This window comes from Hordeum vulgare, chromosome 1H (genome assembly GCF_904849725.1).
Source record: "Hordeum vulgare subsp. vulgare chromosome 1H, MorexV3_pseudomolecules_assembly, whole genome shotgun sequence".
NCBI lineage: Eukaryota > Viridiplantae > Streptophyta > Magnoliopsida > Poales > Poaceae > Hordeum > Hordeum vulgare.
The window spans coordinates 509,221,624-509,292,290 of record NC_058518.1 but is presented as its reverse complement, the minus strand read 5'-3'; the positions used below and the strand labels follow the sequence as shown (position 1 = coordinate 509,292,290).

The 70,667-nt window shown below is 45.6% G+C and overlaps 5 protein-coding genes and 1 pseudogene across 6 annotated transcripts; 5 read left to right on the top strand and 1 right to left on the bottom strand.

Annotated features, from left to right (window-relative positions):
• Nucleotides 1-16,313: 16,313 nt before the first annotated feature.
• On the top strand, nucleotides 16,314-18,322 carry LOC123420907 (hexose carrier protein HEX6-like). Its single transcript, XM_045107469.1, has 3 exons — nucleotides 16,314-16,845; nucleotides 16,939-17,376; nucleotides 17,482-18,322. Exons 1-3 carry the CDS (start codon nucleotides 16,402-16,404, stop codon nucleotides 18,112-18,114), a joined length of 1,515 nt encoding a protein of 504 aa, XP_044963404.1. The 5' UTR covers nucleotides 16,314-16,401; the 3' UTR covers nucleotides 18,115-18,322.
• Nucleotides 18,323-40,722: 22,400 nt separating this feature from the next.
• On the top strand, nucleotides 40,723-44,156 carry LOC123420887 (putative receptor-like protein kinase At4g00960). Of its 2 annotated transcripts, XM_045107455.1 has the most exons (7): nucleotides 40,731-41,754; nucleotides 41,843-41,968; nucleotides 42,077-42,192; nucleotides 42,288-42,498; nucleotides 43,161-43,398; nucleotides 43,511-43,658; nucleotides 43,773-44,156. In XM_045107455.1, the coding sequence occupies exons 1-7, from the start codon at nucleotides 40,827-40,829 to the stop codon at nucleotides 44,085-44,087; spliced, it is 2,082 nt and encodes a 693-aa protein (XP_044963390.1). In that variant the 5' UTR covers nucleotides 40,731-40,826; the 3' UTR covers nucleotides 44,088-44,156. The 2 variants fall into 2 exon arrangements, with proteins under 2 accessions (XP_044963397.1, XP_044963390.1); XM_045107462.1 differs by lacking the exons at nucleotides 43,511-43,658; nucleotides 43,773-44,156 and having other exon boundaries at nucleotides 40,723-41,754; nucleotides 43,158-43,429.
• Nucleotides 44,157-47,751: 3,595 nt separating this feature from the next.
• LOC123452029 (cysteine-rich receptor-like protein kinase 6) lies at nucleotides 47,752-50,988 on the top strand. The gene is made up of 7 exons (XM_045128605.1): nucleotides 47,752-48,700; nucleotides 49,153-49,278; nucleotides 49,398-49,540; nucleotides 49,629-49,839; nucleotides 49,954-50,191; nucleotides 50,275-50,425; nucleotides 50,500-50,988. The coding sequence occupies exons 1-7, from the start codon at nucleotides 47,851-47,853 to the stop codon at nucleotides 50,782-50,784; spliced, it is 2,004 nt and encodes a 667-aa protein (XP_044984540.1). The 5' UTR covers nucleotides 47,752-47,850; the 3' UTR covers nucleotides 50,785-50,988.
• An 820-nt stretch (nucleotides 50,989-51,808) lies between these two features.
• Nucleotides 51,809-53,930, bottom strand: LOC123420874 (glucan endo-1,3-beta-glucosidase 13-like). The gene is made up of 2 exons (XM_045107453.1): nucleotides 52,090-53,930; nucleotides 51,809-52,007 (listed from the first exon to the last, which is right to left on the bottom strand). Exons 1-2 carry the CDS (start codon nucleotides 53,750-53,752, stop codon nucleotides 51,973-51,975), a joined length of 1,698 nt encoding a protein of 565 aa, XP_044963388.1. The 5' UTR covers nucleotides 53,753-53,930; the 3' UTR covers nucleotides 51,809-51,972.
• A 3,198-nt stretch (nucleotides 53,931-57,128) lies between these two features.
• LOC123420860 lies at nucleotides 57,129-58,759 on the top strand. Its single transcript, XM_045107443.1, has 2 exons — nucleotides 57,129-58,185; nucleotides 58,365-58,759. The coding sequence occupies exons 1-2, from the start codon at nucleotides 57,567-57,569 to the stop codon at nucleotides 58,397-58,399; spliced, it is 654 nt and encodes a 217-aa protein (XP_044963378.1). The 5' UTR covers nucleotides 57,129-57,566; the 3' UTR covers nucleotides 58,400-58,759.
• Nucleotides 57,606-57,689, top strand: LOC123423742 (annotated as a pseudogene).
• Nucleotides 58,760-70,667: the final 11,908 nt, after the last annotated feature.

Sequence of the window (70,667 nt, the reverse complement as noted above, 5' to 3'; positions counted from 1 at the left end):
GTGTGTGTGTGTGTGGGGGGGGGGGGGGGGGGCTGACAAAAAGAAAATGGGAGTGTTTGGTGGGGCGAATACTAAAAATGTTTTCATCTAAGTCTTTCCAATAAATGTTTCTTCACAAAGTGGTCCCCTCCCGGACTACACATAGCTCCGCCGTTGCGTCGGAGGATAGAGTGGAGGGAACGTCGCATCAAACTATACAACTCTTCCTTGAAAAAATCTCGTCCTGAAGATATGAAGTTTTGGAGGCGAATTTTATTGCTCCCCTGCCCTACGCGGTGGAATAAGAAGCCCGCGCCCGGCGGGGATGGCCTCCCCGTCTCTACCTCCAACTCCGCAACATCCTCGCCGCTCGCCTCATGGGCCTCGATGCCTAGGCCCTACTCCAGCTCTGATGCGATCCTCCACCCCAACCTCTCGCCGAGGCCGCTGCCCAGGCCCTCCTCATCCACCTCCGATGCCAGACTCCACCTCCACCTCTTGACTTCTGTCGGCCACGGGGACAACCACACGAAGCGTCCGCGTCGACTCCCGCCCGCACCGTCCACACCGTTGAGCCCCCAAGTGCGCGGCTTCAAGGCTACTGTTGCGTCGCCGGCTGGCCCTACCTCCCCTTCCGCTGCGTCGCCGGCTAACGCATGGTCGGCTGCTGGGTCGGCGGATGGCCATGCCTATCCAGCTGCGGCTACCCCTGCCTCGCCGGTTGTGGTGCGACTGTGGCTCCCGCGTTGGCGGATGGCCCTGCCTCGCCGGCTACCGCCTAGCTGGCTGCGGCTACCACCGCGATGGATGGCCCTGCCTCACCGGCTGCCCCTGCCTCGTCTGTTGTGGCTTCTGCGTCGCCGACTCCCCCTGCCTAGCCTGCTGTGGCTACCGCGGCGATGGACGGCCCTGCCTCACCGGCTGCCCCTGCCTCGTCTGTTGTGGCTTCTGCGTCGCCGGCTCCCCCTGCCTTGCCTGCTGCGGCTATTGCGTCGGCGGCTGGCCATGCCTCGCCTGGTGCGGCTATTGCGTCGCCGGCTCCCCCTGCCTCGCCTGTTGCGGCTATTGCGTCGGCGGCTGGCCATGCCTCGCCGGCTACCGCGTCGCCGGCTCCCCTTGCCTCGCCGGCTGCGGCTACTGCGTTGACGGCTGGCCCTGCCTCACCGGCTACCGCATCGCCGGCTCCCCTTGCCTCGCCGGCTGCGGCTACTGCGTTGACGGCTGGCCCTGCCTCGCTGGCTACCGCATCGCCGGCTGCGGTGTCGCTGGATGGCCCTACCTCTTCGGAGGCTGGACGGCGCGCCATGTTAGCACCCGAGGACGCCAAAAGTGTCTCCTCGGCGCTCCCATGCAGCGTTTGCGTGTCTGCGATGACGTTCAGACGCCAAAAGGATTACAAGCCGGATGGCCATCTCCTCCTCGGGGGCCGCGTGGGATGAGTTTGTGGTCAGCGGATTTGAAGGTGAATTACTTGGATCCGCTGCCCGTCATGTCGAAGAAGTTCGAAGATCGCCGGAGGTGAATTGGGTGACGGATGAAAGTGAAGGAGAGTGGAGCGAAGTGATTAGAGTTTGGAGTTTGGACCGACGAGCGGAGGAATGAATATATGTGAGATTGATATGTGCGAGTGCGGATAATTGCGGGCGAGGCGGACATGCCAGGGTGCGTCCGGGTTTCCTTATATTCATCTCATATTTAAGCTTTATATAAGGGGTGTCGGTCAGCTTGGATACTTGAAGTGATTTTAAAAGGACCGGTTGGATCGAAATTTCATAAACGATCAACGACCGGACCGTCTGCACGAGGTGTCGATTCAGGCCGGGATAACTGGAAGATTTTGATCGGTTGGACGCATGCGACCCGATGGAGACTATACGAGGAGGAAATTGCAGTTTACACCAGATACTGTTCCGGGTGTTGCAGCAATCACCCCCTCGACGTATTTTTTGCAGTGGTCACCAGGTCTTCGTCTAATCTGTTGCATTGTAGGCTAATACAAGTCATTAGTAGGCAAACTGCTACTCCCAGAATCAAGTCAACTGACCAGTACATGGCGTTTGAGCTTTTTGTACTCTGCTACTAGCAAACCTGAAGAAACGGCCATTCTGAATTTTTTTTGACAGCATATCTCCATATAAAAATGACAAACAAGACGTTATATCAATTGCCAACAGCACATAGCATATAAATAGAAGTATAAACATAAGGATGGTGCCATACAGCCATTACAGACTACCATACGACCATTTGCAAGCATCAATGTCTAACTCTACCATGTGCCATTACAAAGCATCATGGACCAAAATATTTGTGCAGCTTTAAAGTTATACTAGCATCCAAGTACCAAAATACAGCCATTGCACACATAACAATAGTTGAAACAACATGGCAGTCATTTTTGCTGGGAGTTCTCTTGCCTCTGCTGGGATTGCAGACCTGATGTGAAGTAGGAATAAAGCCTTGTACCTTCATACCTTTGGACACCTAAACGTGAGCCATTTGCATTTGGCATCCTCCCTGTGACACTAGACTCATGAGAAGAATTACTAGGTGCATTGCGCCGAGGAGCCGACGGTGGAGCGGCATGGTGCCGAGGAGCTGTAGGTGGAGCAGCATGGTGCTGAGAAGCTGGCGGTGGAGCAGCATCTGGCAGCCTTCTCACGGTCTACAAAACAAGTCAAAATTGTAGAATTATGAAACATGTTAGCATGTTAACAAGAGAGAGTAAAAACAATAGAAGGATTACCTTGTGTTGTGCCTTTCTTGCTGCCAAGTGTGGTTTCAAAGGAGTAGCACAATTTGTGTACCTATGGCCTTGGAGCTTACAGTTTGAACATTTGATAGCTGTCATTCTGTTCTGAACAGTTGACTTGGATGATTCATGTTGCCCTCTGCGCCTTTTCTTCTGCTTTCTTCCACGCTTAGTTTTGTACTCAGGTGGGTCTATGTCGGGTGAATCTGTTTTAGTCCATCCATGTTGTCCGGGTACCGGATAGATAAAATTCTTGTATGCCTCTTTGTACATGGGCTTCTTAAAGAAGGCACTAACATAATCCTCAGGAAATTGCTTGGATTTGTGAATGGCTGCTACAACATGTTTGCAAGGTATGCCTGTCAAGTCCCATTTGAAGCAGCCACATGTTCTCTCAACTAAATTCACCTCATAGGTTCTCTCAATATGTGTGACTTGCCACAAGTCCTTCTTTGAACATACAATATTTGTACACCATCTTGCATTTGTCTTCTCCCACTCTAATCTTTCTACATAAGTTGGAGTGATTTCCCACTGAACATTCTCTACCCCTTCCTTCTTTGTTGCAAATCTGGCCATTAGTTTAGTCCTAATTGACTCGATCATGGTGACTATTGGCTTATCCCTGACTTTAAGTATGTAGCTATTAAACACCTCACTAATATTATTGACAACTAAGTCAGTCTTGCAACTTGTGTCAAATGCATGTCGTGCCCAGTGCATAGGTGGTATTTTACAAAACCATTCCCATGCTTCCTTATCTACTGTTTTAAATTCTTCCATGGCTACATCAAAGTCATACTTATCAAAGGCATATGCAGCGCGATCAACTAGCTTTTTCAGATCCCCATTCTTGTGTCCCGCACTCATAAAGTTTGCATAAATGTGTCTAAGGCAATACCTATGGCATGAATCAGGAAATACCAAATGAACTGCAGCTATGAGGCCCTTCTGCCTGTCGGACATGATGGTGTAATTGCCAAACTGGCCCGCAGTACCACCCAACGCATACTTCAACTGATTGAGAAACCATGCCCAAGATGCCTTATCTTCTGTTCCAACAACCGCAAATGCTAGCGGAAAAAAGTTGTTATTGCCATCTCGAGCTGTTGCGGCAAGAACTTGGGCTCCATTGCCCAACTTCAGAAAACATCCATCAACCCCGATGAAAGGTCTGCATCCATTCTTAAACCCTTCAAGTTGCACATGTAGAGAAAAGAAGAGACCATGAAAACGTGGGTTCTTTTCAGGTTTGTTTGTAGGCCGGATTGTTGTTACATGGCATCTAGAACCATTATTCTTGTCCATTACGGTCTGCAAGTAATCTCTAATACGTAGATATTGCATATCTTCATGTCCTTCTATAGCTTCAAGAGCTTTATTCTTCGCCCTATATGCCATGTGCTTGGATATTTCAACTCCATGTTCTCTCATCACAACATCTATGAGAGCGGTTATATTCATGGCTGGGTCACTCCTGATCATATCTTCATATTTTTTTGCAACCCAAGTGCTCTTGATCCTTGAAGTATCCGTGGTAGTCCCACATGTGCGCGGCAGCAAGATCTGCCTAATGCAATGTGTGCTTTCACCTTCAATTTCAGATGAGTAAATCATGAAAGAACAAGTTCCCTCTGAGCTGCAACAAACAACCACTCTATCCTGATTATTTTTCAAGTATGTGAAGTTCCTTCGATATGCAATGTGATAATCATCCAAAGCCTTCCTTAGTTGTGTCACATTATGGAAACACAACTCCAACTGGAATTGCTCGTGTGCATTTTCCTTCATCTCATCATAATAAACTCTTTCCTTCAGCAGCTTTGCTCTACTCTTGTGCTTCCTGGTTGCTATTTCTGATTCCAACACAACCCCATCATCATCACATGGATTAATGATCTCTTTATTGTCATCACTGCAGCTATCACTAAGCACAAATGTGTCATCAATTGTGCCTGCAGCTGCCCTCAACTTCATCTCACGAGTCTTGCTTGCCTTGGCCTTTGCAGCTTTGCTTCTTGCTTCCCGCACCATAGCTGCTTTGTCCACTGCAGTTGCTGGTGCCTCATCCAGTTCTTCTTCAGGTACGGGGAACAATTCTGCTATATTGGTGTACCCATCTTGTTGCCACTCAACATCATCCTCAAAATCAAAACCTGATCCATCACTAGAACGAGACTCATATTCAATATCGCCTCCCAGAATATCATCCATCTGGAAAGAATCATCCACATCAATTTCTTGCTGAATGTTGCAATCCATATTCAGGTCAAATTTGCTATTCATTGACCAATCTTGATGGATTGCCCTCGGTTCTTCAATAAACCAATCAGCTGGCCACTCCACGTTGCATTGTGGATCGATGTTTCTCTCCTCACTACACAAATTTACATAATCTTATCAGTTAACGATGCACAAAATTACCATAAAAACATTGAATACCCTTATTCTAAATTACAACCAGCAGAATACACTTGGTCCTAAACACATTCCGAAATTGCTCCTACCATGTGAATAATACAAACATAAGCACCCAAAATTCAAGTTTTTTAACCAAATACACGTCGATCTACGACAGAACGGGGTTGTGCCAAACCTAGGGTTCTATTACCCTAATCAAAGTGGCAGGGAGGGGGAGAAATTGGGGGTCTTACCCGAAGACGTAGAAGGAGTGGCTGGGGTTCGTCGTGATCGAATAGCTCGCCGCCGTTTGGACGTCCGCCGCCGTATCCGCCGTCGGCGCCGCCCCCGCCGCCGCCATGGCCTCTGCTTCTCGTGGGAGCCCTCGCTCCGCATTGCCTGGGGTGCGATTCACGGGAGAAGGTGGCGGATTGCGAAGGAAGTCCGAGCCGTCGCCCAGCCCCATCATCGGCCACCAGCCAGCGGCGATTTGCCGGCCGCCGTCGCAGTCAGGGGTCAGGGCAGGGTGCAGATAGAAAACAGGGGCGAGGCGAGGCGAGGAGTCGAGAAGCAGGTCGGTTCCTCTGCCCGGTTAGACTTAGTCAATCCCTTTGGTATTGTGGGACCTGGCTATTAACACAAGACTAATTAGAAAATAGACTCGGGTGCAACAAATTAGACGTGAACCTGGTGAACGCTGCAAAAAAGACGTCGAAGAGGTGATCGCTGCAACACCCGGAACAATACCTGGTGTAAACTGCAATTTCCTCCTTTACGAGCTGCGCAGCCCTTGGTCGATCTGAGCTGGGAAGAAACATTCTTGGATTCACGTCGCCCTCGAGCACCCTGCGTAATTCGGACGTATGGTACGGAGGATGCGTATGCGTATGGAACATTTTTTTTCTTGGTCATGACGAGAGCTTCGTAACGGTTCCTTTGTCCGGATCTTACGACGACGAATAGATCCACCGGTTAATGGTCCTTTGACATTTTTCCATGTCAAACGATAGGTGCATACAGAGGTGGTTGAGAACCGTAAGCTACGTAGCATGAACTGTGCGTACGTTGTGCTCTCTGCCTAACACGATCTGTATGATCCAGCAATGCAAGGAGAGCTGCCGGCGAGTGCTAGGGTGGGCGCGCACCGAACGCCGGGGAGGCGTTGGGCGTCCTCGAGCTGTCGATTCGGGCCGGGATACTCGGACGATTTGGCACACGTACGCTAACCGATGGAGACACGCATGCACTGAGTTCTTAGCATCGTGCAGTGTGCATGGAGAACGATATCTCGTGCCCATGCATATATGCAGGATCTCTATATATGAATTTCCTGCCAGGTGGTCCCGTGGAGTTTACATATGATATACTCCTACAGTACACACGCCAAGAGCTGAAAATCGAATCTGATCGAATCAAATCAAATTGATTAGAATACACCATGTATGTACTCCTAAAACATGGGAGGAGGAATATGCTCCCGTTTATGCGCATGCTAGACTATTAGCTAGACTCACCCGTAAGTTGCTCATGGACGGAGACGTGGGAACGGATGCATCGATAGATAGATGAGTAGATGGTCGTCCAGCCAGCTAAAGAGTTGGACGTGCATTGCATGGGTGATTCGTATCATGTGGCCGTACGTGTCGCGCGTACCCGACGTGTGTTGCAGACCATTCTGAGCTTTCCTAGCGGTGTGGGGGAGGACAACTTTTTCCAGTATCTACACCCTATATGAAAAATAATTTAGTAATTAAATAAAACGAATTTGCTGAAACACGTCTAGATGAAAAACATTACTTATGTCACATCTAAGTCCTTGATCACACGATTAAACTGCTCAGGTTCGTGTCGAGAGACTTTGTCGCAGCGTACGTACGCCCGTGTGGTTGTTGTGTTTTCTGCTCGCCTTTTGGGCTGCGCTGTTACTGTCTTGCTGGGCTGTCCACATTTCTTGTTGTCTTTCTTGTGGGCTGTGATTCTTTATTTTATCTTCCGTGAGAATGGGTAAGACTGAAATCAGGCCTTTATGTACGCCCCCCTTACAACCTCGCAAAGCATGTGTTAAAATCGGGGACCAGCCGTCATGTTCGGTACCTTTTCCATCCACACTCATTGTCCATAAATTGAAAGACATCCCCCGTGAATTTATTCAGGATTTAGTTATTGGTAAACAATTTTCGCACACCTCTAAGTCATGTACATTGGTTTAATTTTGCAATCAGGTAGTCGCGTTTCCTGACACGCGAAATTACAAACAGTACGTAGTAGAGATGTTCGTATTTACTATTGTTCAATTTGATGTGTTCAAAACGCAAATTGTACAATTTGGTGGTTGCACGGTTTAAAGCGTCAAATCAAACAAAACAGTAGATATCTCTTTCCCTATGGATACTTACTAAATTGAAAAGCCTGCAATTGTTAGTAAGACAGGTTCAAACTAAAAGAAAAAGAGTTGGCTCACCTTGCCTATCAGTCCCATGGTCGCCGGTAGGAGTTGCCATTGGATTCCTTAAGCATATTGTCTAGTTGCAGTCCTAGGTTAAAGTTTGTGTAGATAGGGTTTTGGTTCTCCATGACTTCGCGTCCGACTATGGTGATGGCGGTGGCGAATAAAGTTCCTCCAGACTACATAGATGATCTTTTTGTTGTTGGTGTTGGATCTAGCGTTCATTCACAGAGGTGGCAGACATCATCATCATGTCTTACCCTTCCCTTTGTTATTTTTTTTATGAAAAAGGAAAAATATTAATATCGTGAAGATATCAATTACACCCAGCCTCTGCAACTATGCAATGCCCTAATAGCCTTACGGACGCACACAACCAAAACAAAAAGAAGAATCTAAAAAACAAAAGCCCGCTACGGAGTTCCAGTCCTTGCAGCAGTACACTTGTAGAAAATAGGGCTTTGGTTCGGGTCTGGCCAGCCCATTAGTCCCGGTTCTTCACGAACCGGGACCCATGGGGGGAAATAGTCCCGGTTCATTAGCCCAGGGGCCGGCCGGGGCCTCGTGGGCATTGGTCCCGGTTCGTGTGGACCCATTTGTCCCAGTTCTAGGCACGAACCAGGACCAATGGGTCGCGCTCCTGGCCCACATCCATTGATACCGGTTCATGCCTTGAACCGGTTTAGAAGGGGGGTTTTAGCCCCGGTTTATGCCACGAACAAATGTAATTCTATCATTTGTGTGTTGTGTTTCTATCATTTGTGCTATGTTTCTGCTAGTGTGTTGTGTCCTAGATGTAATTCTATCATTTGTGCATTGTTGTGAACTTGAACAAATGTAATGTTGTGCCCTATATGTAATGGATATCATGTGTTGTGTTAAAATTATCGCCACTGCCAACTTGGAACCTTTTCAGAGTTCATTTTAAATGCTTTTCAATTTCATGGTCTTATAGCTCAAAATAATCAGTAAATGCATGAAAAATAACAAATGAAGTCAGAAAGGGTTGTAAATTTATGATGTGGCTTTGAATGGTGCATTTTGAACACACAAAAACTATGGAGTTCAAATAAGTTCAAAAAAATGAAATCCCTTTGTAACAGACGAGTTTCTGTATGAAACCCTGATACTTCGAAAGAGATTGTCCGTTTTGTACACGAAGTGCATCCAGTTTTTGCCGTAACCCTCTCAACTTTCTCGCACATGCTATGTGGGTGAAATGATGATACCATGCCAACTTGGAACCTTTTCAGATTTCATTTCAAATGCTTTTCAAGTTCATGGTCTTATACCTCAAAATAATCACTAAATGCATGAAAAATAACAAATAAAGTCATAAAGGGTTGTAAATTGATGATGTGGCTTTGAATGGTGCATTTTGAACACAGAAAAACTATGGAGTTTAAATAAGTTCAAAAAATGAAATCCCTTTTTAACAGACGAGTTTCCGTATGAAACCTTGATACTTCGAAAGAGATTGTCCGTTTTGTAAACGAAGTGCATCCAGTTTTTGCCGTAACCTTCTCAACTTTCTCGCACATGCTATGTGGGTGAAATGATGATACCATGCCAACTTGGAACCTTTTCAGAGTTCATTTCAAATGCTTTTCAATATCATGGTCTTATAGCTCAAAATAATCAGTAAATGCACGAAAAATAACAAATTAAGTCAGAAAGGGTTGTAAATTTATGATGTGGCTTTGATTGGTGCATTTTGAACACAGAAAAACTATGAAGTTCAAATAAGTTCAAGAAAATGAAATCCCTTTGTAACAGACGAGTTTCCGTATGAAACCATGATACTTCGAAAGAGATTGTCCGTTTTGTACACGACGTGCATCCAGTTTTTGCCTCTAGTATTATTGAAACTAAAATTATATACAATTTTATTACAAACTTTAATAACAAAAAGAATTATCATAAAAGAAAATAAATAAATATTTAGAATTTTGTCCAAAACATTAAAAGAAAAAAGAATTATCATAAAAGAAAATAAATAAGTAATTAGATTTTTGTTACAAACTTTAATAGCAAAAAGAATTATCGTAAAAGAAAATAAATAAGTAATTAGAAACAAAAAAGAAAGCAAAAAACAGGGAAAAATTAAAAAAGTGCCACCTATAGATCCACCACGGCCTGCATACGACTAGAAACCCATTACTAGGGCCAGGATGCAGGACCACAACCAAAGAGAGTGATTTTAGGCCCGTAAGCCTGCAGTAGAGAGGAGCTCGAAGTGGTTGGTTCGGCAGGGCTTATAAACCACTCCGAGCACCTCTCGGCTAGCGAGGTGGGACTAAACATAGCACCGCACCGCGCAAGGCCTTTGATCCCGGTTGGTGGCATCAACCGGGACTAAAGGGAGGCATTGGTACCGGTTTGTGTCACCAACCGGTACCAATACCTCTGCTTCCCACCCTTTGGGCTGCTGAAAAGAGACCTTTGGTCCCGGTTTGTGCCACCAACCGGTACCAATGCCTCTCCTTCCCGCCCTTTGGGCTGCTGAAAAGAGACCTTTGGTCCCGGTTGGTGCCACCAACCGGGACTAAAGGTGGGGCTATATAAGCGTTAGTTTAGAAATTTTGAGCACTCCCCCTCTCTCCATTCGATCCCGACGCCGCGAGGCTGCCCGTCTCACTGTCGACGTCGTCGCCGTCACCCCGCTCTGTCCCGCGCCGGCCCGCGCCACACCTCGTCGTCGCCGTCGCCGTCGCCCCGCTCTGTCCCGCGCCGGCCCGCGCCGCACCTCGTCGTCGCCGTCGCCGTCGCCGTGAGCGAAGATTTTTTTTTTCAAAAATAAGGTCAACTCAGATAGGTCCGGATCCGGTGCTCTTTGTATGTTAACTCAGGTAGCAGATCAATCTTCATAGTAGATGTAGGTCAACATAGGTTTACTTTATGGTCCGTGCATGGAATAGATTTAGGTTGCTCAATGTTTATGGTTGATATATTAAAAATAAATTGACTACAATTTGAGATTTAGTTTAAAATTTATGCTTCTGGCTAGATTATGTTTCTCTATTATTGTGTCTCAAGGTACTTCAATACTTATCCCGCAAAAAAATACTTAAATACTTTATTTATGGATATATTTTTTATTTTTTTGCAAACGCTATTTTGAAATATAGGACGTTATTAGCGCGCTATAACTTGTGTAGCATTTGGAGATGGGCCTCGCTATATTTTGTAGCATGCTATTTTTTTCGCTGATATATATGCAAAGATCGAATATGTGAAATTTTTATGATTTTTTTTTGTTCATAGAATTTTTATGATTTTTTCTGTTGTAATTTTGTTCATAGAATTTTAATGATTTTTTTGTTCGTAGTATTTTCTTTGTCAATTTATGTATAAGTTCATATTGTGTATGTATAGGAAAATTGTGCATGATCAAAGTCATTTATGAATATATTCATATTTAGAATAGAGGAAAAAGGAAAAGATAAGAAGAGAAAGTGTTTAATATAATTAGTTAGAAAAATAATAGAACTATAGTTAAACTAGTTTATTTTTAATAAGTACTACATTATTTTATTTATAGTAAGTGCTTCATATATAGTTGAACTAGCTAGTTCATTTAATAAACTACTTTATTTTACTATATATAGAAGTACTACTTTATTTATTTATAGTAAGTGCTTAGTAGTTGAACTAGTTGATTTAATTAATAAACTACTTTATTTAACTATATATACAAGTAGTTCCCGCATCCACGTCGACTTGTTGTTATATATAATCGTGACACACTTTATTTAACTACGTATGATGATGATTAATTAGTAGGACTTGTTGTTATATATGATGATGCATGATGCGAGCATAAAGAGTTATTATATATAGATGTTCAATTCTTTCGATATATATAGTGTGTCACGATTATATCGTTGTTTACACACATTTACCACATTAAAACAGGAAATGTCTGACGATGGATATTGGGAGTGTGAATATTGCGGCGACTCTCGGGGTATGTGCGACATGCCTCACCTGCGAGACGACATGTTATTCAGCATGAAGCTTGATGAGAACGACGATATGTACCTCCCTTGTCATGCAAGAAGATATGTGTTGGAGAGGCTCGGTTTCGAAGACCACGAGAGAATTGAGACGAGGAACGCTAGGCTGAGGACTATACATGGTCACACATTTGTTATCCAAGTATTTAGTTCTGTTTTTCAAACAGAATTTGGGTGCCCAAAGTGGGAAGATCTTTGCAAGGCATATAGATTTCAGAAGGGAATGGAAATCACCTTCGATCTTCGTCCTGAAGATAATATGCCAGACAACATCGACATTTGGGTGGTTGTCGATGATATGCTTCCTGTTTTACCTCCATGTGAGTTTCTCAACCATATTTGTCAAGTAATTTGCATTTATATTTATAAATAGTTAGTGTAGTCAACCTGTTTTCCTCTCGCAATTTACATGTCATGTGGTGTTCATCGTCTATTAAAACTTTGGCCATACGTTGCAGGTTCCTAGTTATTGGGTCATATTTATAATTATATCATGTTACATGTTGTACAAACAACAACAACAACAACCCAAATTGTCCTTTGAATGATCGTAGCACATGTGGTCGTTTTGAATGGTTTATATAATGCCCACATCTTGTGGACAATTACAAAATTTCTAAGTATTTTTGAAACATTAAATTATTACAAAATTTGGGTGGTTGTCGATGATATGCTTCCTGTTTTACCTCTATGTGAAGTAATTTGCATTTATATTTAGAAATAGTTGGGTTCATCTATATACTAAATTTGTTAAATTATAATTTACAGCTTATTTCGTTGCTTCGACTGAATTACGAAAATTAATTGACACGACACACTACACGTATGGATCACATCTAACTTGGAAGGAGAAGGACCATCTTCTCCACTTTCTTGTTGCTGGTGTTCTGGCTTCTAGGGATACCTTCCGTATCATTTTGGAATTGGCCAGCCTTATTCATTTTACATGCCACTAGTGCATAGGTTGAGTCCAGATGACATTCGCCGAAATGTCTTGGTAAGATTTCCTAATTAAGTACGCTCCACTATTGCATAAATGGTGTTGATTACATTGCTAACTAGGTTATTATTATGTTCTTCAACAGCAACTGCCACATGATGTAGTGCCTCCGTTAATGGACCCAGAAGGTCAAATGAAAATTAGAAGCCCGCTAAGGGCTGAGTTCTATGCTCCATACTTGATTAACTTCAAATTAAGATAAAAAAGACTCCAAATTGAAGCATGGAGAGAAATAAAGAAGGTTCACAAGCCACAAGCTGGAGACCGTTGGATATCTGTGATTCATCATGGAGCCATAGGTCCTATTCTGTTTTATGACATTATATCTAAGAGCGAGGACTAGGTCTTATGAGAGACAAGTTATTCTAGTTTATATTATTACTTGACATGATCAATTAATTAGGATGCATGATGCATATGATGACTATATATATATATTATGATGTTTCTCTGTTTTATTTTATGTGTATCATATGATAACTTGGTATATGATTAAGTTGATGATGAGTTGTTAGATGATCGATTAGAATACTATTGCCATTCGACGAAAATGATATGAAATGATATAGTGTAAAAAAGATGCATATATGTGCATGTAACTCGTGTCTACATTTTGTAAATATGTTTGACAAAGCACGACGGATGACCAAGCACGAAGATATATAAGAGAGGAAACTTTTCTCTATTAGCTAGCTAATAACAACCTAAATTAACCCCTAAACCAGCCCCTTTAAAAAAAACCTCAGCTCCAGCCAGGTGCTGACGTGTGGATGCCTTTTGGTCCCGGTTGGTGTCATCAACCGGGACTAAAGGCCCCCCTTCCTGGCCTGGCCGTAGCGGCCACGTGGAGGCCCACCTGTCCCGGTTCGTGTAAGAACCGGGACTAAAGGCAAAGGGCATTAGTAACGACCTTTTGTCCCGGTTCCAAAACCGGGACAGAAGGCCCTTATGAACCGGGACAAAATGTCATTTTTCTACTAGTGGTAGTACAACCACCACCAAAACAACACCTGAAGTTCAAGTTCTCCAAAAGAGACACCTCAAAGAAGGAAACAGTGCACAAGCGCCATCGTCATCCTATCGTAGATATTGGTTTTCACCATGAAGTTAGTCTCCGCTCTCAATAAACAATACCTTCAACAAGGTCATTGTCAGGCACAATCAATTAAGACCAGGCCTTGGATTTTCATCCTGAAAGGTAAGACATTTGAACATTCACATGTGATGTCGTCCCCACTTACATACCTCTGCTACGAATCCCGAAATTACAAGCAAGTTCCTCAGTGCCGTAGGCTCCAATCACCATTACTAGTCCTCCAATCTCGGCTTCCATGATATTCTCCGCTTCTGACTTCACCATGCAGCAAAACATAGTTCCTGATGACAACAGATAGCAGAGATTCGCGCTACTCCCTTTTAAACAGGGGACTACTAGGCACGACCGAATCCCACCCGAACCAGCAGTCTCCAGGCATAACATGCCCATGGGAGTCACCAGTGGAGCCTTCCGGAATCAGACACTCCGGCCAGATTCAGGCAGATCTTCATCTTAACGTAAGAGGAACCCTAGGACCATGAACCGCCGTCCAAACCCCTCCATCGGTTGGCACCAACCGCCAGCTAACAAGGCACTCCCGGCCGCCATGGAGGTCGGCCGAAGAGAAGCATAGCCAGCCGGTGAAGATCCCCATCCAGATCACAAGCAGTTCCAGAACCACCAACCTCCCGGACCGCGCAGCCGATCGCCAACAGAAGCCAGACGGCGCGCACCATGCAGCGCAGCCCTAGCCGGCACCCCGCCATGCCAGCCCGACCGGAGCCGGATGGCAGAGTCGACCACCCGAGGCCACCTCCACAGGACCGCGCTAGGGAGACGCCAGATCCACGTCGGGGGGGGGGGGGGACAAGGGGGCGGCGGGCTAGGGTTCTGCCCGAGCAGCCGCGACGCAGGCGTTCTTTCTAGGGCGGGGGTGGGTTCTTTCTGGTTTCTCTTGGTTGATTGTTTCTCTTGGTGACAGCCGACATGTTTCCCCTTGTTATCTATAAACCGCTGCGATCCAATCTTTGAACCCTGGCTACTTCTCATCTGCAGACTCCAAGTCTTGCTGGCCCGGCAATAGTGTAGAGTTATAGTTGCGACGCTTGGCCGCCATGTCATATCTTTACCTAATAATAAAGAGGCTATCGCTTCCGTCGGAAAACCCACCGAGGTGATTTTACAAAAAAGCCCTTCTATTTATGACATTCAACCCGCAGTCCCTTCATAAGTGGATCTGAGAAAACGCTTCATATTTTCAAAAAGCCCCTTACATATGTAAGAATTTGTAAGAGGAGCTCCCGAGCTTGACTGCACCCCAAGCTCCCTCCGTTGTAGCCCGACCCCGTCGACCTCGCGCCGTCGACCAACTTCGGACGGAGCCTCGCCGACGACCCAGGCCAGCAGTGCCGCCCACCCCTTCTTCTTCCCTATTCTCTTTCTTCCGCCTCATCATTTTCTCTCTACCAGGAACCTCCATGGACGACCGAGCTCGCAGTCGCATCTCCAGCGCGCCGCCGCTCAGATCCGTACTCCCTCGCCCAGATACGGCCACCACGGACCCATTCCCGTCGGATCCCACCCCAGGCGCCGTTGCTTCGCCTCTGTGCACGTTTGGCTTCAGATCGAGCGGCAGCTCCCGATTCGATCGGGATGCAGGACGACGACGGCATCGCTCCGGGAGGCGGGGAAGTGGCGGACATCGGGGAGAGACGGATGGGGTCAGGATCCAGCACCTGATGTGGGACTAAACCCATTGCACTATTTACATCAATCTATACCTACTAATAAAAAAAGATATTCTTAGTCCATCATGATATTTTATAAAAAAAACCTGATGTTTTTAACATTAAACTCATAGTACATATTAAATGTTTTTTTAAAATACTCATATATTTTAAACCGTAACTCTAAATTTAACATATTATATATGGAATTTGATTAGAAAAATATGTATAATTTAAATATGGCATTATTTTATCTGTTAGACGTTTAATAAAAATACTATCTAGGATGCAATCTTAATAAATAAGTCATTATTCGTCTTTCTTTCATACCGGTACTCATCCGGGTTGGGGATGAACACATCAACAAAATCAGGATTGGAGATGAAACTGAAGGTCACTTGACTGATTCTTTGTACGTATTAAATCTACATGCAAACCGTGTTAAAATAGAAGAGCTGTAAAATTTTGAACTGCACTTTTGTAGGATAAGACCATCTTTGTTTGTGCCGTAACTACAAATTCTTAGATTATAGACCACTTTTTTTATAAATTAAGAATTTGTGGTATTTCTCTCTCCCGTTGCAACGCACGGGCCCTTTTGCTAGTGTAACAAAACTGGCAACCGCGACACAGATAAACGTTTTATATTTCTTTAGGGGGGGGGGGGGGGTGTTATTTCCTGAATAAAAGAAAAACCCTTTCTATTCTTATCTCGTTTCCTACGGGAGGGAAAAGATAAACACAGAATCGGATGCATATATAGGTCCTATTCTCGTATTCTCCCCTAAACCAGGAATATATCCTGTAGAAATCAATAAAGAATCATATGCTATGTGTGTGAGAAGCTGCCGGGGGTATATGTTCCTTTTCAGAATAAACTGTGGTGGAACGCAAAGTTAATCAGCGTGGAACGCGAAGCAATTAAACTTGAGTTCGGTGTGTGCAGACTGTAGAGGCAGAAAGAGAGAGAGAGAGCATCGACCGGGTCGGCAAAAACCTAGGCGGCAAGGCTCACCTTGACACATCAAGGCCGATCGCAGCCAAAATGGACGGCGCCGGTGGTGGCCGCGAGTATGGCGGCAGGGTCACCGCGTTTGTTGCGCTCTCCTGCATCACGGCGTCCATGGGCGGCGTCATCTACGGCTACGACATCGGGGTCGCGGGAGGCGTGTCGTCCATGGAGCCGTTCCTCGGGGAATTCTTCCCAGACGTGTACCGCAGGATGAAGGGCGACTCACGCGTAAGCAACTACTGCAAGTTCGACAGCCAGCTCCTTACGCTCTTCACCTCCTCCCTCTACATCTCAGGGCTGCTCACGGCGGTCCTACTATCGTCGTGGGTCACGGCCAGCTGCGGGCGCCGGCCCTCCATGATTGTCGGTGGCACGGCATACCTCGCCGGCGCGGCGGTCAGCGGCGGGGCTGTGAACGTGTACATGGCGATCCTCGGTAGGGCGCTGCTCGGTGTCGGGCTAGGATTTGCCAACCAGGTCAGAAGTGACAGCGGATTTTAAACATAAAGTTTACATGATTTACATGACGTACATAGATTTGTCTAGACCAAATCTTTTTGATGTCAGCAGGCAGTGCCACTCTACTTATCGGAAATGGCACCCACACGATACAGGGGAGCCTTCAGCAATGGCTTCCAATTCAGCCTATGTCTCGGAGATCTCGCCGCGACCGTCACCAACTATGGCGTGGAGAAGATCAAGGCAGGTTGGGGCTGGAGGCTCTCGCTGGCCTTTGCAGGCATCCCTGCCGTGTTTCTCACTGTTGGCTCCATTTTCCTGCCGGAGACACCCAACATCCTCGTCCGACAAGGAAAAGACCGTCTAGTGGTCAGGGCATTACTACACAAGTTGAGAGGCTTTCAAGCCGTCGACCAAGAGCTAGATGATATCATTGCTGCTAACATTCTAGCTGCAAAGCCGGGCGACAATGGTATGCACATGATCTTGTCACAGCGGCAGTACCGCCCGCAGCTCGCCATGGCCATCCTCATACCATCCTTTGTGCAGGTGAGTCTAAGGGTGAAATGGGATAGGATGTAAAAACATGGCAACCTACCATGCACGGCTAAGAGCATTCATTCTTCTTCTTGTTGTTTTTCTTCTGTGTGACAGCTTACCGGAATCAGCGCCATTGGGTTCTACGCGCCGGTGCTGCTACGCAGTATCGGCGTGGGTGAGAGTGCATCCCTGATTTCAACTATCATCCTTGTTTTGGTCTCATCGGTGTCAACCTTCATATCCATGTTCACCGTCGACCGCGTTGGTAGGCGGACCCTCCTTCTCATCGGTGGCATCCAAATGATCCTATGTGAGGTCCTTATCGGTGCTATCATGGCTATAAAGCTTGGCGATGATGGTGGGATCAACAAGACTTACGCGATCATCCTCATTTTTCTCATGGGTGTCTATGTAGTCGGCTTCGGATTGTCCTGGGGCCCATTGGGCTGGCTAGTGCCTAGTGAGATTTTCCCGTTGGAGATCAGGTCAGCCGGGCAAAGCATCACTGTGGCATTATGCTTTGCAATGACCATATGCATTTCACAGTTCTTCCTGACCATGCTTTGCCAGATGAAAGCATACTTGTTCTTTTTCTTTGCCGGTTGGATCGTGGTGATGACAGCTTTTGTCTACTTCTTCTTACCGGAGACCAAGGGGCTACCGATTGAGCAAATTGGCAAGGTGTGGGGCAAGCACTGGTTCTGGAAGAAGGTTGTGGGGGTTGGCGAGGTGGCTGTGGGCTATTAAGAAGCTCTCAAAGTTGTATTTGTATTTCATGTCCTCCCTCCTATCCAAATAAGTGTCGTGGTTTTAGATCAAATATGTACTAAAACCATGACATTTATTTTGAATCAGAAGGAGTAATATTTTGCGCTTGTTTTTGACTCAGTTGTAAAAGTTACACAAGTATACTATTGTACGAGCAGCTATAATGATAGTGGGTGTTGTTTGTAAACTTGTTGTGCATTTCTTTTAGTTATTGGTAAATTGTTTCGCATATCTTCAAGTTATGTACACTGGTTTTCGCATTCATTACTGACATTTTTGCATTCGTTTATGCTTTTTTTAAATGTACGAATACAATTGAGATAGCACCCAGTTTCCTCCGTTTATGCTATGTTTTCATTCATACCGTACAATCATAATTATACCATTATGTAGTGGCTAGCGAACCAACCAGTGGTTCGATGGTTAAAGGGACATTGGTATTCCCGGTCCATCAGGGTTCAAGTCCTCGTGGTCGCATTATTCCTTAATTTATTTTAGGATTTCCGGCGATGAGCATTCAGTTAGGGAAGACGTTTTCGTCGACGATACGGTGCCTACAATCACATCGTAAATCTCAAGATGATATGATGTCTCATTCCCTCGAAGGTTCTCATAGAGATAGGGCGTGCGTGTGTGTACTCATACGGATGAGTATATGCACATTTATATGAGCGTTTACGTATTTTCTGTGTTAAAAAATGTAGGGATAACTAGGAAATAACGACTAGATAAGAACTAAGCACTTGATTTATATCGTAAGGGCATCTTTAGCTGTTAATTTCTGCATATATCTTTAGCTTCCTATTTTACTTCGTTGAAGGATTTAAATTTGGTGTTTGACGAGACCGACCGGTGATCTCATGGATTAGCCTGCCCTGTGTCTGCCTCTCCGGCGGCCGGTGGTGGGGAGGGGAATCCTGGCGCATCGACTCCGACTAAAGTAGATAGGTAGGGTTTTAGTCCTCGCAGAGGTGGCGTTTGGACGGATGAAGGCGCTTCTTCCTTGAGTTAGACTTCCAGGCTCCGATCCACCTTAGTTTCACCGTCGGGATAGATTGCAAGGAGGAGCTGGAAGATGGGTTGCGAGTTCATGCGTGTCGTTTGTGGACCATGGCGTCCCGGCTACGATATGGGGAAATGATGTAACTGAACATGGACGGTGCTGCCCCAATCCGGTGGCCAGGGATGGAGTTGTGCGAAGTTACAAATTGAAGTCTTGCTCAGCTTTGGTCAGCACCGGTAGCGACGGCGCTTGCGGGTGTAACTCCCCTCCTTAGAGGCAACCCGGAGGTGCTGACCCCCCCCCCCCCCCCCCACCCCCCCTCGCAAGCTGCACCTACACGAGCTGGGCATATATACAGATTAAATGTGACGGGGTGGGGGGTGGGGGGGGGGGGAATATTTCAGAGATTAAGGCTCCATAGGACCTACGTACGGTGAACGGCTTCAATATGTAAGGTAGGACTCAAGCCTGGTAAGCTATCTCAAAAAACAAAAAAACAACAAACATACAATTTTGAACGTTTCTTTTTTGCAAGAAACAGTTTTCAAGAAATAGTGTTTTCATTTTCATTTTTCCCATTGGGTCCCACATGTATATCCATGTAAAGCGAGACAGACAGAGAGAGCTTTTGTTTATTTTTATTTTCATTCGTGTGGGTCCCACATGTGAGTGACAAATAGAGGGAAGGGTAAAAATGTCCAGAAAACGCCCCATTGATTAACCAAAAATATCACGTGCTGTCTCTTTAATTTTGATCACTTAAACGTGTACTCCGGGTTAATTACCAGAATGGGCAGAGGCTTATGTGTAAAAATAAGTGATTCATTTTCTCTGACTTACTATGGGTGTTTTCAGTAAAAATTAAGTGATTCAATTTCTCTGACTAAAAAGTGGATCGTGGGTTAACTACTATCAAAGTAGGGGTTTACTGTAAAGGTACCACTACACCACAATATGGATGCAATGTGCTCAATCCAAATGTGGCTTTCTCTCCTCGACACAATATGAGAAATCTGGATTTTTTTTCATGTGAGATTTTGCCGAGGTGTGCATGTATGGTTATTATTGGTTTCTTTTATCTACAATCTGGTTTTCCTGAGGTGTTCAGTTGCAATCCGGATCGGGGTTGGTACTAAAGAATAGAGGGATCATGCATTATTGGTTAAGGTTGCACCCTAAACAGCATTTTTAAAATGGTTAACAAACAAAATTACATTTTATTCAGATTTTACATATTTTTATAAACAAACTACATATATAACTACCTAGAATTGAAGGTAGGGTTGCAAATATATGAATATTTTTTAAATCATTTTTTCAATAAATTATCGGTTGATTAACCAAATATATCGCGGGATTTTTCTTTACTTTTTATCACTTAATGGTGTACTCCGGGTTAATTACCAGACATGGCAGATGGTTTTCCGTAAAGATAAGTGATACATTTTCTCTGACTTAGTACGTGTGTTTTCCCGTAAAAATAAATGATACATTTTCTCTAACTTGAAAGTGGACTTGGGTTACTTACTACAAAAGTATGGGTTTACAGTAAAAGTACAAAGACGAAACATTTTCTCGGACTTACAGGTGGACTCCATGTTAATTACCATATCAAAGACAGAGGGTTTTCTGTACAATATAAGACCGATAGGCAGAAACTATTTTCCTTTTGTTAGTAATTTGTTCATGTTATTAGCTGATAACAAACAATCACACTCCGAAAGGTCCCACAAAAATAACGTATTGTAAATATTCCTTCATTCCAAAAATATAAGGTTTATCAGTCTTTAAAAAGGTCAAATTTCTTTTCCTTCGACCAAGTTTCGAGCCAAAAATACTAATGTCGAGCATACTAAATAAAGAACATATGAAAATTCATTTAGGGTGTATCTAAGGATACTGATTTGATATTATGCATCTTGATATATTTCTCTACAAATTTGATCAAACTTACATATTAGAAAAAATAAGACATCTTATATTTTGAAACAGAGGGAGTATTTTTTTATGAATACCCAATAGCCCAACAAAGCACACCCAGCCCTTCTAATATAGCAAAAAGGTGGGCTATAAGGTTGACTATTAGATTAATACTTTTTCTAAGCATCTCTCTTTCCCTTTCTTTGTATTTATTATATTTGTTTAGAAGTAAGTATATAGTTAGGCTTTTACATGAGAGTCCACTCTCCTTATTATTTCATATCTGTTAGTCGACTGTGCTCAAATAACTTGGCCACAATCGATTTTGATCAAAATAATCCTTCCACTTTACTCAAGAACAACGAAATCTGCAGCAACGACAGTACACCAATGAATGCATGGAATCACGACAATTGAAGGATTATTTTGGCCGCTGTGTGGATGGAGAATAATGGGGGTGGTTGGTATTTTTATGGATCAAACTTTTATGTGGGTTTGGTCGTGTGGTGATAGCCCTCTGGCCTTGCAACCCCGAATGGAGGCACCGCGCCGTAACATAATACAAAATATAAGACAAGAATTTTGTCTAAGATTTATTTTGATACGGATGTATCTAACACTAAAAGGTAACTAGATACATCTATATTTAGATAAATCTAAGACAAAAATTTTGGGACGGAGAGAGTACGAAAGTTTGTCTAAAAAAAGAAAACCTAATACAAAGTAGTGCTTGCATTCAAGTTCGAAGAACCCACATGATGACGTGAATGAACATTAAATAATAAAAGAAAATTCGAAACTTCATGGTATTGATAATGAGCAAATATTTTAGGGGCTTGCAAACTTTGCCCACCAAGAAGTTAATATGATCTCTATATATACGAAATAAATTATAAACTCTTGCTCTGCACCTAAGTTTAAGGTTATCTATTTGAGCAGAAACTTTGTATTACTTTTTGTATATAGCTCCTCAACTGTTATTTGGTCACAAAATGCTACAAGCACCTAAAACATTTGGTTATATTCAAAGCTGCAAAGTTTCAGATTGTTTTCATTTTTTATCATTGGTGTAGCGGGGTTGAAATGTCCCTGGGCGTAGAAAACACACACTCTAACAACCTAACGTCAGAGATTTGGCAAAAAATAAATAAATAGACACCACTAACTCCTGAAATCTATACCAGTGAAAGAAGGGGAATCTGTGATTTCAAATCAGGCTTAATGCCAGCAGTCCGAACATTCACCATAAAAATATAGTAAACCACTGCTAAAAAGTACAGTAATTTCTAGACTAGATCATAGGATAGAAACAGATATACATTCAATATCGATGGGTATGGGCTTCAGTACTTGTTGTAGGATAAATAAACTAGCTATTCGTCCCTTGGCGAAGGCATGCCTGCCGCCCACATGATCGCTTCAGAAAGTACGTAGGTCCCACCAATGCTCGCCACGATGACCAACCCATAAGTGCCCGCCAATTGTACCGCATCGTGCCTTAATCTCGCCCCCATAGCCACATTCCTGCAATAACACATATACATAGGCAACCTGGTTTAAACTACTCTATATTGTATGTATATATATGGTAATAAGAGAAAGAAGCGAGAACGTATCAATCGATGGGGCAGACCTATGGTTTTTTTAAAGAAGGTTAAAATTCCAGCATCTGCATCTATCAATGCATACAATCATTTTTATTAATTATTCAACGAAGGTCTACAAAAACATACACCGAGTCATTCGAAAACATCACTCACACCTACAACCTTGATAATGTAAAGTGCTCACAATCCTCATATCTAAAACCAACATCGTCGTCGATCCATCCATATAACGTATAGGCTCTAACAACGAGTGCATCAAATCTAAAGCATATACCACATGCACACGTTTTAGAAGCCCCCATCATCATTGAGCCGTTGTCTCACCTTAAGGCGAGAGATCCGCATCATACTTGCCAGTCCGGCCATCCGTCGACACCACCACGGCGCCTAACGGCGCCACCGTCCTACGCTCGTCCATCCCGACGCGAAGACTCTAGAAGATTTGTCATGCGTAGCACCTGCCGAACATGCATGACACATCATAGCACATGTCGGCCAGATATGACTTGACAGCTCCACCAAAACTCCATTCAAGACGAAGCCGCTCCACCTCCTGCCTCTGTCTTCCAATGCTGCTCCACAAACGATTTTGTGAAGAAAGGGATGACATCGTAGTACCACCATCGTTCGATCTGGATTATTAGATCCTAGGGTTTTTTCCGGAGCAGCATGAGCAAGTCGACAATAGTTACATGACGATGCCTTCATCAATGTAGCGACGTAGAACACCGCCATCTCCTGCCGTCGGCTTGGATTTTACCGACAACTATGTCTCCCTAACTTGCAGCCGGGACTAGATGACCGATCTCGAGATCTAACCATACAGCCTCAGGCCAACCACCTCACACAAAGGTGATGACCACCACTATCGGATACACCGGCCAGAACAGATCTGACCGGAGGTGTCACCGTGCCGTCCACCAGGCCCTCCATGCCGTCGCCGATCCCAAACCAGATGGTGCACCGCCGCTGCCGACCGCATCGCCGTCCAAACCAGGCCAAATGTTGCACGCCGCCGCCGGTTACCGGGCTGCCCGAAGCGCGTGTAGCCGCCGTCGCTCGAAGCAGGGCCGACCACCGCCGTCGTCGTCGTAGCCCTCGCAATCGCTCTGCTAGATCAGTCGTGCCTCCACGCATGTAGGGGGTTTGCACCACCCCTAAGACGCGGGAGAGAGAGAGTCCCCTGCCACCGACGTCGGCCCCTGGCGGCGGCGGAGGATGGGGAGGAGGGAGTGTGCATCCTCGGCGGCTAGGATTTGGGCGCCGTTCCAGTCGCCCTAGCGGGGACGACGCGGGGGCAGTTTGGATATCTTCTACATTGATCAAGGGGCAGCCATACGTACCAGACGGGGTGGAAGGGGTCGCGGAGCAGTTCCAAGTTGTTCCGGCAGGCCGGTTCTGGGTCTTGCCAGTACATCTTGTGCGCCTCGGCCGAAAGATCGAACAACTCCTCCTTGGCCTTGTCGATCCGCTTCATCACGACGTCTTTCTCCGTGTTCCCGCCGGTGCAAATATTCCGCTGCTTTTGGAGCAATGCGAGATCCGTTAATTAGGTCGCTCAGTAGCTAAGTAGCCGTAGGTGTGTGTTGGCAATCGATCGATCTAACCTTGGTCTGGATGGACCTCGGCATGAGCCGGCGTTGCCCCAGCTCGACGACTCGCGTCCGTGTCTGCCCGAGCACGCCGCCTCGCAGACTCCTCGCCGCGAACCCGTGCGCCGCCGCTGCCATGGATCGCCTGTCTTTGTTTTCTAAATCGTGATCGTCGCTCCTGGAATACGGCGTGTTACCCGGGTGCTGTGGTTGTTTAACTTAGGACGCTTTATTAGGGGTTAATTAGATGATATGCCCCGGGATTGATTCAATGGCAACTGGCCCTCGCCTCACCCGTCAATCTCAAAGGGTAAATGTCTTTTTATTTTTTGATGAGCCACCATGATGATAGCTTTCATTGAAGAGAAAAAGTCAATATAAATGCCTCAAACTACTTTTTATGACGGGGAATCTGTATCCATATGTCAGACGGATGAAATTTCGTACAGTCACTTGCCCTGCGTCCGATGTGGCATCCCTTAACCATCCGATCCAGCTTTTTTACTTGGTCCCCAATCTACAACTCCCACATATTTTTGACTTGACTTCCTTGCCAAAGCCAAACCAACGCACGCGTGCGGGGGGGATACAAGGCAACTAGCGCCAACGACCTCAACCATCGACGTTCAGGCGATCGCCCACACCCAATGGCGAAGACAGGACCAAGGCCTGGGTCGTGGCAGCGAGTTTCAGGGGCCAATTATTTGTTCATCAGTATGTGTTTTGAGTCTAAGTTTCCGCATGCGTAGCTAGCAATTGTCATGTATAGCGAAAATACCTATTGGAGCTCGGGCTCCATGGCACCCTTTATTTTTGAAAAATTCAAAATTCACAGCAGAAACCTGTTCGAGCACTCGACGCCTCGTCTCTGCTGCGGCGCTGGCGCGCTGCCTACCCATACAGCGCCCTAAACCTATACAACGCCTCGGCCGTACCCATACGGCGCCTCGGCCGGCTTGGCGTTGGTTAGCCGATGTGCGCGCGGCGCGCATCGACGCCCGACAGTCCGGCCATCAAGCATCAGCAGCAGGTACTGCGACGAGCGGCGTCTTCATCTTGGCCCTCGATCGATCTATCAACTAAGTATCAACTGATGAAAGCAGGACTGTAGGACATCCGAAACAGCAACAACCATCCATCCCAGCATCCATCCAGCCGATTTTCTGGTCAGTCAAAAGGAAACAGCAACATCCAATTTTTCACTGCTTGATCCCTGAGTAGGACTATCACGGCTTCTTTGGCTTGGAGCCTTGGACCCCGTCTATCCATCCATCAAAATTCAGTATTAGAAGAGTAATCAACATCGGAATTCAACACTATTACGTACTCCATCCATCATCTTTATTTAGTAATTAGTAATTCAAGTACTTTTTTCCATGTATGTCTAGGGTTTCAATCATTTGATGTATAAATTTCTGATTCTTTGTATTCTCTATTCCTCTTTAGGGTTATCCAAATTTCTATTCAGTTTGTTATGGCTGTAGATTGCTATTTAAATGTCTCTATTGCATATCGGATCCTCTTAACAGTCACTAGTGGGGACACGGCCTATAGCCCCGGCCCGTAAGGGGGACAAAAGGCCTAACCTTTTCGTCCCGGCCCTGTTACACGCCGGGATTAAAGGTGCTCCACGTGGACGCCTCGTAGCGCCCCAGGGGCAGGCCCTTTAGTCCCGGTTCGTTACACGGATCGGGACTAAAGATTTTCAGATTTTGCTGGTTTTTGGGTTTTTTTTTGAATGAAATTATTTTTAGGTTTTAGGGTTTTAGGGTTTAGGTGTTCGGGAGATTAACGTGATGCCTCGTTTGGTGTTCGGGAATTAGTTTTCATATAATTTAAATAGAAATAATTATGCATATATATATATATATATATATATATATATATATATATATATATATATATATATAAGATTAACTTATCTTACAAGCGATCATATATATACAATTATATGGATATCTGAATTATCGGGACTAGAGCCAGTCTATTCGATTACATGGACGAACATCAGTAATGGCCCTTAGCTACACTAAATCGTCCTTTGTCTTTTATAGCTTCCGTCCTCAGAAATCCCGCAAGCTCCTCTGCAACAGCAATCGCGCGTTGCTGTGGTAGGACCTTCGTCCTCATGGCCGCGTGCTATATAAGAAGAGGAGATGAATATGAATATCAATCATGATAATAAAGAATGACGGGTAAAAATAGAGGTGTGAATGTTCATTGCTTACGTCGAATCTGTGATCCTTGAACTCAGAGGTAAACGTGCGAATGGTCTCGCAAATATAGTATCCGCATAGATGCGTTCCCCGTGGCTGCTGGTCGCACTTTACGAGAATAGAATATATATAATCAAAATAATAATCTAGCATCATAAATGTATTGAAAATTAATAGAAGTATATCATACTACTACTTACCTGAGCTGCTCTAAAGGTCAGCTTCCCAGGAAAGTTACCGGTAGTCACGCACTTGAACCGCTTCCAAACCCTGTCCGACAAGGATAATGATTTGCTAAGTTTTTCATTAATTGATATATCAGAAAATCATCGAAAGAGACCGATAGAGCGCAAGAATGATTAAAATTACCCTTGGAGCATGTCCTGCAGGCTTTGGAACTGTTCCAAGGGTCTCGATAATGGGTCGAAGGCATCAACTCTTCCCTTATCAATTTGAATGTCCAACAGAATCCAATGGAAGCTGCACATGTATATATATATATATGAGTGTGCGTGTCAGTAACTTATCAATTACACTTATAAGTGAATGAACACAACAGAGTAAAGACCCTCATCTGAAGTTATATGGAAACAGTATGTGGTCACAGAAATTTTGATCTGTTAGAAACCTTAGAAGGTTTTCCTCCGTCTCCTTGGGTTTGTCAGTTAGCGTCGCTATATGTATTTTATCTGGGTCAATAAACCCAATATTTAGGATGCTCTTACTTTTACACTCCAGAATCTTCATTATGTATAATAGAGTACAAGTTATATATAGACAATGAATTAAAATAACTAAACAAGTTATATGTAGACAACGAATTAAAAAACTTACAGACAATAGCAACTCATAAGCGATTTGTCGAGGGCGTCGTCATTGTACATCTGGAAGAGTTCATCAAAGTCGATATGGATTTCTTCGGAGCGGCCGTAGTACTCCCGTGGGACACTCAACACGATCATCGTTCTCCCATTCTTTGATTCACTTAAGTACCATTTATGCAAGTAACGCATATTTGTTGGGAGATCATCTTTGCTGACCAAAGGCTCTCCCATGACAAACTGTGGCCTAGGGGTTACCACAGCCTTGGGTATCCTGTCGTCTTGGGAAGCCAGCAAATCTTCAACCGAGATACCACATTCATCCGTGAACTCCTTTGCTCTTTCAAAAGCTTGCCCCTGCACCGGAGGGGGAACATTCTCGGTTAACACCTTGAGGGGTGGGATCGACTGTTTGACCTGTTGTCCAAGCTGAGGAACGTCTGTTTTTTTCTTGCTTGTAGTTGAACTTGATTTACTCCCACTTGCACTTGCACGTGAGCTACTCTTTTTCACTTCCTTCTGCAATGTGCGTGTATAGTCATCAGGCTTATAGTGTAAGTCATACTGTGATGGAGTGGTTATGAAGTCTTTTGCCCATGCTATGTGCTTCTCGGTGTATTCCGGGCGGGGCTCGGGTTCCTTCCTTTTCATCTGCGCATCATGTTGTTCCTTTGTTATCCTGGCGTTTTCCTCGGGGGTACGATCATAAGGTCTGATAGGAAGATTAGCATGAGGTACCTTTGGGAGGGGCGACCGTTTGCGCTTTGGGGAGCTCCATCGCTTAGAAATCTTTGACGGAGCGTTCTTGCTGGCACGCTTCCGCGTAGTATCATGTGCGGGCGGCGGCGGAGACGGACGACCCAAGTCCGGCGGCGGTGATCGAGATGGACTCGTGTTGTGCTGGCCGACGTCATGTGGAGGGCTTGGAGGTAATGGAGGTGTAGGTGACCTGCGACGACTCGGAGGCGGTGTTGTCCTCGGGGACGAGCCTGGAAGCTTGATATAGTTCTTGTCCCATAGGATGACTCCGCCCAGTACTTCTCCGAGTGTCCTCTCATCTTCGGGTCCAGCTATGTCGAGCTCCATATCATTAAACCCCGTCATGATTTCATCCACCCCGACTTTAGCAAAGCCAGCTGGAATCCCACGGCCATGCCAGCGTGCATCAGGGCCAGAAGGTAAAGCTTGTCCGACGGCCACCTTCATGGATATGTTCTTGAATTTCTGATGGAGTTCACATGATGTTGACTCCTTGATTCCATCCACGGGGTAGCCGGGACCGCCCTCTATCATTCTTCGTTCATCGTCGGGCGGGGCCTCAGATTCAGCCACGCTGCTTTTCCGCTTAGATGGGGCGCAGGTAATATCAAGTGCAGGATCTTCCTGGCGCGGTACTCCTCTAACCTCATCAATCTGCTTATGTTGCTCGTTAATCCTGGCAAGCAACTGGTTGAACTTGTCATTCTCCTCATCCTGCTGCCGCTTCTTTGCTCTCTCTCGGCTTCTGTAAGTGTCTTGGTCTCTGGCAAACCCAAGCCACCAAGGGTAAGAAGGACCGAAGCCTCGCGTTCGTCCTCCATGTTCGTCATTGTCGAGGACCAGTGTGAGCAAATCTTTATCTCTATCTGCAGTGAACTTTCTTTGTCCCTCCTTAATTTCTTTCACTATCATTTTCCAATTTTCCCTGGGTATCCTAAGCTCGTCATTGCAAATGAGGTCCCCTGTTGTTTCGTCGTACGACCCACCATGCACAAGGAACCAATTTCTTGCTCTCAATTCCCACTCATCACGGAGTGGTTCAGGTACGACGCCTTTATCTATCAGATCTTGCTCTTTCTTATCCCACTTTGGGATGGCAGTCTCATAGCCCCCTGGCCCCAGCTTGTGGTGATATTTCTTCTTGTCGGCATTTATCTTGTTCTTTTCTGATAATGCCTGGGCATCTTCTGACTCCTTGTACTCTTGAAATGCCTTCCAGTGATTCGCCTGCTTGGCTAGATACCCCTCGAATACTGGCACTTTCTGTGTCTTCACATAGTTTTTCCATAGCTTCTTCTTCCAGCTACGGAACAATTCGACCATCTTCTTCAGAGTCCACTGCTTGACTTTGGCCCTTAGTTTGTCTGCGGCGTCTTCATTCTCACATTCTGGCAGGTTGAAATGTGACATGAGATCATTCCAAAGATTATCTTTGTACCTTTCGGCGACATAGTCACTATCGGCTGCCCCTTTGCGCTTGTTCCACTCCCGAACGCTGATCGGGACGTGATCCCTAACGAGAACTCCGCATTACTTCTTGAATGTGTCAGCAACATTCTTAGGAAGCTTGGGTTCGCCCATAGGAAATATCACCTCAAATGTGTAATGCGTCCGTGCATTCCAACTTTAGATATAACGACGAAGATTCAGCTGGTTCAACGTTGGGGCCCTCTTCGATTATATCTTTCAGAAGTTCTTCCTCTTCGAGGTTCCTGATATGTGGATCCATAGTTCTGCAAAAAACGGATTCTCTTAACCTTTGTACCAAAAAAGAATTATTCTATCAGGAACTCCGTTCCAAAACAACTTAAGTCCCGGGTCGTGGCTCCACCCGGGACTCCTAGATTTCTGCATAGTATTCAAAGTAGGAGTACTTTTCCAATTTGAGCATTCAATAAGCAAAACCAAATCGTAAAATAAAGTAGTATTCAAATTAGCATGCATTCAATTATAAGCTAATACATCATCACTTTTGTCCGTACATCGTCGAATATTATCACTAATACTCCTCGAATACTATCATACATATAGCATCACTAATACATCTAGAACCGTAGCGCCCGACGGGTATCGGCGCGGGCGGTGGACACCAAAGAGAAGGAACCATCACAGGATCATAGCTCCAGTGAGATCCCCGAAGAACCTGTCAGGTATGCTCGAACCTGCCCTCCAACGCAACCATGTAGCGACGGACGTGCTCATCCTCCTCGCTGAAACAGTGACGTACCACCTCCGCGGTGTCCGGAAGCCTCGGCACCCTCACTGGCCCACGCGACCGCCACCAAACAAGGATCGGGTCAACGACGGGCTGGCTCCTCACCAACCTACGCCCCCCGGAAGGTAGCATCTCCCAATACCAGCCGGGCGGAGCCCAGTCCCGGACAGGACCCCTCTGATCAAGCAGGTGTCCTCCGCCGAGTCGACGACGAGGATGCGGGATAGGCATCGTAAAATGAACTAAAAAAATAAACTAGTTCTATTAATTTTCTTGCTAAAAATAAACTATTAACACTTAAGCATATACAATAGCAAAATTAAACTATTAACACTTAAGCATATACAATAGCAAAATTAAGCAATAATCTAAGAAACACTATTAACACTTAAGCATATACACTATACAATAGCAAAATTCCTCCTCTTCTTATTTTCATTTTTCTTCTCCTCCTCTTCTTTTCTTCTGTTCTCCTCCTCTTCTTTTCTTCTTTTCTTATACACTATACACTATAGCAAAATTCTCCCTCTCCTTATACACTATAAACTATATATACTATACACTTAAGCATATACACTATACAATATACACTTTTTCTTCTTTTCTTCTCCTCCTCTTCTTATTTTCATTTTTCCTAATCTTATTTTCTTATTTTTGTTCATATTTCTTCTTCTTTTAACCCTAACCTAATTCTATATATTACTAACCCTATAATCTAGCACAAACCTAATAACAATAGGAATTAAATGACAAAAAAATATTTTTCTTTTTCTTCTTTTCTTCTCATTTTTCTTCCTTTTTCTCCTTTTTCTTCTTCTCTTCTCCTTTTTCTTCTTTTCTTCTATACTGTCCGGAGTGTTGGGGAGGAGGGGCGGGGGGCTTACCGGCCAGAGTTGTCGACGGCGCTCGGCGAGGAGGACGGCGCGACGGCGAGGAGCACGACGCGACGGCCAGGAGGACGGCGCAAGGGCGAGGAGGACGGTGAGGAGGACGGCGCGACGGCGAGGAGGACGGACGACGGCGAGGAGGACGGCAGGCGGCGGCGAGCAGGACGGCGGGCAGCCTGACGGCGTCGGTTAGTTCGTCGTTGTGCCGCGTCGGGCAGGAGAACGAGAGGAAGAAGAAGAGAAATGGACGAATTGGGTTGGAAATTTTCGAAGACCCGCTTATATAGGTGGATCTATAGTCCCGGTGCGTGGCTCGGGCTGGGACTAAAGATCCCCTTTAGTCCCGAGTGGTGCCACGACCCGGGACTAAAGGCCTATTTTCGGGCAGACCAAGAGGCGGGAAGCAGGGGGTCTTTAGTCCCGGTGCGTGGCTCCAGCCTGGACTAAAGGGTGTCTTTAGTCCCGGGGCGTGGCTCCACCCGGGACTCAAGCCCCTCCTCGGCTGCACGATAAGTTTAGTCCCACCTCGCCCAGCGAGGGGGACTAACACTTGTTTATAAGCCCCGTCGCAGCTTGTCCATCGAGCTCCTCTCTAAAGCAGGCTTACGGTCCTAAACTTACTGAAAATTGAAACTATATTCGAAACTGTGGAGAAATTTCAATCTGAATTCAAAGTGAATTCAGGTTGAATTTTGTCCATGATTTCTCATATAGTTTCAATTTTTTTCTATGATAATGAAATTTGAGAATTATTTTTGCATATTTGAGAATTTGACAAAACTATGATAATGAAAAGTGTTTCAAATTGAATAAATAATGCAAAACTATTTTCTATTTTCATAATTAATAATTTTGACTATCCAAACTATTATCTATTTTGTTATTTTCAATTAAAAACTATGTTTATTAAAAATTCTTTGTGCATATTTGAGAATATGACAAAACTATGATAATGAAAAGTGTTTCAAATTGAATAAATAATGCAAAACTATTTTCTATTTTCATAATTAATAATTTTGACTATCCAAACTATTATCTATTTTTTTATTTTCAATTAAAAACTATGTTTATTAAAAAATTCTTTTTGCATATTTGAGAATTTCACAAAACTATGATAATGAAAAGTGTTTCAAATTGAACAAATAATGCAAAACTATTTTTTATTTTCATAATTAATAATTTTGACTATCCAAACTATTATCTCTCGAAGTAGCAGGGTTTTGAACGAGAACTCATCTCTTACAAATGGATTTCATTTTTTGAACTTATTTGAACTCCATACTTTTTGTGTGTTTAAAATGCACCATTCAAAGGCACATCAGAAAATTTCAACAATTTCTGACTTCATTTGGTATTCTTTGTGCATTTACTTATTTGTTTTGAGCTAGTTGACCCTGAAATTGAAAAGCACTACAAATGAACTCTGAAAATGTTGAAAGTTGGCATGCTATCATCATTTTACCCACATAGCATGTGTTAAAAAGTTGAGAGGGCTACGACAAAAACTAGATGCAGTTCATGTACAAAACTAAAAATCTCTCTCGAAGTAGCAGGGTTTCGAACGAGAACTCATCTCTTACAAAGGGATTACATTTTTTAGAACTTATTTGAACTCCATACTTTTTGTGTGTTCAAAATGCACCATTCAAAGGCACATCACAAAATTTCAACAATTTCTGACTTCATTTGCTATATTTCGTGCATTTACTTATTTTTTTGAGCTAGTTGACCCTGAAATTGAAAAGCACTACAAATGAACTCTGAAAATGTTGAAAGTTGGCATGCTATCATCATTTCACCCACATAGCATGTGTTAAAAAGTTGAGAGGGCTACGACAAAAACTGGATGCAGTTCGTGTACAAAACTGACAATCTCTCTCGAAGTAGGAGGGTTTCGAACGAGAACTCATCTCTTACAAATGGATTTCTTTTTTTTGAACTTATTTGAACTCCATACTTTTTGTGTGTTCAAAATGCACCATTCAAAGGCACATAACAAAATTTCAACAATTTCAGACTTCATTTGGTATTCTTCGTGCATTTACTTATTTTTTTTGAGCTAGTTGACCCTGAAATTGAAAAGCACTACAAATGAACTCTGAAAATGTTGAAAGTTGGCATGATATCATCATTTCACCCACATAGCATGTGTTAAAAAGTTGAGAGGGCTACGACAAAAACTGGATGCAGTTCGTGTACAAAACTGACAATCTCTCTCGAAGTAGCAGGGTTTCGAACGAGAACTCATCTCTTACAAAGGGATTTCATTTTTTTGAACTTATTTGAACTCCATACTTTTTGTGTGTTCAAAATGCACCATTCAAAGGCACATCACAAAATTTCAACAATTTCTGACTTCATTTGGTATATTTCGTGCATTTACTTATTTTTTTTGAGCTAGTTGACCCTGAAATTGAAAAGCACTACAAATGAACTATGAAAATGTTGAAAGTTGGCATGCTATCATCATTTCACCCACATAGCATGTGTTAAAAAGTTGAGAGGGCTACGTCAAAAACTGGGTGCAGTTCGTGTACAAAACTGACAATCTCTCTCGAAGTAGCAGGGTTTCGAACGAGAAGTCATCTCTTACAAAGGGATTTCATTTTTTTTGAACTTATTTGAACTCCATACTTTTTGTGTGTTCAAAATGCACCATTCGAAGGCACATCACAAAATGGACAATCTCTCTCGAAGTAGAAGCGACCCCCACAATAAGAGACGACATTCTTCTTCTCTCATATATGGTGGACACTAGCTCACCTGATTTTCCAACCGTCGATGATGGTCGCTTACTTCCCCTAGTGCATAACCAATATCTAGCACAAGGAGAAGAAGGAGAAGAGACCCCCACAACAAAAGTGGTTCCGCGGCACGCCACGTGGTTCCGCTGCACGCCACGTGGGACTAATGGTCTTTCATTTTTAAATGATTGTTTTAATAAAAAAGAGATCTGTTACAAAAGGGATTTCATTTTTTGAACTTATTTGAACTGAAGACTTTTTGTATATATATGTGGTCGAAATGCATGATACCATGAAGTTAGAAAGGGCTAAACCATTCAAAAGTAGCAAATGAAGTTAGAAAGGGCTAAACCATTCAAATTTGGAAACTATAGTGGCATAAACAGAAACTAGACATATATAAATTGGTCCAAGAAGTACATGATAATAGTCCAAACAATACATAATAATAGCTACCATAGATATATATACAAGTGTTCGACGTTAAGAACACTACTCGTCTGAATCATCTAAATCATAATGTCCACGTTCCTCGAGGTGACGCTGGCCATAGTTGACGACTCGAATCTTGCGGTACAACTCGTATGAAACGTATGCATCTTTTGTTGCATACTCAATGTTGATATCATCAAGTGGGCCCTTCTCCCAAAGTCTGTGCTGAGACTTTGGGAAACTGGTCTTCATATCACCATATGACTCGTCGATCAAGGCAACTGCCATATGAGCCATCGAAGTCCTGTCATGTCGAAGCCTGAATATCGTTTGGAGATCAAGGAGGCAACCAGCTGGTATCTCAATACCGAAGCTATGCCTCATCTTCAACTTGTCGTTCCTTATGTCAACGGAAGCAAAAGTGACGCCGCTGCGAAGGAACTCCATGAGTTCTGGACAATGCTTGTCACTCCTGCAACAGAAACAAATTAAAATGGAACAAATGTTACATACTGCTGCAATAAGGAAACATGTTTCACTACAACTAAAGAGAAACTTATCTTTAGGATTCAAATAGAACATATGCAATGGAACCTAGAGAGATCACTATAGCTATCCAATGGAACCTAGAGAGATCACTAGCTATATGCAATTTTCATGACTATGACATATCATATTGCTATCCAATGGAACCTAGAGAGATCACTAGCTATATTCAATTTTCATAACCTTGGATCAAAGAACACCGCATAAAATTGTATCACTACAACTATGATTTCAATGGAACATATTGAACCAATCAGATTTTTCAAATTATGGAACACTATTCCAATCAGATTGTGTTTCCTTCAACTAATCAAAATTGTTTCACTACAACTATTTGAAGCGAACCAACTATGATTCCAATGGAACATATTAAACACTAGTTGATTCTAATACGATTTTTCATATTATGGAACACTATTCCAATGAGATTGTGCTCCCCTTCAACTAATCAAAATTGTTTCACTACAACTATTTGAAGGGAACCAACTATGGTTCCAATGGAACATATTAAACACTAGTTGATTCTAATACGATTTTTCAGATTATGTAACACTATTCCAATTAGATTGTGCTCCCCTTCAACTAATCAAAATTGTTTCACTACAACTATTTGAAGGGAACCAACTATGATTGAAACAAATAAACTTACAATGTCATTATCTTGGATCAAAGAAAGCCTCAAAACTTACCTCGCCCATTGGAAGATCAAGACATGGCGTGCGAAGCATAGTTGGATGACGGCAACACCGCGTTGATCGGCCGTGTACTCTAGATCAAGCCCCAAGAACTTCTCATGATCCACTGCGTGGTCAAACCATTTTTCCTTCAACTGTTGAAGAAAAAACGGCACCTCGTTGCTCAGGTTCGTGTACACGACATCAAGCATCGTCGTGCCATGTGCGAGCACCTTACAAAAGCTAGTTGGCATGGTGGAAGAAGAGAAGGGAAGAAGAGAGGAGAAGAACAGAGAGGGCGATGCGAGAGAGAAGAAGAACAGAGAAATGGCGACTGTACGCTTCGGTTCGTGCTTTTCATCGCCCGAAACGACGCGGGATGCAAACCGTTTGGGCCTTTAGTCCCGGATTGAGCCACCAACCGGGAATAAAGAGGTATACCAAACGGTTGCCACCACTACGGCAAACCACGTGTTAGGCCTTTAGTCCCGGTTTGAGCCACCAACCGGGACTAAAGAGGTATACCAACCGTCGCCACCACTACGGCAGGCCACGTGTTAGTCCTTGAGTCCCGGGTTGAGCCACCAACCGGGACTAAAGGGGGATACGAACGGTTCCCACCACCACTGCCCACCGCGTAGCCCTTTAGTCCCGGTTTGGGACACGAACCGGGACTAAAGGCTCCTTACGGGCCGGGACTGAAGCCTCGAGGGAGGCATTGAGAATTGGGGCGACGTGGCCGGGCCTTTAGTCCCGGCCCAGAGGCAGGCCGGGACTAAAGGGTTCAGGCCAAAGGCCCGTTTTCCACTAGTGAGTGCATGTGACTGTAGCCTCGGCTAAAAGAAGTTTCTCTAAACTGAAACTACTGAAAAATTATTTGAGGTCTACTATGTTGCAAGATAGATTGAATGGCTTGGCTATGTGCTGCATTGAGAAGGATATCTTGGACAATGTTGATCTTGATTGTGCCCTTAATGACTTTGCATCAAGAAACGCCCGAAGAAACTTTTTCTGAAGAATTAAATTCTTATTTGAGGTAATCATGTCATTTTAGTTTCATTTCTCTATCTTCTTAGTATTATTATTATTGGTTAAGTAAGTTGAAATTTTGTTATTATTATTGTCGATGGAATGAGTCAATTATTATAGTTAAATTTTAAAGTAAAAATATATGATCTTAGAACATAGGGGCCCATGTTGTTGAGTTCGCCTAGGGCATCCCGAAACACAGGGCCGGCTCTGCAACCAAACAAGGTTGCATTCGACAATAGGGAGGTTTTAATGACAAATTTGACTTTTTAATGGGAAAACCTTGCTGTTTTATTTATTCATAACGTCCCTCAGTTACAATATCGTACACACACTCTGATGCTACATGCAAGAACGACTTGGACAATTTATTCCCATAGCATAGTTTTGGTAAGGCATGTGTTGCTTAATATACCGTTCACGCCTACGACTTCACCTAAAACCTTTCTCTCGACCCTAGCAAGTCCTTGATCTCCTGAATGAGTGGCCCGCAGACCGATGTTTTCATTTCCTCCTTCGTTAGGGATCTCTCACCGCAATTTGATCATCCGTCTCCAGCACCTCCATATAGACAAGCCAAGTTCAAGCGATAAATAAATAGCCCTCCTGTATGCCGACAAGTGAACCAACTCCGAATTAGAGACTGATGGGATAACCGGACAAGATCCTACCACAAACTTGCCATGATAATCTTGAAGAATCGCTGCACCTGTTCCATCCTCGAAACTCTTCTAATTGTGCCATCAGCGTTCGCCTTAATCCACCCCTCCTCCGGCGCATGCCAGTGCTCCCGAGGTTAGCCGGGGCTGGCCTGTTCGGGTTCTTTGATGCTCAACCACTCCTCCCGCAACACCTACACATAATCCTCTATACCCTTGACATCGCTTGCACTGTTTCGAGCAAGCCACACTAGATAGATGGCCATTATCACCATTGATCTCTTCGTCTCGGTTATTTCATTTAAATGGTCCAAAAACAAATTTCACATCCAATATGCACTATGTTTTTATAAGATTGAATTATTTGGAGTTTTTATAAGATTGAATTATTAGGAGTACACAATTTTCGCTACCAGCGACGGTAGTAGTACCTATCTAGGTACGTGCCACCCCTAAGAATTAGCACTAGTAATTATCCTAATCACCTCATGTGGAACAAGGCTAGGGGTTCAGAGTCTTTCTGCAGGACTTCAATTAACCGGTTTGGCTTGCTGGTAAGGTGGACATGTGGAGTCCAACTAGGTAGGGGTAACTACCATTGCTTGTAGATATATTGACCCCCTTCTTTAAATTAGATCAAGCGGAAGCGGGAAGAACTCCTACCAACTGATCGCATACGAGCAATTCAAGAGGAATTTACGAGATTCTTTGTTGAGCATGTCATACCATCAGATGGGGTATATCATCAGGATTTCCTTACTGATTTTGGTGGATATATAATAGCTAGTTAGGGATCGCAAAGAGATGTTATATATTGTATATATGCATGATCGTGTACTATATGTAGTAGCGTCGAGTTGTTCGACCAAGCATGAAGAAAGAGAGGTCACTTCTCTCTATATATGTTCATGACGATGTTGTGTAATTAATGGTTCCTTCATTTGCTTACTAGCTATCGTCGAGTTCTCTTTATATGTAGTAGCTACCGTTGACCAACCACGGAGAAAGAGATGTCACTTCTCTCTATATGTAGTAGCTACCGTCGATCAAGCACGGAGAAAGAGAGATCACTTCTCTCTATACGTAGTAGCTAGCTAACACATATTGAAACCCCTGATAAAACCCTCCAAAACCCCTAAACCCCCCTCCCTTTCAAAAAAAAAACCCAGCGCCTGGGAGCTGCTGACGCATGGCTGCCTTTTGGTCCCGGTCGGTGTTACCAACCGGGACTAAAAGTCCTCGTGCCTGTGCACCCCGCGGCGGACACGTGGAGCTCCTTTAATCCCGGTTCGTAAGCCAACCGAGACTAAAAGTAATGGGCATTAGTCCCGATTGTTTTGTCCCGGTTGGAGAACCGAGACTAAAGGCCCTCTGGAACCGGGACTGATGCCCTCTTTTCCACTAGTGTTGGTGTTCCTGCCAAGTAAAACTCCTAGCTACAGGAAACTTTCCGTGTTCTCAACGGAGGACATCGGATGAGATGTGTCAGGCCCCCGCCTTTTTCTGACCCGCCTGTAATATTTGAGAAATTTATTGAATTTCTAGGGTTTTAGTGCCGAAAATTGCAGATCTGCAAGGCGACACATGAAATCATGCCCAAAAACGGCATGAAAAATCATATGTGATGTATTAGCGGCATGTCTCTCCCTTCTGCAGACGAAGGAGCGGTAGTTCCGGCCATCAAGGAGCGAAATTACATTGACGACATCACTCGTACAACCTTTTGAATCCACGAAAAATCGTATGATGCCAGAAATCAACGGGATCTGGCACAACATCATCACATGGCCCCTCTAGGGCGTGGTAAAAGTTTGGGCGCGCTTCGAATAGGCCTCACCTGAGGCTGCTTGTAAACCGCACCATCTTTGAGGTAGTCCCTCGGTATCGAGAGGGAATGTGTCGGGTTTGTGAAGGAAGTGCTGGTCTTGCTGTTCCGTTGGCCTCAAAACTTTTTGTGCTCTCAAAGGAGGCCATCTAGTGAGACGTGTTAGGCCCCCACATTTTTCGGACCCGCCTGTAATCTTTGAGACCTTTATTGCATTTCTAGGGTTTCAGTGCTAGAAATTGCAGATCTGCACGAAAACACATGAAGTCATTCCCAGAAGCGGCATGGAAAATCCTATGTGATGTATTAGCGACATGCGTCTCCCTTTTACAGACGAGAGAGGGACAGTTCTGGCCATCAGGGGGAGAAATTACTTCGATGGCATGACTAGTCCAACCGTTTGAATCCACTAAAATCTTATGATGCCAGAAATCCACGGATCTGGCACGACGTCATCACATGGCCCCTGTAGGGTGTGGTAAAAGTTTGAGCGTGTTACGAATAGGCCTCACATGAGGCCGCTTGTAAAATGGTTACACCATGGGTTTGGAAGAGTACAAGGGGTATATACATTTGGACTTACCCACCAACTAAGGAATTCATATAATAGCATAAATAAGGGTCGCAACAACTTTTCATTTTGCATGTGATCGTAATATGGTTAAACCAGGGGTTTGGAAGAGTACACCACCATCAAAATATTAAAGTGGATACATAGAGATAGGGAAATTGAGAGCATAAAAAATAAGACCAATGAAAACTAGTTGGGAGAAAATGGATGAGAAAGAAGGGAAGTCATTTCAAAATAATTTTCGCATTAAAAGAACAGGCAACCAAAAAATCGAAGAAAATGTAAGTTGAATGCGTTCATTAGCACATATGGCTTATATGACATGTAAGCCGAGTGCTCTGACAGGACACACGGCTTATATGTGATGTAAGTCGAGTGCTCTCAAAGGGCACACGGCTTATAGGATGCTCCGTGACGGCACCATGAAGCCATCTTTGCCGAGTATGTGCTATAAACCGAGTGCCTTTTCGGGTATAAGGCGTATGCACTATGTAAGCCGAAGGCATTTAGAGACCACTCGACTTAGATGATGGCATTCTTACATCAGCACTTGGCTTATATCTCATAAACCGAGTGCCTGCAAAATAGCTCATGTCTTATAGCTTAACACATGCGAAAACGGGATTTTCCTGCAGTGCCTTGTTGATGATCCTGACAACTAGCAAAGCAATTCCTTGTCCCTTTTCTGCAACTAGCATTTACGTCAGTGTCGAAAGCGCTGTTATTTTTATATTATACTCCCTCCGTTCTAAAATATCTGTCTCAACTTTGTACTAGCTCTGATACAAAATTGTATTAAGTTTGAGACACTTATTTTAGGACGGAGGGAGTACTATCTATGTATTTAAATAATTATAGTTGAAAAAAACTAGACTAGTTTTTTTTAACTATAATTACGGAGGGAATAGGACGGAGGGGAAGGAGAAAATGGACGGGTGAAGTGAACCTTCTCCATTTCATTGAATGTGGTCGCAAAAGGTTGCTTGGACTCATCATTCAGGAAAGCCATGGAATGGAATGGAATGCTTCAAGCGGACCAAACCGTGATGCCCTCCACTTGCAAGTCCACTCTCATCTCATGATACCTACCACACATCCAAAATCGCGGCTGTGCGGCCGGCCGATCAACTTTGACTCCTTTGGATTGCCACTTGCGCTTGCGCACCCACTCGATCCAAGGTGGAAAACCAAATGACAAATGATGCGTCGCCGTCGCCGCCGTCGTGCGAAAGAAAAACGAGCCAGTCTCCCCACGCGCATCCACGGCGCGCGATGGTCGCCGCCGGCTACGCCGTCCTCGTCACGATCATCGCCGTCCAAGTGTTGCCGCCGGCTGAGTCGTTCATGATGGAGTGCGACGGCAACCCCCAGACGGCCAACAGCACCTTTCCCTCGACCCTCAAGCTTCTCGCCGCGGGACTCCCAGGCAACGCCTCCACCTCCCCAAACGGCTTCGCCACCGCCACCGTCGGCACGGCGCCCGGCCTGGTCTACGGCATGGCCCTCTGCCGGGGCGACACCAACGCCTCGTCCTGCCGCGCGTGCGTGGCCCAGGCGTTCCGCGACGCGCAGGCAAGCTGCCCCGGCGACACGGGCGCCTCCATGTACGAGGACGGCTGCGTCCTGCGCTTCTCCATCCAGCGCTTCCTCGACTTCCTCGGCGCCGACCAGTGGCAGGTCCGTGAGATCACTTTCTCCTCTGCCGCCGCTCCCCAGACCGTCGCGGTTTCCGCCGCCTGGTTCGGCGCCGCGGTCCGAGCGATCCTCACTGCCGTGTCCAACCACGCGGTGTCGTCCCCGTCGCCGGCGGCGAGCAGCAATTCGACTATGAGAAGCAAGTACTTCGCCACGGGTGAGGAGGCCTTCAACCCGAGGATTTACGGGCTCGCGCAGTGCATCCCAAACCTGGCGCAGGCGCAGTGCGACGGCTGCCTCGGGAGACTCCAAGATGAGGCAGCACCCTATTTGGGCACTAACAACCCCCGATCGATCGACCTTGGTTCAGCGTGGTGCATCCTGAGGTACAGCGTGGGGCGGCCGATCTACGACGGCCAGGCAATGCTGCAGATTCTGGCGCCGCCACGGCATTCTCCTTCTGCCTCTCCACAGCTCGGACCAGGTAGGTAGTAGCTAGCACAATTTCCATTCAGCATGTTCTTATCTGAACAAGACATATTTATCTTCTACTATTATCACCATCTATCCAGGAAACACAAAGATTGCAGCAGGAATCTATGCAGGCATTGCTTGTTCCGTTGTCTTGATATTGATTCTATCAGTTTTCGCTTTCATACGGTTCAAGAGAAAGATAAAGACCGCCGAGGATGATAATCGTGAGTAGGATTAATCTTGCATCTAGCCAATAGTCTGTCCGTTCAAGGGCTGCACTTCCCGTTCCCGTTTGCTCACAACATTTCTCGCTTTTTCACATGACACACCAGCATTCAAGAAAATGGCGAGAGCCTTGATCTTCGATTTGACGGCACTGCAAGAGGCAACCGGAAACTTCTCAGAGGCGAATAAGCTCGGAGAGGGTGGTTATGGAATTGTATACAAGGTACGAAAACAAGCAAGAAAGCAAGTTAAAAAAGAGTCGATGTGTTGCGCTTTCGGGCCTGCTTGTCTGAAAAATAATTTGCATGCATGTTTCAGGGAATACTGCCGGATGGGCAAGAAATAGCAGTGAAGAAGCTTTTGGGAGCAACTGAGCATGGTTTGCATCAGTTGCGCAATGAGGTGCTGCTATTGGCGGAGCTTCAGCACAAGAACCTTGTCAGATTACAGGGGTTTTGCTCGCATCGGGACGATACGCTGCTTGTTTACGAATATATCAAGAATGGGAGCCTCGACAACTTTCTTTTCGGTATTTATTTTCATATCCATTCACTCTCTACGTAGTGCTATGCAGAAACAAGATTTATATTCATCAAATAAGTTATACAAACAAGATTTATATCTAACTTCTTCAGGGAAATGAGTAATTTTTTTTTGAAAAGGAGGCTTAGCCCCGGCCTCTGCATCAATAGATGCATGCAACCATATATTAAACCAAAACAAGTGTCGACAGAGTACAACTAAAAGTAACAAAGTGTAAAAATTAAAAATAAAGGCGAGCTTCACGCCAAAGCCGTAGATGACTAAAAGATGTAGATGTTCAAACACCTATCCTATTAATATGTCGCCATCCAAACCGGCTGAAGATATCCTGTGCTACCATCTCCCAACGGGCACACCCAGTAACCATATGCTCCCTGGCTGCCACAGGAGTGAGTAACGACCATGTGCGGATCAGTGCGGTAATTTTGAGGATAACCTGCAGAAAGTTAATATCACGTATTCTGTTAAAAACTAAATCATTTCTGCAATTCTATAGAGCCCACAAAAGAGCACATGCTCCAACACGAATATGTTTGGCCAAATAAACATCCACTCCCTGTAAAAGGCAAATGATTATTATGATTGTTCCTTATTTATCTTTCGGCATCAGCTAGTATGTAAATTGAACATCATTCTTTTTGGCAACAGATGCTAGTGAGGAAAATACTCTAAACTGGGAGCAACGGTACAACATCATTCTTGGAATTGCCAAGGGAATACTGTATCTTCACGAGGACTCAATCCCAAGGATAATCCACAGGGACCTTAAAGCTAATAATATTCTTCTAGACGAGGAGATGGATCCTAAAATCGCAGACTTTGGATTGGCAAGGCTGCTACAAGAAGGTCACACCCATACTCAAACCACTAGAGCTGCTGGAACACTGTAAGTCAAATGCCTATAATTAGGTTTGCAAAAACGAAAAAGTTACTTGTAATTATGATCTATATCACTTAGTGAAGGTCCGTTTCCAAGCCTAATTTCCCATCCTCTGCAGCGGTTATATGGCACCAGAGTATGCAGTACACGGAAGTGTGTCACCCAAGATAGATATTTTCAGTTTTGGTGTATTAGTCCTTGAAATTATAACCAGGAGAAGAAACTGCAGTTCAGATTATGGGGATACCGTCAACCTCATTAGTGATGTAAGTGCTGGATTTACTTTATTTTCATCAGCTTTTAGTGTCTTTGAACACTGTATCATTTAAATTATCGTATCTAAAAGGATCTTCCATGTCTTTGAACACTGGATTTACTAGGTGTGGAATTACTGGACAAAAGGAACAATATCACAAATGATGGACGAATCACTCAATGGATACCATCAAAGCCAAGCGCTACGGTGCATCCACATCGGGTTGCTGTGCGTCCAGTCGGACCCTGACGACAGGCCTCAAATATCAACCGTCATTTTCATGTTAACAAGGGACACCATGGAGCTTCATCCACCGGCACAGCCCGCATTCTTCTTTGGAACAGAATCACCATCTCCAGCTTCTCCACGATCTGATTTAGTATTGGAAGATGACGGATCTTGGAATGGGGTTACAATTACTGAGCCATATCCTAGGTGATATATGTGCTAAAGAATAGGCTTGTACTCCCTCCGTTCTTAAATATAAGACATTTTAGAGATTCCACTATATACTACATACGGATGTATGTAGTCACATTTTAGAGTGTAGATTAATTCACTCATTTTACTCTGTATGTAATCTATAATCAAATCTCTAAAAGGTCTTATATTTCGAAACGGAGGGAGTAGTTTTGTGTAACGTGACATGGTTCCTTTCTTTGCGGAAGGAAATTCACGGATCGGCATTGAAGATGCCTATAGAACATCTTCAATTGGACTGGGCCAGATTTTTAATTTTTTTTGCGAAGGACCGGGCTAATTTGACTCCATATTTGTCCGGATGTGTACCCTTGAAGCTCGTATTTGTCCATGTAGGCGTGTTTCTCAAATTATTCAAACACATCCATATATGACTGATGAAAATGAGGAGAGAAAAAAAAAGTAATAGGTGGGTTCAAAGTGGCTGGGTGTCCAGACATGTGAATGGCCTCATTTCCTCCCAACAAACATAAACGTTAGCGGACGACCTGCGCATAATTATGGATGCACTTGAATAAACTTTTTCTTTCTCATGTTGGAGAAATGTCCAAAAATATACTCACATGTCCACACGGTTGAAATATACTCACCATGTCCAGCCTACCCCGGCCACTCAACAAGTCCTCGACGCGCCAGTTTTCCACGAGTGGGTGATCGAGTGGCAATCCAAACGACGAGTCAAACTTGTTCGGCCGCCCGCGCCCGCGCAAGTGGCAAAGTCATCCGTGTCGAAATTAAGCATCATATTTTTTGTAACACAGTACATTTGTAAGCGTGTCCATATATATATGCGCATACGATCATTTCTACGAACACATAAACATACATCTTAAGATTTACGAAATCATCGTAGACGCCTCGTCATTGAAGAAGACGTCTCCTTCCACTAAATACACATCATCAAAAATACTAAAATAAATTTAAAAATAATACAAACATCAGGATTTAGATCCTGATGGACGGGATACCACCGTTTTTCTAACCATCCAGCCGCAAGTTCACGTGTAATTAAGCATCATATGTGAAGACCAAGTTCCAACCAAGAACTAATTCACTGTTCGGTGTCTTGGCAAAACGGGACCATGTGACTTGTTTAACAATGGGTCATGACGTTTCTACATAGACGGCCAAAACGGAAAACATCAACTTGCGCCATCAATTGCGTTGCAAAAGATGATTTTCTAAACACTTATGAAAAGATCCTTTGTTGACGGATGGTTTTGTATCCGCCTGCCTTGAGGGGTTTGACCGCATGCGTCTCCCCCGAATGCTAGTTTAGAATTCCATGGTTTCCTAGCGTGCCGGCTCGTCCGGCAGACTATGTGGACTCCAAAGTCCAAGCTTGGTGGTATGGCTAGATAGACACTAGCAGCATGTCGAGTCCACGGTCGTGGAAACACATTCATCGCCCCTGAAAGCAACTCTAGAAGAGCTGTCATATTAGGTTGATCGTCATAATAATCGTTTGTATCGTAACCACAGCCAAAAAAGCTTCTTTGATAGAGTCGTCATAATAATCATACACCTGTGGTTGTTTCACCCGGAAGATCGCCAACTAATGTATGCCATGTGTTTTGCATCTGATCCCATCCACGCACATGAAATCCAACCAGGTTTTTCATCGGAGTGCACGTATTTGTGGGCATATAAACCCATATCGTCTCGCTTTGCCGACACCACTCCACCCATATCTTCCCTAATCCTCGTCGCCACCACTCACACCCACCACCTCCCCTGCTCTATATGTTTCCCTTCACCGTTTCTCTTCACTGGGGCCGCAACACTCACCTCATCGACCATGTCATGGTTGCACCATCCTCACGAACCTTCCCGGGAAACGAAAGATGACATTGCTGAAAGATAATTCTAGGAGAAGACAAAGGACTACACCTAGTGGGTCGAGGAGGACGCGTATCGTAAGGCTGAATTAGCCGTCGATCTGTCCCACTCCCCGTTGTCCTCACATAATTTGCCTACATGTTGATACCGCCAAGACAGCAATGGACACCATGCTTACACCGGCTTGAAGAACTATGGCCTTATCCCGCTTCCATGAGACAGTGTCATTTGCTAACCATTTGGCCATGGTAGTCGCAACAGCAGTAAGCATCGATTGTGTGCAAGTCAATTCCAAATGGAACAAAAGTCCGTAGTTCAAATTCTTGTTCAGATGGTTGTTCAAATCCTAGTTGTAACCCATGTTCAAATCTAGCATGAAAAAACTTCCATTATTTAGGTGCGGAAGAAAGAGGTCTTGTAGCCAATGACAAATGATTCCCAATGTTTCTTTTAAGGCTATGCTTATGACAATTCTAAGTCTGTGCATGGCCTTGGGAACCTCTATATTATTATGGAAGACGCTCCATACAGAAGATGGCAGTCGATATTATGACGACTTTGTTTGAGTAGCTCTAAATCGATCACCTCATTGTGTCACTACAGCTATTGGTTACTGTTTTCAGCTCAAGTTTAGTTACTCCATTCTCTCAAAGGTTTCTACCAGAATTCAAATTGGCCGAGTGCTATGTCTTCAGATATGCACAAGTAAACATTTGTAACTTTTGTTGCTAATATGTACTAGAATGAACGAGATCTACCACCATTTTTAATGACATCGAATGGTATATCCATAAATTTGATTTAACTTTTGCAACGTTGAAACACCGATTACAACATAAACATTGCCTTTTACTACAAGCACAAGACGCAGAAACAACGAGTACAACATAAACATTGCCTATTACTACAAGCACAATAGCGAGACACTATAGTGAAAAATATAGGGTTTCATCACTACTTGGATGTTGTACGGCCTCCCATTTAACCACGGCACGTGTACCTTAATATAGTACAGATGGAAGCGCTCGTATAATCACACACACACACACACACACTCAATTCATGTGAGCACCGTCGAGAGACTGAATCGGCATATCATCTTGAGATTTACGAAGTCATCGTAGGTGCCTTGTCGTCGACGGGAACGTCTGTTTCCATTGAATTCGCATCGCAGAAAACCATGAAATAAATTCAGAAATAATGCGAGCACCAGGACTTGAACCCTCGTGGGCTGGGGATACCATTGTCCCTCTAACATATCAACCACATATATTTTTACTGAACAGAGTGCAATCGAAGTCGCTTACATATACGAGTATACACTCAACCCTATGAACGCACGAATGCACATCCTATCACTATGAACACTTTCGAGAAACTGAGCCGACATCATCTTGAGATTGACGAAGTCGTCATAGACGCCTTCGTAGTCGACGTGAATGTCTCCTTCCACTAAACACACATCATCAAAAGGTCTGGAATAAATCCAGAAAAATGCAAGCACCAATGTCAAAGTCTAAGACTTGAATTCTGATGGACTGTCCTCTAACTATCCAACCACAGATTGGTTGAACATGGCATGTGTACCTGACGGCACAGACCCGCATGATGGATCATTAAATGGGTAAATACTAGCAAATATTGTACTAAATGGTGTAAGAACTTACAAAACTCTCGTTAAATGGGATAATCCGGATTAAAAACCGGTAAATGAAATAATTTGTGTATAAAAATGTTTATTCAGAAATTAAGCACGACCCTGGCTAGTTGAAGTGAGTGGATGGCGGCTTCCACTGCACTCGCCAACTTGCTATTAATTTTTTCCACGTCTTCAAAAGCCACATCCTCCTCCCTCTGCTCTTCTTCTTCCACCGTGTTGTTCAATGGCGGCTCACCGTGTCGCCCTGTGTGTGCTCATCCTTGCCGTCGCACTGCTCGCGCCCAGCCGCCACGTCGCCGGAGAACCGTGGCAAGTGTGCGGCGACAGCGGCGAATACGACGACAAGAGCGAGTACCAGGCCAACCTCAACCTCGTCGCCCACGCGCTCCCCAAGAAGGCCTCGGCGTCGCGCAACCTCTTCGCCACCGCCGAGGCCGGCGCTGTCCCGGAGAAGGTCACGGCCCTCGCGCTCTGCCGCGGCGACGCCACCTCCAGGGCCTGCTCCACCTGCCTCGCCAACGCCTTCGACAACCTCCCCAACGTGTGCCAGGGCTCCAAGGACGCCGTCATCTACTACGACGCCTGCATGCTCCGCTACTCCGACGTGCAGTTCCTCTCCGCCGACGACTCCGGTCCCATGGGCTTGGACCTCAGCATGACGGTCCGCAACTCCGTGAACGCCACGTCGGAGCCTGGCCGGTTCGAGCGCGTCGTGGCCGCGCTCATGAACGCCACCGCCGACTACGCCGCGTACAACTCCACCCGGCGGTACGCCACCGGCCAGGCCGACCTCGACCGGGAGTTCCCCAAGGTGTACAGCTGGGCGCAGTGCACCCCGGACCTGACGCCGGGAAGGTGCCGGGACTGCCTCGCCCAGATCTTGGCGCAGCTGCCGCTGCAGTTCACGGACGGTATCGGAGGCAGGCTTCTTGCTCCCCGATGCAGCTTCCGGTACGAGACCAAGCCCTTCATGACCGGCCCAGTGATCGTGCAGCTGCCAGCAACGTCGGCCACCTCTGGAGCACCGGCGCCGGCCGTAGCCCCCACCGCTCCTGCGCCGGCGACACCACAGGGTCAGATCTTCTTAACTTTTAGTTGGACTACTCCCTTTTTATTTACTTTGCGTATTAGAGTTGGCTAAAGTCAAACTTGGTAAGATTTGATCAAGCCTATAGAAAATAAGACAAATACTTACCATAACAAATACATATTATGTTAATATTTCTACCTATACACTTTGTTAAAATTTATAAATCTTGACTTTGACCAAAGCTAATATGCGGAGTAAATAAAAATGGAGGGGTACTGTCTTTCACTTTAGCGTTTCCTCCGCTCTTCTCTTCTTCCTCTGCATTTCTCCGCTCTGCTCTGTTTTCCTCTCTACGTATTCAGCTTCTAACGGACGTGAGTGAAACGACAATTCATGACAAATCTTATATTCGAACTCAAAAGATCATCATGCGATATTTCAGTTCACGTTTGCTACACTCGTCTGACATGGCATGAGTCATCTCAAATTGTACAGGGAGAAAGTACAGTGTTCCTGGCATGGTTCTTATAATTCTCTTGCCTACAATAGCAGCCATAAACCTCATTGTTTGGCTCTTTTCATGGAGGAGGAGGCAGGCACTTGCAAAGGCAAAGCAACCGGGTATGTATGTCACTTTGTCACTCAAAAACCCCTAGTTGTAGTGCGTGCCAGGGCCTAAAATGAAACAATTTATTTACTTGTGTCGACCTGTGTTCACAATGGCATCTCTATTCAAACAGGTCCAGATTATTCCAGTGATGAAGCACATGACATGGAAAGTGTGGAGTCAATGTTAATCGACATTTCAACTTTGCGGGCTGCAACCGAGGATTTTGCAGAAAGCAACAAACTCGGCGAAGGTGGATTTGGCCCCGTGTACAAGGTAGTGAGCTAACCTATATATCTTGAAACAAGTAGGCACAACACTGGAAAATTGGTGGTTTAGCAAAACTTTCATACAATTTGATCAGGGTACTCTCCTAAGCGGCGACGAGATCGCAGTGAAGAGAATGTCCAAGACCTCAACACAAGGAGTGGAGGAGCTCAAGAATGAGCTCGCCTTAGTTGCAAAGCTGAAGCACAAGAACCTTGTCAGACTTGTGGGTGTCTGCTTGGAGCAACAAGAGAGGCTGCTCATCTATGAGTTTGTTCCTAACCGCAGCCTCGACCTGATCCTTTTCGGTAACTAGTTGAGCCATGATTCTGCCGTCCATTTTCTCCTCAGATTGAAATAATAATATAACATCACATAGATCTTATACTATCATTTTCTAATTCTTCTGATGAAAAACACAGATGAAGAGAAACGTCGGCAATTGGATTGGGAAACGAGGTTCAAGATCATAAATGGAGTCGCTCGTGGCATACAGTACCTCCATGAAGACTCTCAACTCAAAGTAGTCCATCGTGACCTCAAAGCGAGCAACGTCTTGTTAGACATGAACATGAACCCGAAGATCTCGGATTTCGGCCTGGCCAAGATTTTCGGGAGAGACCAGACCCAGGGCGTGACGAACCGCGTCATCGGCACATAGTAAGTAGTATCATAAATGTCGTTAAGTTTTCCAGTATAGTAGGGAAATTACCAACGACAATGAATTCTTGTTGTTGGTTCAGTGGATACATGGCGCCAGAGTACGTGATGCGTGGGAATTACTCTGTGAAATCAGACGCGTTCAGCTTTGGCGTTTTGGTTCTGGAGGTCGTGACTGGAAAGAAGAACAGTGACTGCTGCAACACTCAGCAATCACAGGATCTCTTGACCACAGTATGCACTTTTTATTTGAAAATCTAGCTAACATGCAGTGCATCTTGGCTCATCGATCGTACACAATTGTGCAGGTATGGGAGCATTGGACTGCCGGAACAGTGTTGGAGATGGTAGACCCATGCATGGACAAGAACTTCTCGGAGAGCGATGCGGTGAGGTGCATCCATGTCGGGCTTTTGTGCATCCAGAGCAGCCCGGAAGACCGGCCGATGATGTCGATGGTGGCCATGATGCTCGGCAGCGACACATTCCCTCTGCCCGCTCCGTCGAAGCCGGCCTTATACTCTACAAACGTTGGTGCCAATTCAAGCACCGGGTCAAGCATGTCGATCCCATCAGTGCAGGCCCGGTCATAGCTAGTAGATTTTTCTTCATCGCAACAACTTACAGCCGAAATGGCCAATGCGTCTCTGGTGTCATTGCATCCGAATTGGAAGAATAATTTAAAATTTTCAGCAAGAGTCAAAAAATTCCAGAATTTGTTTGGAGTCAAACTCGTGCGAAAAGTTTCGTGAAAGAATAGTTAATTCGACCATTTCAAGGACCAAGAAAACAAATTTAAGATTACAAAAAAAACATGAATAACAAACTCCTTTTATAAAGTGTCATTTTTTTTCTGACTATAATACAACGAGTCATCCCTCCGTGAAACTTTTTATTACGCTAGACCATGTTAGTTACAAAAAAGTCTCCGAATTTTTTGAATCTTTTTTTTTCTAAAATTAAAATTTAATATATTTTGGGTGTATTTGTCCATGTTCAAAGATATGCGTAACAATTTCAGTTACGAATTAACTTTTTTACTCTAAGGAGGGTGTGTGCACACAACTCTAGCTATCACGATTATCTTTGGTTCATATATGAGGCCTACAGATTTGCTATTCAGCAACTTAGGCCTTCCGTAATGGTAGTATCTTGACACAATATCATAGGCAAAATGCTGACGTGGCACTATATTTATTGAGGAAAGAGGAGGTTGTTGTATCTTATTTAGGATACGGCTCTTGCACGGTATCATAGGCAAAATAACTTGTTAGACCAATCACATATTAGTATGAGGCCAAAATCATTAAATACATGCTTACTAAGATACGACACTTAACATACAATACATTAGGATGGTTGTATCTAACGATCGCATACTACCTAGAATACCGCGCTAAGAGACAATGCATTACGGAAGGCCTTATCGAGCATCTTATCAGCATGTTTAGTTGTAGTTGGCGTTGGCAGGCCGTACATGTGATATGTATGAAGATTGGGAGTTGTTGGCCAGAGAGGGTGCACGGTGAGATGGTAATGCCGTGAAAGAAAATGAAAAGTAAAAATAAATAAAAAATACACACATGAATCTCTGCGTAAGATTATTGACATATGATTTAGATGTGCGATATTTATGACACTTCAAGATATGCTTTAGGAAATTTTATTAAATAAGCCATCTAGTTTTACATTTGAAAACTAGACCTTGTTGACAGCAGAGGATAATAATCCGTAAGGACCAATTATTTCTTAATCTCGTAGGTCGCTACAGTTTCTTCAGCTCAGGCCCCTGACGGCAGCACGCAGTTGCCGATCTCTGTAAAGAGTGGAACGAAATCACCATCAACAAACAGAAACTTCTTGAGGAATCAGAGTCAGGAATTAAGAAGTGAACTTACTTGGTGCTTGCCGGACAATGGCGCCGGCCCCGGCGAAGTCGCACGTTCCGGTGGCCCGGCCACGCCGCTGGTAATAGTCGTTGAATGCAAAGGACGCATGCGCGACCTTGGTGTCGGGGTCGAAGCACCGTGCTCCGGGCTGGATGTCCGTGCAGTCGGCGCCGCCGTGGCCGCAGGCGTAGTCCAGCGCCATCTGTAGCCGCACGTCGCCCACCGCCGCGTTCGCCACACACCAGCTTGGGCTCGGGTCGCACGCACCTGATGGTGCCTGGTTGACAATGGTGCCGGCGCCGCCGAAGTCGCACGCGCTGCTGGCCCGGCCGTTCTTTTGGTAGTAGTCGTTGAAGGCGTAGGACGCGTGCGCGAGCTTGGTGTTGGGCTCGTAGCAAGGCTTCCCTGGCTGGATGGCGCCGCAGTCCGCCCCGTGGCCGCATGCGTAGTCCAGCGCCGCCTGCAAGGCCGCGTCCCCGACCGTCGGGTTCGCCACGCAATAGCTTGCCTGCAAGGGCCCGCCGATGGTGCCGCCATGAACGAAGTCGATAGGGCTCGGGTACACGGGCTGCTCGTTCGGGTAGAACAACCCAAAATCCTGCTCGTCTGCCGGCTTGCTGTTCTCGTTGAAGAGGGCGAAGATGTACACGTTCATATCGGTGTTGGGACGGTGCGGGGTGCCGCGGACAGCGCTGGCGGCGACCGGGCTGCGTCCGTTCGTGGCGGCGGAGTTACCCTGCAGCACTTGGAGGGTGAGACCAGCCATGAAATCTTGGGCGTTTTGTGGGGTTCCCACGCCTTTGTGGCCTTGGTTTGGGTACCCATGCTCCCCATGGTGGACGTTTGGGGTTCCCCCTCCTCCTGCCGTCAGCTTCCTCATCCCCCCGACGTGCATGCTGGAGGACGGGAGCTTCTCCACCGCATAGTAGACTGCGTCGAGCTCAGCGTCGAAGAGGCTATAATATGTTTGCCCACTAACCTTGTCAAGCACGCCGTCGTTGGGGCGGAACAAGAGGTAGTTAATGGACATGCCTGGGGTATTGAGGTACGCGATGTATGGGTAGAAGTTCACCATGAGATACGACCCGGTCTGCTGCAAGAAGTCGACCATGGGGCTCATCACCGACATTGCGATGTCGTCCTTGAACGCGCCGGCGGACGGCGGGAACGACGTCTTGAGCGCGTCAAACGCGATGGGGGTTGTCACCTTCACGGCGTCAGCCAGACCAACGGTAACCAGCGCCGCATGCACGTTCTTCATGGCCATGACGAGCTGAGAGTTTAGATGGCTAGCCTCCTTAAACACCTCGTTCCCGATCGTCACGCCATTGATCAGCGTGGCCGGGTAGTAGGCCTTCACATTGTTCTGCACCCACTGCAGTGCGAAATTATTTTGGTCGGCCGCCGCCAGCGGCAGCTCCTCATTGGTTAGCTCCACTGTGACCTTGATGTTGGTGTTGGCCAGCGAGCGCAGCACCGTCGGGTCGGTGTCGTAGATTCTCACCATGGTGATGCCGTTCTTCTTGAGCAGTCGCACCACGGATGCCGGGTCCGGCAAGTCTGTCGCCACCCTCCCGTAGCAGACGCCCACCTCGCCACCCTCCGCAGCATGGGAGAAGAAGAGCAGCGGCAATGCTGCGCCGAGGACGACAACAAGGAGGTGAACCATCATCGGTACCTAGTGTGGAGTGGAGTGGGCTAGCCAGGGCCTAATGGAGACCAGGATCAATCTCGAGCTGATGAGTTGAGAATGAACTCGGTAGGGGGTTTGGAATTTATAGCCGGGCAGGCACCAATGCTACTACTAACATGCATGATGCATGGAGGTAGATATTGCTACATTTCTCTTTGGGCAAGACGATCGATGTGGCAACCAAAACTGGGACAGCTACCGATAACAGCGTAGCATGCACAGTAATGCTAGAGGGCTCTCTACAGAAGATTTACAGGCTCGTTAGTTATGATTGGTTGAAACTTGATTAAAGAGGACGGTCCTGTTGGGACATAAGCCGCGGCGAGGCGTCGAACGAGCCGGGCGCGTGTATGGGCACGTGCGGTGCCCGGCACGCTAGACGCGTCGGGTCCGCGACGTTAGGTGTGCGTGCGTGCGTGTAGGAGCTGCATGGGCATGTCCGTGCGGGTGTAGCCTATGCGTTGTGTTCGTTGGCGCAAAGGGCGCGGGGTAGACCGCGTCGGGGCGCTGGACCCGGTCGCGCGGATCGCGTGCGGGCGCGGCGGGAGCTCGGGCCGGGAGCGCAGGGACGTGGGCGAGTGTGCGACGAGGGCCCGTCGTGGGCGCAACGTAAGGCGCTGGTGGATGCGTGTATAAACTTCTTGTACCCCGTGTGTTGTACTGGCGAGGAGGACAGCTGAGTTCGAGCTCAGGTGAAATATATAGAGCGCGCTGTTCGCGGTGGCGGAGGTGTTCGAGCGCCGAGAAATTCATTGTGTCCATCCCTCCCTCTCTGCACCTTGTCTCCGGCGATCACCGGGGCGGGGTGGTTCCATTTTCCATCTAACATTTGGTATCAGAGCCTCGTGTGATCAGGGAGCTCGATGGCCATGGCGCTGGTCCCGTACTCCGGCGGGTCTGGGACGACGATGGTGACGTCGGTCCCGATGCTTACGGGGGCAAACTACACCACCTGGGCCATCAAGGTGGAGGCTGATCTCGACGCCGCCGGGCTCTGGGAGGCGGTCGTGCCGCCGGAGGAAGCTACGTCAGCGGTGATCGCGAAGAAGGACAAACCTGCGCGCGCGTATCTAATGCGGGCACTCGCCGACGATCTGCTGCTGCAGGTCGCGTCGAAGAAGACGGCGGCAGAGATTTGGGCGAGCTTGCGGACTAGGTTCGTGGGTGCGGTCCGCGTACGTGCGGCGAGGCTCGGGACGCTACTGGGGGAGTTCGAGCTCCTGCGCATGGCGGAGGCCGAAACCCTAGACGCGTTCGCCGGAAGGCTTGAAGGCATGGCGGTACTGTACGCGGCGTTGGGCTCAACCCTGGAGGACTCCGCGCTCGTCAAGAAGCTGCTCGACTCGGTGCCGGACCGCCTGTACGCGGCGGTGGCCGGAATCGAGCAGTTCTGCGACGTGAGCACCATGCTCTTCGAGGATGCTCTCGGCCGGCTGAAGGCTTTCGATGAGAGGCTGCAGCGTCGGGGACAGACGGGCGGCGAGCGGGAGGACGGCCAGTTGATGCTCACCGCGGAACAGTGGCGTGCGCGGGAGCGACGGCGAAGTGGTAGGCGAGACGACGACGACGACGGCAACAGCGTGGCGTCCAACGTCAGGAAGAACCGCCGCGGTCGCTGCTACCACTGCGATGAGCGGGGACACTTCAAGAGGGACTACCCTCATCGGAGGAAGGGGCCAGGGGCGGAGGAACATGCATTGCTCGGAGAAGAAGAGCAGCGGCAATGCTGCGCCGAGGAGGACAACAAGGAGGTGAACCATCATCGGTACCTAGTGTGGAGTGGAGTGGGTTAGCCAGGGCCTAATGGAGACCAAGATCAATCTTGAGCTGATGAGTTGAGAATGAACGGTAGGGGTTTTGGAATTTATAGCCGGGCAGGCACCAATGCTACTACTAAGAGCATCTCCAACAGCCGTCCTTCGCGCCGCGTCCAAAAAATGCGTTTGCCGCGCGCGCTTCTGCTGGTTTAGCACGGGGTTAGGCGCATGCTCCAGCAGCCGCGCTATAATGCAGCGCGCGCGCGCCGCTCCAGCAGTGTCCAAAAATGCAGACGCCGCGGTAGCCGGACGCAGAACGGCGGCGCGATGGCATGGTGGCGCGTCGGGGGCGGGGCGCTAGAGCGGTGGCGGCACGCTGGAGCGGCGGTGGCGCGAGAGGCAGAGGGAGAGAGAGAGTGGAGCGGTGGCGGCGCGAGGGAGCGGCAGAGCTGCGCTTCTATAGGCGCGCGCGAAGCGGCGCGGCAAAAATGGTGCGCGAGCTGCCGCCTTTTCGCACGCGCGCGCAACCTTTTACCGCGCGCGCTGTTTTCCTGCCGCCGCTGGAGCGCGCCATTCCGCCCCGCGCGCTAAAATGGCGGTTTACCGCACGCACCCCTTTTCGCGCGTCCGTTGAAGATGCTCTCTCTCTGCACCTTGTCTCCGGCGATCATCGGAGCGGGGTGGTTCCATTTTCCATCTAACAGGTCCCACCAATAAAAATCAGGAAAGGACAATTAGATTAGACCGCGTTAGCATTTCGTAAAAGTGTGTTAGAATCTGTCCGTATCTTTAGCATTTTTGTAGCATGCATGTATGCCGGCCGTGCCTAACTTGGACTGGTCGAGTCGTCGATGGACGACTGGCTTGAGAGAGACATACAAGCTTGCACCTAAACCCAACAGACAAAATGCTCACTAATGGCAGTATCCGCGGGATACCCTTTCTCTTGTCTTGTACGTCCGATGCTCGCCGGCATCAAACTAGTGGCAGTATGATGACACTACAAGTCTGGATCAAACGCAGAGCATGGAGTGCTCTTGGTTCCTGCCTGCTACTTTCCAGCGTTTGTCAACACGTGTGGAAAAAGACTAGGGAGGATGCCAGTCAATGTAGTACCTAACATACACTACTTGAACCTCTTGACGCATGGGGTGCTTCATTATCATGATAGACACACATTGTTGTCTTGTATCGACAACGTCGCTCTTGCAACCGTCTGTCCCGTGCGCCTCCAGTTGCCCGGTATATCGTCCCATTCATATACTTTGTCTCGTATACAAAAACGTCGTTGGGGTGCTTCATTATCATGATAGACACACATTGTTGTCTTGTATCGACTGTTAGACATTGTAATATTAGGGGTGCGTGTCTGTTTAAGTTAGGATTGATCTTGTAGATATATCCTCTGTATAGATAAAGATCAATCCTAACCTTCTTGTAAATCTTGTGTATTTGGTTGGCTTAGGCCCTGTATAAACACGCATACGTCCCTGCATAACGCATACGCTTCTACCCCAGTTATTTTCACATGGTATAAGAGCCTCCCTCTTCCCATCTATGTCCAACCCTCCTCCTCCACCACCACCGTCGCGATGAACTCCTCCACCTCCCTTGCTGCCCTTGGACACACAATCATCGAGAAGCTTTCCCGAGAGAATTTTTTGATGTGGAAGGCACAGGTTCTTCCCCACATCAGGGTTGTCGGCCTGATGGGGAATCTAGATGGTACCTCTGCGGCGCCCCCTGCTGTTGTGACCATGGAGACGGAGGTCTCCGGGAAGAAGGAGTTGATCTCAGCTCCCAACCCGGCGTACACCGCGTGGTACAGCCAGGACCGACAGGTCCTGACTTTCCTCCTCGCATCCCTCTCCCGGGATGTACTCCTGCAAGTCCACACCATCATCACCTCCTCCGGCGTGTGGCAGATGATACTCATGCTCTTTGCGGCATAGTCCCGTGCTCGCAAGATTCAACTTCGTGACCAACTATCTACATCTCGCAAAGGTGATCTCTCCGCTGCTTCCTATTATACTAAGATGAAAGGCATCGCAGATGAACTTGCGGCGGCCGGGACTCCTGTTGATGAAGATGAGGTTGTCTCTCATATCCTGCACGGTTTGGATTCGGACTACAACTCCTTTGTGTCTGCAATCTCAACCCGTGCAGCAGCAGACAATCCCATCGGCCTCGGTGAGCTGTTTTCTCTACTCCTCTCTGCCGAAACAAGGATTGAATGCCAAAACACTACTGCCGCCCACTCCATCAACCTCGCCTCCAAAGGGGGCGGCCGTGGTGGCCCTGCTCGTTCTTCTGCTGGTGGTGGTGCCCCCTTCACCAACACCTTCGGCACCTCTGCTACACCACCAGGAGGAGGCGTTGCTCATCCTCAAGGCCCTCTCATCTGCCAGATCTGCAAGTATGCTGGCCACGGTGCTTGGTCCTGCAAAAAGCGCTTCGACAAGACCTTCAACAACAACCCCAAGCGCCAAGGCAATCCTCCCAAGTCTGCCAATGCCGCTGCTCCCTCCTATGGTGTTGATACTAAGTGGTATCTCGACACGGGGCCGACGGATCATGTGACCGGTGAGCTAGAGAAGCTTACGGTTTGTGATCGCTACACCGGGCCGGAACAAATCCATATAGCAAATGGTCAAGGTATGGAAATTGCACATATTGGTCATGCACTTCTTCCTACCCCTCATGAGTCTCTCAAGCTAAATAATATTCTTCATGTACCTAGTGCCACCAAAATTCTTCTTTCCGGCCATCACCTCGCCAAAGATAATGATGCCTATCTTATTATTTACCCTGAGTTCTTTTCTATGAATGATCAGGCAACGGGGAACACAATTCTTCACGGTCCAAGTAGAGATGGACTCTACCCAATCAATGGCCGGCCAGCTATCCATGGGCGTCAGGTTCTTGGAGTCGTCAAGCCATCTACCTCTAGGTGGCATAGGCGTCTAGGACACCCATCCTTCCCAGTGGTGCAGCAAATTCTTCGTAATCATCATCTTCCCGTGACCAATAAAACCGACCATCATTTAGTTTGTGATGCTTGTCAAATGGCTAAGAGCCATCAACTCCCTTACTCTCGTTCAACTAGTGTATCTCATGCTCCTTTAGAGCTTATTTTTTCCGATGTATGGGGCCCTGGGCCTCTTTCTGTAGGCAAACAAAAATACTATGTTAGTTTCATCGATGATTTTAGTAAGTTCAGCTGGATTTATCTTATCAAACATAAGTCTGATGTGTTCCAAAAGTTTCACCTCTTTCAAGCTCTAGTTGAACGCCTATTTGATAAGAAAATCATTGCCATGCAAACTGAGTGGGGAGGTGAATATCAAAGTTGAATCAATTTTTTGAAAGCATTGGGATTACACATCATGTTTCCTGCCCTCATGCTCATCAACAAAACGGTTCTGCTGAACGCAAACACCGTCACATTGTTGAAGTAGGCCTCTCTCTTTTAGCCCATGCATCCATGCCACTCAAGTTTTGGGATGAGGCTTTTCTCACGGATGTCTACCTTATAAATAGGGTTCCTAGTCGTGTCATTCATAACCAAACCCCACTTGAACGTCTCTTTAACATCGCAACTGATTATTCTTCCCTTCGTATTTTTGGGTGTGCAGTTTGGCCGAACTTGCGCCCCTTCAACAAACACAAACTTGAGTATCGTTCTAAACAATGTGTGTTTCTTGGCTACGGTCCACTCCACAAAGGGTATAAATGCCTTGATGTGTCCACGGGTCGGGTCTATGTCTCTCGTGATGTTATCTTTGATGAGCACATTTTTCCCTTTGCTGCCCTACACCCTAATGTCGGTGCCCAACTTCGTGCGGAACTCGTTCTTTTACCTTCTCTTTTCCCCCACAGCCACCCCAAGTACCTCTAGAGGAAGTGTATACTAATACTGTGTCTATTTCCCATACCAGTGTACCAGGATCTAGCGAAAATTGTGCAGAAAATGGTGATTTATGCAGGTAACACATGCTATAGAATCGCCAGCCGCAGCAAATCCCACCGGCGCGGATTCTCCTGCAGATCTTCCTGCCAGATTCGCCTCGGGATCGCCAGCGTCAGGCGCATCAGCTACGGGATCTGCGCGCCTATCCGGCCCGCTCCCACCCGATCATGCCGCCCTACGTGGCGCGGCCTCACGCGCGGGTTCGGACAGCTCCGCCTCAGGCTCGGGTCGGTCTCCCGACATCGACCACCTGCCCGGCCTGGCGCGGGACACGGGACTGTCCCGGTCGGCTGCACAACCCCCCTTGGGTCTGCCCCGGTCGGCTGTCACGCTGGTCCCCTCCTCGGATGCGACGCCCACCTCGGCTGCTGCGGCGCCAACTCCCACTGCATGTGGGCCGCCCTCTCTACAGATCCTGGAGTCGCACGCTTCCGCAGCTTCACCCGACCACGCGTCGGCTCCTGATTCGCTGCATGACGCAGATGACGCTGGATCAACGTCGGCTGCCTCGTCTGATGCCCCTGGAGCACTACGGCGTCGCCAGGCTCTCCTGCCACCTCCGTCGCCTCCTCCTCCTGATCGTCCTCATACACGGTCGCGCAGTGGTACTCTCAAACCCAAAGAATATAAAGATGGTTGTATCCGTTGGGGCTCCTTTTGTTCTACAGGTGAACCACAAAATTTGTCGGAGGCCCTTACTCATTCTCGTTGGAAGGAGGCCATGGATGAGGAGTATCGTACACTTATGGAAAATCGTACGTGGCATCTTGTGCCACACCACAAAGGTACAAATCTCATTGACTGCAAGTGGGTATACAAGATTAAACGTAAGTCTGATGGCAATGTTGATCGTTATAAAGCACGGTTGGTTGCAAAGGGTTTTAAACAGCGTTATGGTCTTGATTATGAGGACACCTTTAGCCCTGTTGTCAAAGCTGCCACTATCAGATTAATTTTGTCTATAGCTGTCTCTAAAGGTTGGTGCATGCGACAGTTGGACGTCAAGAACGCGTTTTTACATGGTGTTCTGGAAGAGGATGTGTTCATGAAACAACCTCCTGGGTATGTGGATCCACAGTCACCTCATTTTGTTTGCAAACTTGATAAAGCTCTCTATGGTCTTAAACAGGCACCAAGAGCCTGGTACTCACGTCTCTCTTACAAGCTGCAGTCACTTGGTTTTCTGCCTTCTAAGTGTGATACATCTCTGTTTCTATACTCTCGGGCTGGTATAACCATTTTTATGCTTATCTATGTGGATGATATTATTGTCACCAGTTCACACCCTCAAGCAGTTGAAGCTCTCCTTGCTGATTTGCGCATAGATTTTGCTCTCAACGATCTTGGCTCCCTCCACTACTGAGGTAACTCATGTTGATGGTGGCATCCTGTTATCTCAAAGTAAGTATTTACTTGAATTACTACAACGAGTGGCTATGCCAGGATGCAAACCTGTTAGCACACCTCTCTCCACCTCTGAGAAGCTGTCCTTGTTTGATGGTCAACCCCTTGGGGATGAGGACTCTACTCAGTACCGAAGTGTTGTTGGAGCATTGCAATATCTCACACTGACTCGTCCTGATATTTCCTTCCCAGTCAATAAGGTTTGTCAATTTTTGCATGCTCCTACTACTGTCCATTGGACTGCTATCAAGAGGATTCTTAGATATTTGCAAGGCACTTTGACTCATGGTCTTTCTATTCGCAAATCTGACTCCATGTTGGTAAGTGCTTTTTCTGATGCTGATTGGACTAGCTGTCCTGATGATAGAAAGTCCACTAGAGGATTTGATGTGTTTGTTGGTAGTAACCTTGTTTCCTGGACTGCTCGCAAGCAACCTACTGTGTCTCGCTCCAGTACTGAAGCTGAATATAAGGCACTTGCCAATGCCACGGCTGAAATCATTTGGGTACAAAATCTCTTGATTGAGTTGGGCATTGCTCATCCTACTGTTGCTTCTCTTTGGTGTGATAACTTAGGTGCAACCTATCTATCCGCCAATCCCATTTTTCATGCTCGTACCAAGCATATTGAGATTGACTATCACTTTATCCGTGAACGAGTTGCTCAGAAGTTATTGCATATTCGGTTCATTCCAACTGGAGATCAAGTGGCGGATGGCTTCACTAAACCGCTTACCGCTCGCCAGTTAGATATTTTTCGTCGCAATCTCAACTTAGATAAGTTGTGATTGAAAGGGAGTGTTAGACATTGTAATATTAGGGGTGCGTGTCTGTTTAAGTTAGGATTGATCTTGTAGATATATCATCTGTATAGATAAAGATCCATCCTAACCTCCTTGTAAATCTTGTGTATTTGGTTGGCTAGGCCCTATATAAACACGCATACGTCCCTGCATAACGCATACGTTTCTACCCAGTTATTTTCACATCGACAACGTCGCTCTTGCAACCGTCTGTCCCGTGCGCCCCCAGTTGACATGTATATCGTCCCATTCATACACTTTGTCTCGTATACAAAAACGTCGTTGGGGTGCTTCATTATCATGATAGACACACATAGTTGTCTTGTATCGACAACGTCGCTCTTGCAACCGTCTGTCCCGTGCGCCCCCAATTGCCCGGTATATCGTCCCATTCATACACTTTGTCTCGTATACAAAACGTCGTTTGCGATTATATATCTGTCCCGTGCGTCAAGTTGTCCAGTTGTACTACCCAATATTGTGTAACATCTCAATTCATGCCGCATGCAGCTCTTGTCTATGCTCTTATAGCGGATTTAGTTGGGGAGAATTAAAACTAGGCAATGGGAATTAATGAGTTTTTTTAACTGATGTGAATTAAGGAGCTTTGCTACATGTACACGAGAATTACGGGACGAGGGAATTACAGGGTGTGATGACAGTTTCTTATTGATCATTAGTAGAGGCATGTGCCTACCCACGTTGAAATCGGAGGGAGGTCATGTTTAAAAAGTTTGAAAGGATCGGAGCCCGTAGAATCTCTGTAAAAGCCTTTTATGTCTAACATTTTTGGGAATTAAGAGGGTAGGAGCCTAAAAATCTGTTGTTTGCTTGGACGGTATGGGAGTTGAGGTGGAAAGGGGAAGAGGAATTAAGAGGGCCAACTCCCGCATATCTATTCCCTCGGGGGGCCGGGTAATTCAGCTGAGACTGGGAATTGACTAAGAAAAAATGTTGTTTAGTTCATTGCACACATAACGCCAAACAAAAATCTTTGCAAATATGTGATATATAATTAGGGTGTGTCTATCACTCTTCTAGATGAGACTTAACCAAGTCACATCCGACTCATATGTCACTTGATTTTTATAAAGATTTGTGCATGTTTTTTATATATTTTACTTGATACACTAGTGGGGATAGGGCCTATAGCCCCGGCCCGTAAGGGGCTTTAGTCCCGGTTCACCAACCGGGACTAAAGGGGCGGGACTAAAGGCCTAACATTTTCGTTCCGGCCCTCTTACACGCCGGGACTAAAGGTGCTCCACGTGGGCGCCTCGTAGCGCCCGAGGGGCAGGCCCTTTAGTCCCGGTTCGTTACACGGTCCAGGACTAAATATTTTCAGATTTTACTGGCTTTTGGGTTTTTTTTTGAATGAAATTATTTTTGGGTTTTAGGGTTTTAGGGTTTAGGTGTTCAGGAGATTAACGTGATGCCTCGTTTGGTGTTCGGGAATTAGTTTTCATATAATTTAAAATAGAAATAATTATGCATATATATATATATATATAAGATTAACTTATCTTATAAGCGATCATATATATACAATTATATGGAGATCTGAATTATCCGGACTAGAGCCCGTCTATTCGATTACATGGACGAACATCAGTAATGGCCCTTAGCTACACTAAATCGTCCTTTGTCTTCTATAGCTTCCGTCCTCAGAAATCCCGCAAGCTCCTCTGCAACAGCAATCACGCGTTGCTCTGGTAGGACCTTCGTCCTCATGGCCGTGTGCTATATAAGAAGAGGAGATGAATATGAATATCAATCATGATAACAAAGAATGACGGGTAAAAATAGAGGTGTGAATGTTCATTGCTTACGTCGAATCTGTGATCCTTGAACTCACAGGTAAACGTGCGAATGGTCTCGCAAACATAGTATTCGCATAGATGCGTTCCCCGTGGCTGCTGGTCGCACTTTACGAGAATAGAATATATATAATCAAAATAATAATCTAGCATCATAAATGTATTGAAAATTAATAGAAGTATATCATACTACTACTTACCTGAGCCGCTCTAAAGGCCAGCTTCTCAGGAAAGTTACCGGGAGTCACGCACTTGAACCGATTCCAAACCCTGCCCGACAAGGATAATGATTTGCTAAGTTTTTCATTAATTGATATATCAGAAAATCATCGAAAGAGACCGATAGAGCGCAAGAATGATTAAAATTACCCTTGGAGCATGTCCTGCAGGCTTTCGAACTGTTTCAAGGGTCTCGGTAATGGGTCGAAGGCATCAACTCTTCCCCTATCAATTTGAATGTCCAACAGAATCCAATGGAAGCTTCACATGTATATATATATATATATGTGTGTGTGTGTGTGTGTGTGTGTGTGTGTGTGTGTGTCAGTAACTTATCAATTACACTTATAAGTGAATGGACACAACAGAGTAAAGACCCTCACCTGAAGTTGTATGGAAACAGTATGTGGTCACAGAAATTTTGATCTCTTAGAAACCTTAGAAGGTTTTCCTCCGTCTCCTTGGGACAATTAGTTAGCGTCGCTATATGTATTTTATCTGGATCAATAAACCCAATATTTAGGATGCTCTTACTTTTACACTCCAGAATCTTCATTCTGCATAATAGAGTACAAGTTATATATAGACAATGAATTGAAATAACTAAACAAGTTATATGTAGACAACGAATTTAAAAACTTACAGACAATAGCAACTCATAAGCGATTTGTCGAGGGCGTCGCCATTGTACATCTGGAAGAGTTCATCAAAGTTGATATGGATTTCTTCGGAGCGGCCGTAGTACTCCTGTGGGACACTCAACACGATCATCGTTCTCCCATTCTTTGATTCACTTAAGTACCATGTATGCAAGTAACGCATATTTGTTGGGAGATCATGTTTGCTCACCAAAGGCTCTCCCATGACAAACTGTGGCTTAGGGGCTACCACAGCCTTGGGTATCCTGTCGTCTTGGGAAGCCAGGAAATCTTCAACCGAGATACCACATTCATCCGCCAACTCCTTTGCTTTTTCAAAAGCTTGCCCCTGCACCGGAGGGGGGACATTCTCGGTTAACACCTTGAGGGGTGGGATCGACTGTTTGGCCTGTTGTCCAAGCTGAGGAACGTCTGATTTTTTCTTGCTTGTAGTTGAACTTGATTTGCTCCCACTTGCACTTGCACGTGACCTGCTCTTTTTCACTTCCTTCTGCAATGTGCGTGTATAGTCATCAGGCTTATAGTGTAAGTCATACTGTGATGGATTGGTTATGAAGTCTTTTTCCCATGCTATGTTCTTCTCGGTGTATTTCGGGCGGGGCTCGGGTTCCTTCCTTTTCATCTGCGCATCATGCTGTTCCTTTGCTATCCTGGCATTTTCCTCGGGGGTACGATCATAAGGTCTGATAGGAAGGTTAGCATGAGGTACCTTTGGGAGGGGCGACAGTTTGCGCTTTGGGGAGCTCTGTCCCTTAGAAATCATCGATGAAGCGTTCTTGCTGGCACGCTTCCGCTTAGTATCATGTGCGGGCGGCGGCGGAGACGGACGACCCAAGTCCGGCGGCGGTGATCGAGATGGACTCGTGTTGTGCTGGCCGACGTCATGTGGAGGGCTTGGAGGTAATGGAGGTGTAGGTGACCTGCGACGACTCGGAGGCGGTGTTGTCCTTGGGGCCGAGCCTGCAAGCTTGATGTAGTTCTTGTCCCATAGGATGACTCCACCCAGTACTTCTTCGAGTGTCCTCTCATCTTCGGGTCCAGCTATGTCGAGCTCCATGTCATTAAACCCCGTCATGATTTCATCCACCCCGACTTTAGCAAAGCCAGCTGGAATCTCACGGCCATGCCAGCGTGCATCAGGGCCAGAAGGTAAAGCTTGTCCGACGGCCACCTTCATGGATATGTTCTTGAATTTCTGATGGAGTTCACATGATGTTGACTCCTTGATTCCATCCACGGGGTAGCCGGGACCGCCCTCTATCATTCTTCGTTCATCGTCGGGCGGGGCCTCAGATTCAGCCACGCTGCTTTTCCGCTTAGATGGGGCGCCGGTAATATCAACAGCAGGATCTTCGTGGCGCTGTACTCCTCTAAGCTCATCAATCTGCTTCCGTTGCTCGTTAATCCTGGCAAGCAACTGGTTGAACTTGTCATTCTCCTCATCCTGCTGCCGCTTCTTTGCTCTCTCTCGGCTTCTGTAAGTGTCTTGGTCTCTGGCAAACCCAAGCCACCACGGGTAAGGAGGACCGAAGCCTCGCGTTCGTCCTCCATGTTCGTCATTGCCGAGGACCAGTGTGAGAAAATCTTTATCTCTATCTGCAGTGAACTTTCTTTGTCCCTCCTTAATTTCTTTCACTATCCTTTTCCAATTCTCCCTGGGTATCCTAAGATTGTCATTGCAGATGAGGTCCCCTGTTGTTTCGTCGTACGACCCAACATGCGCAAGGAACCAATTTCTTAATCTCAATTCCCACTCATCACGGAGTGGCTCAGGTACGACGCCTTTATCTATCAGATCTTGCTCTTTCTTATCCCAGTTTGGGATGGCAGTCTCATAGCCGCCTGGCCCCAGCTTGTGGTGATATTTCTTCTTGTCGGCATTTATCTTGTTCTTTTCTGATAATGCCTGGGCATCTTCTGACTCTTTGTACTCTTGAAATGCCTTCCAGTGATTCGCCTGCTTGGCTAGATACCCCTCGAATACTGACACTTTCTGTGTCTTGAGATAGTTTTTCCATAGCTTCTTCTTCCAGCTACGGAACAGTTCGGCCATCTTCTTCAGAGTCCACTGCTTGACTTTGGCCCTCAGTTTGTCTGCGGCGTCTTCATTCTCACATTCTGGCAGGTTGAAATGTGACATGAGATCATTCCAAAGATTATCTTTCTACCTTTCGGCGACATAGTCACTATCGGCTGCCCCTTTGCGCTTGTTCCACTCCCGAACGCTGATCGGGACGTGATCCCTAACGAGAACTCCGCATTGCTTCTTGAATGTGTCAGCAGCATTCTTAGGAAGCTTGGGTTCGCCCGTAGGAAATATCACCTCAAATGTGTAATGCGTCAGTGCATCCAACTTTCTAGTCGGGCCTCGTTCCGTAGTTTTGCTCGATGTGGAGGCCTAAGAGGGAGAAACATACGTCAAATGAATGTATATGTATGCAATATAGAGCTATCTCCAATATTTTTCACATATTACAAGTGATTGTCGAACTTCATATGTATACCTCGCCGGACTTCTCCTCTTCACCGGCTTCTCCATCAGTGGAGCTATCACCTTCTCCGTCATTGGACCTATCTCCTGCCCCATCGGCTTCATCTTCGTGTCGCTCGACCTCCATTACAACGTCCTGGTTTAGATATGACAACGGAGATTCAGCTGGTTCAACGTCGGGGCCGTCTTTGATTATATCTTCCAGAAGTTCTTCCTCTTCGAGGTTCCTGATATGTGGATCCATAGTTCTGCAAAAAACGGATTCTCTTAACCTTTGTACCAAAAACCAAAGTAGGAGTACTTTTCCAATTTGAGGCTCCTAGATTTCTGCATAGTATTCAAAGTAGGAGTACTTTTCCAATTTGAGCATTCAATAAGCAAAACCAAATTGTAAAATAAAGTAGTATTCAAATTAGCATGCATTCAATTAGAAGCTAATACATCATCACTTTTGTCCGTACATCGTCGAATATTATCACTAATACTCCTCGAATACTATCATACATATAGCATCACTAATACATCTAGAACCGTAACGCCCGACGGGTATCGGCGCGGGCGGTGGACACCCAAAGAGAAGGAACCATCACAGGATCATAGCTCCAGTGAGATCCCCGAAGAACCTGCCAGGTATGCTCGAACCTGCCCTCCAACGCAACCATGTAGCGACGGACGTGCTCATCCTCCTCGCTGACACGGTGACGTACCACCTCCGCGGAGTCCGGAAGCCTCGACACCCTCACTGGCCCACGCGACCGCCACCAAACAAGGATCGGGTCAACGACGGACTGGCTCCGCACCAACCTACGCCCCCCGGAAGGTAGCACCTCCTAATACCAGCCGGGCGGAGCCCAGTCCCGGACAGGGCCCCTCTGATCAAGCAGGTGTCCTCCGCCGAGTCGACGACGAGGATGCGGGATAGGCATCGTAAAATGAACTAAAAAAATAAACTAGTTCTATTAATTTTCTTGCTAAAAATAAACTATTAACACTTAAGCATATACAATAGCAAGATTAAACTATTAACACTTAAGCATATACAGTAGCAAAATTAAGCAATAATCTAAGAAACACTATTAACACTTAAGCATATACACTATACAATAGCAAAATTCCTCCTCTTTTTATTTTTATTTTTCTTCTCCTCCTCTTCTTTTCTTCTCTTCTCCTCCTCTTCTTTTCTTCTTTTCTTATACACTATACACTATACACACTATAGCAAAATTCCTCCTCTCCTTATACACTATACACTATATACACTATACACTTAAGCATATACACTATACAATATACACTTTTTCTTCTTTTCTTCTCCTCCTCTTCTTATTTTCATTTTTCCTATTCTTATTTTCTTATTTTTGTTCATATTTCTTCTTCTTGTAACCCTAACCTAATTCTAAATATTACTAACACTAATAATCTAGCACAAACCTAATAACAATAGGAATTAAATGACAAAACAAATCTTTTTCTTTTTCTTATTTTCTTCTCCTTTTTCTTCTTTTCTTCTCCTTTTTCTTCCTTTCTTCTATATATACTGGCCGGAGTGTTGGGGAGGAGGGGGCGGGGGGCTTACCGGCCGGAGGTGTCGACGGCGCGCGGCGAGAGGACGGCGTGGAGGACGGCGCGACGGCGAGGAGGACGGCGCGACGGCGAGGAGGACGGCCGACGGCGAGGAGGACGGCAGGCGGCAGCGAGCAGGACGGCGGCCGGGCAGCCTGACGGCGTCGGTTAGTTCGTCGCTGTGCCGCGCCGGGCAGGAGAACGAGAGGAAGAAGAAGAGAAATGGACGAATTGGGTTGGAAATTTTTGAAGTCCCGCTTATATAGGTGGACCTTTAGTCCCGGTGTGTGGCTCCACCCGGGACTAAAGACCCCCTTTAGTCCCGGGTGGAGCCACGACCCGGGACTAAAGGCCTCTTTTCGGGCAGACCAGGAGGCGGGAAGCAGGGGGTCTGTAGTCCCGGGGCGTGGCTCCAGCCGGGACTAAAGGGGGTCTTTAGTCCCGGGTCGTGGCTCCACCCGGGACTAAAGCCCCTCCTCGGCTGCACGATAAGTTTAGTACCACCTCGCCCAGCGAGGGGGACAAACACTTGTTTATAAGCCCCGTCGCAGCTTGTCCATCGAGCTCCTCTCTAAAGCAGGTTTACGGGCCTAAACTTACTGAAAATTGAAACTATATTCGAAATTGTGGATAAAATTAAATCTGAATTCAAAGTGAATTCAGGTCGAATTTTGTCCATGATTTCTCATATAGTTTCAATTTTTTTCTATTTTCAAAACTAATTATTTTGACTATCCAAAATATTAACTTATTTTGTTATTTTCAATTAAAAACTATGTTTATTAAAAATTCTTTTTGCATATTTGAGAATTTGACAAAACTATGTTAATGAAAAGTGTTTGAAATTGAATAAATAATTCAAAACTATTTTCTATTTTCATAATTAATAATTTTGACTATCAAAACTATTATCTATTTTGTTATTTTCAATTAAAAACTATGTTTATTAAAAATTCTTTTTGCATATTTGAGAATTTGACAAAACTATGATAATGAAAAGTGTTTCAAATTGAATAAATAATGCAAAACTATTTTTTATTTTCATAATTAATAATTTTGACTATCCAAACTATTATCTATTTTGTTATTTTCAATTAAAAACTATGTTTATTAAAAATTCTTTTTGCATATTTGAGAATTTGACAAAACTATGATAATGAAAAGTGTTTCAAATTGAATAAATAATGCAAAACTATTTTTATTTTCATAATTAATAATTTTGAATATCCAAACTATTATCTATTTTGTTATTTTGACTTCATTTGGTATATTCGTGCATTTACTTTTTTTTTGAGCTAGTTGACAGTGAAATTGAAAAGCATTACAAATGAACTCTGAAAATGTTGAAAGTTGGCATGCTATCATCATTTCACCCATATAGCATGTGTTAAAAAGTTGAGAGGGCTACGACAAAAACTGGATGCAGTTCGTGTACAAAACTGACAATCTCTATCGAAGTAGCAGGGTTTCGAACGAGAACTCATCTCTTACAAAGGGATTTCATTTTTTTTGAACTTATTTGCACTCCATGCTTTTTGTGTGTTCAAAATGCACCATTCAAAGGCACATCACAAAATTTCAACAATTTCTGACTTCATTTGGTATATTTCGTGCATTTACTTATTTTTTTTGAGCTAGTTGACCCTGAAATTGAAAAGCACTACAAATGAACTCTGAAAATGTTGAAAGTTGGCATGCTATCATCATTTCACCCACATAGCATGTGTTAAAAAGTTGAGAGGGCTACGACAAAAACTGGATGCAGTTCGTGTACAAAACTAACAATCTCTCTCGAAGTAGGAGGGTTTCGAACGAGAACTCATCTCTTACAAAGGGATTTCATTTTTTTGAACGTATTTGAACTCCATACTTTTTGTGTGTTCAAAATGCACCATTCAAAGGCACATCACAAAATTTCAACCATTTCTGACTTCATTTGGTATATTTCATGCATTTACTTATTTTTTGAGCTAGTTGACCCTGAAATTGAAAAGCACTACAAATGAACTCTGAAAATGTTGAAAGTTGGCATGCTATCATAATTTCACCCACATAGCATGTGTTAAAAAGTTTAGAGGGCTACGACAAAAACTGGATGCAGTTCGTTTACAAAACTGACAATCTCTCTCGAAGTAGCACGGTTTCGAACGAGAACTCATCTCTTACAAAGGGATTTCATTTTTTTGAACTTATTTGAACTCCATACTTTTT

Bases quoted from the DNA above. Each gene is read 5' to 3' on its own strand.
- LOC123420874 (XM_045107453.1), bottom strand. From the start codon at position 53,752: ATGATGGTTCACCTCCTTGTTGTCGTCCTCGGCGCAGCATTGCCGCTG. The intron at 52,008-52,089 runs GTAAGTTCACTT...CACTCTTTACAG, and splicing joins CATTGTCCGGCAAGCACCAA to AGATCGGCAACTGCGTGCTG.
- LOC123452029 (XM_045128605.1), top strand. From the start codon at position 47,851: ATGGCGGCTCACCGTGTCGCCCTGTGTGTGCTCATCCTTGCCGTCGCA. The intron at 49,279-49,397 runs GTATGTATGTCA...CTATTCAAACAG, and splicing joins TGCAAAGGCAAAGCAACCGG to GTCCAGATTATTCCAGTGAT. The intron at 50,192-50,274 runs GTAAGTAGTATC...TTGTTGGTTCAG, and splicing joins AACCGCGTCATCGGCACATA to TGGATACATGGCGCCAGAGT.
- LOC123420887 (XM_045107455.1), top strand. From the start codon at position 40,827: ATGACAAATGATGCGTCGCCGTCGCCGCCGTCGTGCGAAAGAAAAACG. The intron at 42,193-42,287 runs GTACGAAAACAA...TGCATGTTTCAG, and splicing joins GTTATGGAATTGTATACAAG to GGAATACTGCCGGATGGGCA. The intron at 42,499-43,160 runs GTATTTATTTTC...TTTTGGCAACAG, and splicing joins CCTCGACAACTTTCTTTTCG to ATGCTAGTGAGGAAAATACT.
- LOC123420907 (XM_045107469.1), top strand. From the start codon at position 16,402: ATGGACGGCGCCGGTGGTGGCCGCGAGTATGGCGGCAGGGTCACCGCG. The intron at 16,846-16,938 runs GTCAGAAGTGAC...TGATGTCAGCAG, and splicing joins GGCTAGGATTTGCCAACCAG to GCAGTGCCACTCTACTTATC. The intron at 17,377-17,481 runs GTGAGTCTAAGG...TCTGTGTGACAG, and splicing joins TCATACCATCCTTTGTGCAG to CTTACCGGAATCAGCGCCAT.
- LOC123420860 (XM_045107443.1), top strand. From the start codon at position 57,567: ATGAAAGGCATCGCAGATGAACTTGCGGCGGCCGGGACTCCTGTTGAT. The intron at 58,186-58,364 runs GTATGGAAATTG...ATGAATGATCAG, and splicing joins CCATATAGCAAATGGTCAAG to GCAACGGGGAACACAATTCT.